This window comes from Phoenix dactylifera, chromosome 17 (genome assembly GCF_009389715.1).
Source record: "Phoenix dactylifera cultivar Barhee BC4 chromosome 17, palm_55x_up_171113_PBpolish2nd_filt_p, whole genome shotgun sequence".
Classification (NCBI taxonomy): Eukaryota; Viridiplantae; Streptophyta; class Magnoliopsida; order Arecales; family Arecaceae; genus Phoenix; species Phoenix dactylifera.
In genome coordinates this window covers 5,778,265-5,848,597 of record NC_052408.1, presented here as the reverse complement: position 1 = coordinate 5,848,597, position 70,333 = coordinate 5,778,265, and the positions used below count along the sequence as shown (strand labels likewise).

General features: G+C 42.8%; 8 protein-coding genes and 3 pseudogenes across 8 annotated transcripts; 3 read left to right on the top strand and 8 right to left on the bottom strand.

Annotated features, from left to right (window-relative positions):
• Window positions 1-1,081: 1,081 nt before the first annotated feature.
• On the bottom strand, window positions 1,082-2,829 carry LOC120104180 (annotated as a pseudogene).
• A 1,690-nt stretch (window positions 2,830-4,519) lies between these two features.
• Window positions 4,520-6,301, bottom strand: LOC120104179 (cytochrome P450 89A2-like). The gene has a single exon (XM_039114806.1). The coding sequence runs from the start codon at window positions 6,182-6,184 to the stop codon at window positions 4,646-4,648; it is 1,539 nt and encodes a 512-aa protein (XP_038970734.1). The 5' UTR covers window positions 6,185-6,301; the 3' UTR covers window positions 4,520-4,645.
• Window positions 6,302-10,532: 4,231 nt separating this feature from the next.
• LOC120104342 lies at window positions 10,533-11,383 on the top strand (annotated as a pseudogene).
• Window positions 11,384-13,061: 1,678 nt separating this feature from the next.
• Window positions 13,062-15,982, top strand: LOC120104341. The gene is made up of 2 exons (XM_039115266.1): window positions 13,062-13,440; window positions 15,957-15,982. Exons 1-2 carry the CDS (start codon window positions 13,062-13,064, stop codon window positions 15,980-15,982), a joined length of 405 nt encoding a protein of 134 aa, XP_038971194.1.
• A 7,128-nt stretch (window positions 15,983-23,110) lies between these two features.
• Window positions 23,111-24,900, bottom strand: LOC120104178 (cytochrome P450 89A2-like). The gene has a single exon (XM_039114805.1). It carries the CDS (start codon window positions 24,773-24,775, stop codon window positions 23,246-23,248), a length of 1,530 nt encoding a protein of 509 aa, XP_038970733.1. The 5' UTR covers window positions 24,776-24,900; the 3' UTR covers window positions 23,111-23,245.
• Window positions 24,901-29,085: 4,185 nt separating this feature from the next.
• LOC103712439 (cytochrome P450 89A2-like) lies at window positions 29,086-30,864 on the bottom strand. Its single transcript, XM_008798959.4, has one exon. The coding sequence runs from the start codon at window positions 30,748-30,750 to the stop codon at window positions 29,212-29,214; it is 1,539 nt and encodes a 512-aa protein (XP_008797181.2). The 5' UTR covers window positions 30,751-30,864; the 3' UTR covers window positions 29,086-29,211.
• Window positions 30,865-38,660: 7,796 nt separating this feature from the next.
• LOC103712479 (cytochrome P450 89A2-like) lies at window positions 38,661-40,712 on the bottom strand. Its single transcript, XM_017844119.3, has one exon. It carries the CDS (start codon window positions 40,390-40,392, stop codon window positions 38,851-38,853), a length of 1,542 nt encoding a protein of 513 aa, XP_017699608.2. The 5' UTR covers window positions 40,393-40,712; the 3' UTR covers window positions 38,661-38,850.
• Window positions 40,713-42,170: 1,458 nt separating this feature from the next.
• On the bottom strand, window positions 42,171-44,197 carry LOC120104177 (cytochrome P450 89A2-like). Its single transcript, XM_039114804.1, has one exon. The coding sequence runs from the start codon at window positions 43,986-43,988 to the stop codon at window positions 42,396-42,398; it is 1,593 nt and encodes a 530-aa protein (XP_038970732.1). The 5' UTR covers window positions 43,989-44,197; the 3' UTR covers window positions 42,171-42,395.
• Window positions 44,198-44,416: 219 nt separating this feature from the next.
• LOC103712478 (xyloglucan-specific galacturonosyltransferase 1-like) lies at window positions 44,417-46,201 on the bottom strand. Its single transcript, XM_008799008.3, is given in 2 exon segments — window positions 44,417-45,027; window positions 45,029-46,201. Coding segments are annotated over 2 exon segments (1,584 nt in total). The 3' UTR covers window positions 44,417-44,616.
• Window positions 46,202-47,163: 962 nt separating this feature from the next.
• LOC103712436 (E3 ubiquitin-protein ligase trul-1-like) lies at window positions 47,164-56,166 on the bottom strand. The gene is given in 13 exon segments (XM_008798958.3): window positions 47,164-47,570; window positions 47,723-47,913; window positions 48,772-49,545; window positions 49,548-49,566; window positions 49,654-49,756; window positions 55,006-55,055; window positions 55,057-55,123; window positions 55,223-55,254; window positions 55,256-55,306; window positions 55,402-55,503; window positions 55,577-55,766; window positions 55,768-55,842; window positions 55,931-56,166. Coding segments are annotated over 13 exon segments (1,863 nt in total). The 5' UTR covers window positions 56,041-56,166; the 3' UTR covers window positions 47,164-47,471.
• A 7,487-nt stretch (window positions 56,167-63,653) lies between these two features.
• LOC103712435 lies at window positions 63,654-66,830 on the top strand (annotated as a pseudogene).
• Window positions 66,831-70,333: the final 3,503 nt, after the last annotated feature.

Sequence of the window (70,333 nt, the reverse complement as noted above, 5' to 3'; positions counted from 1 at the left end):
GACTCAGCTTCCCTAATAGTACGCCTCAGGGAGCTGGGGCGGAAGGAGGTGGAGCATCTGCTTCTGAGTGATATTCACTGGATATTACAGGAGTGTCGGGTTCTTCAGGTTGGGCATGTCTTTCGGAAGGCGAATCAGGCGGCTGACTGGGTTGCCTCCTTCGCTGCACACTACTTCAGAGAGTTTCTCTGGACTCAGCAGTCTTCTGTTTCATTTGCTTTACATTGTTTGCTTGATGCTGATGTAGCTAGTAGTGCTCATGCTAGGATAGTGTGAGCTGCCGATTTACCAAAAAAAAAAATGTTCCAAAAAGAAATCATTAGTTTGTTTGATTATATCACTAAATTGTAGAATTGATCAGTCAAGTCTTCTACGTATACTTTAGCTGCAATCAGCCTCTTCAATGACCGAGGAATTGCAACTTTATTTCCTTCAACTACAGCTTCTGTTCAATCTCTGCTTAATATCATTTGCCTGCTTATTGTCATTTGCCAAGTCTCGAGCTTCAGCCATTAACAAGATGGTGGTTCAACTGAAGTACTTTTATCTAAGTTTGCTAAATTTTCAATGGCACAGTATGCTGCCTCTGAAGGACTGTTCTTGTTTCTTCATTTAGTGGAGCCTCACAACAAAGAAAGAAAGCATTCTGATAGGAAGATAAATTGAATCAAAGACTATTATGATAGAAAGCTGAACTTAATTTCTAACCATTAGCCGGGTGCGAACTTCTCCTCATCATATTACTAACTGTTTCATCTACTTTTTCTCACTAGTTATTACTTATTTCCCTTTTGCCTTCGCATTGTACATTCCATTCCTATCTTCTTTGACTCCCATGTAGATACTTCTCTCACATATTCAATAAATTGGGTCGCTCAACCTCCCCTTCCCTCAAAAAAAGAAAAAAAAAAAGTATGTTTGCTTATCAGAAAAACTAAATTAAAAAAAAGAAAAAAAATCTAGTCAAATTTAAAACATCTATTTTTGGAACTTATGCAGCTAGCAAATTTGATTTTTCTAAATTCTTTAGTTTTTCAGCTTCTTTTTTAAGAAACCAAAAATAGTTCCATGCGCGGTCATTGGTGCTAAATATGTTGATGTACGTATAACATGATCAAACTTTATTCAGTACAAAGTTATGGAATTTAAGAAAATAGATACAAAGCACTAGCTTCACAATATTTACTACTTCCTCGTACAGATCCGAGCACGGAGAGGATTCTCCATGGCCACAGTGAACTCCAGCTTCTCGGACAAGTCCCCCTCCTCTCCCTCCAAAGCCTTCCACTCAAACTTCCACACCAAATTAGCCACAAAATACTCGAGATGGAGCATAGCCAGCCCGAAACCCGGGCACATCCTTCTCCCCACCCCAAATGGCATCATCTTGATCTCCCTGCTCCCCGTTATATCCACCCCTTCCCACGCCCCCCCAGCCAAGAACCTCTCCGGTTTGAACTCCATTGGCTTCTCCCACACCTTCTCATCCCACCCCATCTCTGCCACCATAAAATTCACCTCCGCTCCCCTCGGTATCAAATACCCATTCAATGTCGCGTCCTCTGTCACCGTGTGCGGCAGTAGAAAGTGCGCCGGCGGGTGGCGCCGCAGCCCTTCCATGACCACTGCCTTTAAATACGGCAACCTCTGCAAATCCTCCTCCTTAACCTCCTCCCCATCACTCCCCACCACCCCCTCGATCTCTTCCAATAGCTTTCTTTGCATGTCCTCGTGCTTCACAAGGTTGGCCATGATCCATTGTAACGCAGTCGCCGTCGTGTCAGTGCCTCCACTCAAGAGCTCAAAGCAGAGGCTTACCATCTCACTCTCGGTGAGTTTCCGCCCTCCCTCTTCCTCCGGAAGAGAAAGATCAAGAAGAGAATCGACGTAAGAGTAAATAAATCTGTCTTCGTCTGACTGCTGCTTTGGATTCCTCCGAGCTCTTATTAGTGGGACGAAGATCTCCTCCTGCTTTCGCCGGCCTTCTACTATATATTTTGTTCCACCTTCTCCGAAAGAGGAGCTTGGTGATCCGGGGAAAGAGCGCAAATATTGGGAACTCGGTGAACGCTAAAAGCAGAACCGTCTGCACGGTCTCGATCTCTCTGATCGCCTTCTCGTCCAATTTCTGGCCAAAGCAGATGAGTACCAGCAAGCAGAACATGGCGTACTGGAAGCTCTCCATGGCCACCACAACCCCGCCGCGAGTCTCAGCCTCGGCTTTGAGCTTGTTGATGAGTATTTCGAGGACCCACCGGCGAGCTGGGGCGAAGAGCTTGACACGGGATTGGTGGAGGATCTCGGTGTTGAGGTTGCGGCGGAGGAGGCGCCAGAGGGGGCCATGGGTGGCAGAGCTGATGTTATGCTGCCCGCTAGAGAGGAAGTGGTTGGGCTCCACGGCCGGAGGGCGGTCGGCGAAGGTGGCGCTGCTGTGGACGAGGGCTTGGTGGGCGAGGTGGCGGTCGGAGATGAAGATGGCTGGGCGAGAGGTGATGCGAAGCATTACGACAGGGCCATGCTGCGCATGGAGATCTCGGAGGATGTCTTCGATGTCGAAGATGGATTTCCTCAGCCATAGGAACCTGGCAAGGAAGGGAATGGCGGATGGACCTGGCGGAAGCCTTCTGTTCTTGTGGGTGTTGAAGAAGAGAAATTTTAGAGCTAAGCAAAGAATTGTGGATAGGAGAATGAAAGAAGAGGCATCCATTGCTAATGGCTTCTTCTACTGGATTGGTTGTGGTGATGGATGGGGATTAATAGGAGATGGATGCCGTCGTGCTTCTCTCACTTCTTTATCCATTTTGGAAGTGAAGGATTAAAGAAGTTGTGTCGGCGTTTGTTTTTTTTTTTAAAGTAAAAAAAAAAGGAGGCAGACTACCAACGGAGCGTTTGGATAGTCAAGATCAAAAAAGATGGTGTCGATGACCTAGTCAAATAATGATCAAGGAAGAAATTTTTTTAGTTCTTGTTGCTATATATATCCTATGTTGAAATAAAATTTTTTATTTCCAACACGGCATAGCCTTTGTCATAGACTCATGGTTCCCTTATATCCCAGAGAATGCAGGTCGTGCTCAATCCATTCACCAACCGCACTCAATTTGCATTCTTGTGTGTTCCTGTGGTGATGGTGATGTATGATGGCTACATTGAGACCAATGCTTTAACAAGATAAAACCTCATCATCATATTTCATGTTTCTATAAATAATAATAATAATAATAAATCATAAGATATATTTTTTATTTTTTCTTAAAAATAGTTTTAATAATAATATCAAATATCATTTAAAAATATTTTTTTGCTTTAACATAGTAATTTCTTATAGCAATACTAAGTACTCCCTTGATTATGATTTGTGCTTGCTAGTTGGTTATATCAAAAGAATATATTTTTCTATTTGGTGATGAAGTCTTCGTTTTGTGGACATTGAAAATGACATCTGTTTACATTACTTTCTGAGGCTAGACTAAGCAAGTTCAAGTTCAAGTTCATTCACTATATTGAATTCCCAGCAAAGAATTTCAACATTTTTAAGGCATCAGGCAACATCAAAAGTCATCCTTGGGATAAGAAAGCATGATATTATAATTTACGTCTCTTTCACCCCACATTAATTTAAATCAAACTTCAACCACATACTTGTCTTTGGCCCGGAGATGAAGGTATATATGGGTGACTATGATGAACTTGATAGAAGACTAGGAGATGTCACTAGGTGACTTCGATATCTTCAGTGACCTTCACGTTTATTTACTAATTGAAGCATACGAGGAGCAGCAAGCGGAATATGGTATGTTAAAAGCTCTCCCTGAAATATTAGATCCACCTAAAAGTGTAGAGGTAATTTACTAAGTTGTTAGCTTTTTTTTTTTGTCTTTTTCAGATAGTGAGAAGTAGCACAAATTGGGTTATAGGATATGTATCGAAGGATTAAGAATTAGTTTGGTTTCTATGTCTGATCAATTATATGTTTGGAAAAGCTATGGTGTAGGAACTTTAGAATATTTCAACAGCAGTACCTTAGTTTCTTTAAATTAATATTACAAAATTTAATACAAGAATTCTTTTATTAAAAGTATCTATGCTCCAAATGGCACCGTTGCCTGTCAGTTATTGCACGATGGATCTGTTCTTGAACTTTAAAATTCTCAGACAGACCTTGCGTACTTTTCTTTTCACACACTTGCTGCAGCATAAACATGAGTTCTCTTCAAACAGGATTTCTTAAAATCCAGAAAACTTGAATTGCCAAACTCATAGCTAAGGTATCTAACAAGAATCGGATTTGTATTGTGCAACGTTTGCCATTAAAGATGTCATTACGAATGAATGTTACTGGAATCTAATTCTCCGATCTTCTTCTGAACTCACTTTCCTGCAGAATGGTGTTGTATGTGCGAGGAGCAAGGAATATCGTTATCCGCTGCATATAATTTGTAGGTCTTAGAGTTGAGAGACGGAGAGGCGGCCTCCCTCCTCACTCTAATCATTTATCTATTAAAAATGTACTCTGCTATTTGTTCAAGTCCCTGCATATAATTTTATTCAAGACAAAAGAGCCCTGCATATAATATTACAGAGTAGCTTGCAACACTTCGTCTCTATCTCACCTTGTTAACATGAACGAAAGGCAAGATTGATTTCACTCATTTCTTCTCGGAAGGATTCGAGCTCGAAGAGGATTCTTCATGACAACAGTGAGATCGAGCTTCTCAGAAAGGTCCACTTCTCCTTCCACAGCCTTCCATTCGAAATCTCTGACCAAATTGGCCACGAAGTATTCAAGATGTAGCATCGCCAGCCCGAGCCCCGGGCATATCCTCCTCCCCACCCCAAAAGGCATCATCTTGATCTCCTTGCTCCCGGTTATATCCACCCCCTCCCCTGAACCCCCGGCCAAGAATCTCTCCGGCTTGAACTCCATCGGCTCCTCCCACACCTTCCCATCCCACCCCATCTCCGCGGTTGTAACATTAATCGCCGCCCCCTTCGGTATCAAATACCCGTTCAAGGTCACGTCTTCCGTGACCGCGTGAGGCACCACGAAGTGGGCCGGTGGGTGCCGCCTCAGCCCTTCCAAGATCACTGCCTTAAGATACGGCATCCTCTGCAAGTCCTCTTCCACAATCTCCTCTGCGTCGCTCCCCACCGTCGCTTCAATCTCTTCCAATAACTTTCTTTGTACGTCTGGGTGCTTCACGAGGTTCGCCATGATCCACTGCAAGGCTGTGGTGGTGGTGTCTGTGCCTCCTGCCAAGAACTCCGAGCAGAGGCTCACTTGCTCACACTCACTGAGCTGCCGCCCTCCCTCCTCGGGGAGTCGTAGATCAAGAAGGGAATCAACGTATGCGTAAGCAAAGCTGCCTTCCCCGTGCTGCTGCTGCTGCTGCTTCCGCTCTCTGCGTGCTCTTATCAGAGGGACGAACTGTTCCTCTCGCCTCTTGTGCAGCACTAGCAGCAAATTCCATCTTTCTCGGAAAACAATCTTGGTGACTTTGGGAAGGAAGGCAAAGACGTTGAACTTCGCCAGGGACGAGAGTAAATGTCTCATGGTGGCTTGGATGTCATCGGTGGCCTTCTCGTCCAATTTCTCGCCAAAGCACATGAGGAACAGCAGGCGGAATATGGCGTACCGGAAGCTCTCCATGACCACCACCACTCCACCGCCGGCCTCGGCCTCGGTTTTGAGCTTGCTGACGAGTATTCGGAGGACCCAGCGACGGACGGGGGTGAAGAGCTTGAGGCGGGAGGGGTGGATGATCTCGGCGTTGAGGTTGCGTCGGAGGAGGCGCCAAAGGGGCCCGTAGGGGGCGGAGCTGATGTTGTGGCGGTTGCTGCTGAGGAGGCGGCCGGACTCGGTGGCGGGGGGGCGGTCGGCGAAGGCGGCGCCGGCCTGGACGAGGGCCTGGTGGGCGACTTTGCGGTCCGCGATGAAGATGGTCGGGCTGGAGGTGATGTGGAGGGTGAAAATGGGGCCGTACTTGGTGCGGAGGGATCGGAGGACAGGCTCGATGTCGAAGAGATTCAGCCGGAACCATTGGAGAGGACTGAGGATTGGTATAAATCTTGGGCCTGGGGGAAGGTTTGGCTTCTTGTGGGTAGTATTTGCTAGTTTGGAGAGAAGGATTTTGAGAGCTATGCAGAGGGTGATACTGAGGAGAAAGAACACCCAATCTTCCATTGTTAACGCTACCTTGGCGTAGGCTCTGGCAGCGGCGGTCTGTGGGAAGGAAGGGAACCTCCGGCTGCAGCCACCATTACTTATTGACAGGCTGATATCCCATCCTTGCCTTGTCTTGGCGTTGGCTTGCGTGGTTTGTAATTCAGAAGACGTGGCATGTTTTTTTTTAACCATAAAAATGCTGCCCCGGATGAGACCTAGTCCAGCCGAGTCCAATAGCCGGGGACTCATGTCCAATTTAATTCAAAATACCTAAATTTAAAACTTAACTCAAAATCAATTAAGCTTTAATATCCAACTTCGGTTCCACCTAGTAAAAATATATATTTAAAATTGATTCGACTCGAATATTAATCGAGCCATATTGGTGCTTGAGTTCAAGCTCAAATTCAATCCTTTATCATAATTTAAAAATCTTAATATAATTTTCTTAGGCACTCTATGCCTATTGGTTTCTTAAAAAAATATCTTCTAGATGACTTCTTGCCTTCTATTCTTGTTGGGGACGGCAAAATCACCTCTTTGATCAGCCATGAGAACGACCTTGTCTTGTAGCTATGGCTTTTGACTCCATCGATTTTGGGTTAGCGGCCGGCTAGTGATATTGACTTATTTGCATGTTATGAAGGAAAGAACATATGCTCGGTCAGAAATCTCAAATAGCTTGCATTAAAAAAGAAAATGTGAGGCTGATCCGCTGATGTGCGTAAACAACTAAAAATTGTTTGTACCAAAAAAAAAGAGCCTATTTCAGAAATACGAAACTAAACTAGAACTAATTTATAAAAAACACCCCAAATGAACTTGAAATGCTCAAGCAAGGGCCCGAGCTTCCTGTAAAAACCCAAAAAAAAAAAGAAAAAAAAGAGGAAAGGGCGGACGGGCCGGCCCGAAAAGACCGGGCCCATCCCCCTTATTACGATCGTGCCCTAGGCACGATCGTGGAAGAAGAAGGGTGAAGGGGGGGGGGGCGCTAAGGTTGATCGCCGGAGGGGACACCGGAGAGGGGATCCGGCCGGCCGCGCTTCGGTGAAGACTCCTCACAATCGAGTGAAGAGCTCTTGGATCCTCGGGTTTCAACTGAGTTGCTCACGGATTCTTCCATCCATCTCTCGCCGGAAAGATCGCCGGAGCACGCCGACAGACCGAGGTAAGTGGGGTTCCCTTCCTTATGTTTCATTTCCAGGACTTAAGGCGGTGATGGTGGGGATTTGGCCGGTGAGATCGTCGGAGGAGGATCCGATACAGGGCTACCCTGTTTCGGCTTTTCTTTTCGGATCTTGCCGCCGGCCGCCGGCCGCCGGGATTGGCCGAGGTCCATGGCGGTGGGGTGGTCGGGATATGGGATGTCGGAGAGGGATTTTCTAGGGTTATTGGAGCAAGAGAGTGATGGATTCGAGATCTTCTTCCCCGTGACTCCATCTCCTCCCTTCTCCCCTTTCCCTCTCGTCGGCGGTGAAGATGGCAACTGGCCACCGGCGGCGACGGTAGCGGCAGTCGTGGGCTGCTTGGGTTGCCGTCGGGTGGGACGGGGACCGAGCCATTCTTATGAGGGCTTTCGGTGGAAGAAGAAGAAGAAGAAAAGGAAAAAGGAGAAGAAAAAGAAGAAGAAGAGGAGGAGACCTCTTCTTCTCTCTTTCTCTTGGCTAGCCACCATCGCCGGCGACTGCAGCAGGGGCGGCCGGCGATGGTTCAGCCAATGGTGACCGAGGGTGGGGAAGGTGAGGGCACAGCCACCCTGGCTGATGTCCTTGGACCAAAAAGGTGGAGGAAAAACCCTTCTCTCTCATCCACCCCTTCTTTTGGTCTCTTCACCGGGACCGATTATCGTCGCGGCGTGGCTGCGGCTATGGCTGGCGACGACGTAGGCTGGTGGTACAAGGTGGGAGTCGGGCTATCCCGACTGCCCTAGATCTGGAAGGATTGAGATATTTGGGGACCTGATGATGGACCCCATAACAGATGAAAATTATGGTTTAGAATATTTTAATATTAAATAATTTAGTTTGTGATTTATAATTAATGCTGTAGGGGAAGAGTCAGTGGTGCCAGGAGATTTTGATCAGGGGACTCAGCACCCCAGTGCGTAGGTTGTGATCCGGATCCGTATTTGAGTCAGTCTACAAATTTCGGTAAGAATCCCTACAATTGAGCACTTTTATTTATGCATATATTGGATTTATCGTTGAATATATTTTTATAATTATGTTGTTATTTGTTTTATGAGCTGATATGACACATATGAGATGTGCATTTTGTTATGAAAATATTGAAATAATTAAATTGGGAAGAATTGACATATTTTTGAGAATTTAAGAAAATATGTGATGTGATTGGAATTTGATTAAACATGTAAAACTAGACATGTAGAATGGGTTGGACTAACCTTGTCATGAGATAGCCTCTACGAGCTTATACGTAGGATAGCTGTCACGAGCTAATGCGTGGGATAGCCTCCACGGGCTTACGCGTGGGATAGCCTCTACGAGCTTATGCGTAGGATAGCCTCCACGGGCTTATGCGTGGGATAGCTGCCACGAGCTTATGCGTGGAATTTGTGCAATCTTGGACTGGGACATGAACTTGGTTAGTCCAATGCCAGAAGTGAAAAACTTTGAAACTTGGGAATCAAAGTATTAAGTGAATGGATCACATAATATGAAAGAGGATTTATGTATATGTACTGATATATACGCTTGTTGTTTGCTAAGCTTTTTGAATGATGAAACAACATTTATTTGATGCTTGATTTATTTTATTAATATTTTGTGTGTGGCTGTTGGGATTCTTACTGGGCTGGAAAAGCTCATACTACTCTTACTTTCTTTTTCAGAGGCACTGGATTTGTAGAGTCCATCGGGTGGAACGAGAAATGAGATCAGCATGGAGTCTAACTGCTAGTTAGATAGAAATTAATTTATCTTCTGCTTATGGACATTTGAATTTATGTAATCATTCAGTACATTTTGGTTGGTTTGGTCTAATTACATTAATCTTTGATTTTGGCATTTATGGAATTATCGGAATTATTTGTTTATCTTAGGCCTTGCATGATCTTTAGGGCACTGCTCTAGGGCTCATGTGGCCGGTCGCGTGCCGGACCCGGGAGTTGGGTTCGGGGCGTGACACTTCCTATCTCTCTCTCTGTTGTATTTTTTTTCTTCTTTCTCTATTTTTTCCATCTCTTTTTATAGATGTATGTTTTTCCTACTCCAGCTCATTTCATTTTTAACGAAATGAGGCGGCATTTTCCACCATTTTGCTTGAAAAATCAGAAAATACACCCAAGACTTAGACAATTTTGTACTTAATCCTTTTATATCCATGTCACAACAAAATCGAAAAAGAAAACATAATAACCAAAATTGGCAATAAAGAAAAGAACTAATTGTTAGAGTAAGTGACCCGTGAGTTATTCTTATTCATCTCCAAAAATAGTTTGAGGGCTTCTTACTCTTTCTTGCTTAAATTGTTAAATACGCTTTTAAGAAGCTTTCTTTTTCTGTTTGTTTTAGACTACCTGTTCTTTACTTGATTCAATCAGGGGATTGAATCAAGGGTATATAGGTTTGTTGGTGAGCCTAGGTTGAAACCAACGTGTAAGGGTTCGATTGTGATCCCGGAAAAACAATCGGGTGATTCTAGTCGGTGAGCCTGGGAAAACCGACCGAGTTCGTTGTGACCTCGTAAAACAACAAGTTGGGTTGTGAGCTTGTAAAACAACCGGCTGTAATCCGAGGGGTTATAGTGAATTCCCAAGTGAGGCTTGGGGAGTGGACGTAGGAGCAAGGGATAGCTCCGAACCACTATAAAATCATTGTGTTTGTGATTGCTTGTGTCTCTCTCTTACTTTCATTTCATTCACAGCACATAGCATCTAATTAATCATCTTGCAAAGGTATTAATTAGTCATCCACAAACGTCTTAATTGCAAAATTATTTTAAAACCCAATTCACCCCCCCCTCTTGGGTTGTCTATCTGGGCAACAACAGGAAAATCTAGCATTAGAGGTAGTTGACACTACAGGAAAAGTCGGTTTTACCGACGCTTTTTTGCCGACGCTTTTTACAAGCGTCGGCAATTTTAAAAAGCGTCGGAAAAAAACGACGCTAATACGTGTTGGTGTAATCGCAGGCCTAAGACGACGCTAAAAAGCGTCGTCGGAAGCCAACGATCCAAAATTTATTGCGTGTCCAACGAGCCCCACCTCCCCCTTCGTCCTTTCCGTCTATAATATCTTCTCCGAGAAGCTATAGTCCACAGAGAGAAAGAGAGAGAGAGAGAGAATGGAGCTCCAAAACCTTCGCAATGGCGACCCTCCGAGCCCCGAGCTCGCAGAACCCAACCATGGCGAACACCACCTCGACCCTCCCCTCTCCCCCTGTGCTTCCCCTCGGACGATGTCGACAGCTCCTGCTCCACTCCCTATGTCAGCGCCCCCTCCAGCCCCGGCCGGCAGATGTGGCAGGAGCTGTGGGGCACCCAGGCGATGGCGTTGATGCTGGCCTGGTGGCCCTCTCCTTCGAGCACCCCTACCCCCCCACCAAGACCATGTTCGTCCCCGACCGCGACTGCCTCTGCCCCGATCTCCTCGCCACCTCTGCCGACTTCCTCCGCATCTGGCGCATATCGTCGAATGACGAAGGCGGCGGTGATGACAACAGCAAGAAGAACAACTCCTCCTCCAAGTCCTCCTCGTCGTCGCGCGTTGAGCTCCGATCCCTCCTCAACGGCAACCGGAACTTCGAGTTCTGCGATCCCCTGACCTCCTTCGACTGGAACGAGGCGGAGCCGCGCCGCGTGGGCACCTCGTCCATCGACACCACCTGCACCATCTGGGACATCGAGCGCGAGGCCGTCGACACCCAGCTCATCGCCCACGACAAGGAGGTCTACGACATCGCCTGGGGCGGCGTCGGCGTCTTCGCCTCCGTCTCCGCCGACGGCTCCATCCGCATCTTCGACCTTCGCGACAAGGAGCACTCCACCATCATCTACGAGTCGGCCGACCCCCCCAACACCCCCTCGTCCGCCTTGGCTGGAACAAGCAGGACCCCCGCTACATGGCCACCATCATCATGGACTCCGCCAAGGTCGTCGTCCTCGACATCCGCTTCCCCACCCTCCCCGTCGTCGAGCTCCACCGCCACCAGGCCAGCGTCACCTGCCGGAAATGGCCGCGAGGGGGCGGGATCTGAAGCTCCGGAGCCGATCGATTCGCCGGAGGGATCTGAGGGATGCGATGAAGGAGGCGGAGAGGAAATTGGGGAGGAATCGAGGCTCTGACGAAATAGAGCGAAGCTAAGCGACGGAATTTGTTTATCTTTGAGGCAATTATGTAGTATTTTATTCTACTAGGGATGCTGATAGGGGTTGGGACTCTGAGGCGAGAGTTTAACTATAAATATTTTGTAACCCTTGTTATTTTGAGAGATAGTAAAATTACAACCGTTTTGCTCCCGTGGACGTAGGCACATTGCCGAACCATGTAAAATCTCTGTGTTCAATTCTTCTTCTACTTTCTCTTTCAATTCTATGTATTGTTCTGTTCGCCATTTGAACCTTATGTTTTGCGCAACAACTGGTATCAGAACATTAGGAAATAAAAAAAAAATATTTCAGTTGCCGTGTTGTTTCTTTACGTGGGGAGATCAGAGGGGTTATAGTGTTTTCTCTTCCCAAAGTAATTCACGTGGTAGGGTGCTTCTCTCAAGCCGAGAACACAGAAGTATAGAGAACAAAAAAAAAAATCCTTCCCATTGGAGTTCTTTTCTTCCTCATGTGGGTGCTGATTTTCACGTGCATGTTGTTTTTTAATCAAAATATTTATAACAAAATATAGTAATTACATACTTTATTTCTTTATAAATCTAAAAATATACTAGAGCCCTAACAAAGAACCCTAATCATAGATCAGACTCCCTTCTGTACAAAAAAAAGATATTCTTATTTCCTATTATTGTATTAAACTACAGAAATGAAGAAAGAGATTCTTGATGAGGCCCATAACTCAGCTTATACAGTGCATCCAGGTGGTACTAAAATGTACCGAAACTTGAAGGAAAATTTTTGGTGGCGCGGCATGAAGCGAGATATAGCTCAGTATGTGGCTCAGTGCTTAGTGTGTCAGCAAGTGAAAGCTGAGCATCAGAGGCCTGCTGGACTATTACAGTCTCTTCTCATTTCTTAGTGGAAGTGGGAACATGTCACCATGGATTTTGTGACTGCTTTGCCTAAGACTCCTCGGGGTAATGATGCAGTGTGGGTGATTGTTGACCGACTGACCAAGTCAGCACATTTCTTGCCTTTTAGAGTTGGCTTTTCTTTGAAGAAATTGGCAAGTATGTACATAGAGCAAATTGTGAGGCTGTACGGGATTTCAGTTTCAATTGTATCTGACAGAGATACTAGATTTGTGTCACAATTTTGGAAGAGCCTTCATAAAGCTCTTGGTACAAGACTGGACTTCAGTACAGCTTTTCATCCACAAACTGATGGACAGTCAGAGCGCACTATTCAGATCTTGGAGGATATGTTAAGGGCTTGTGTCATGGATTTGGGCGGTGCATGGGATAGTCATTTGTCGCTGATTGAGTTTGCCTACAACAATAGTTATCAGGCCAGCATTCAGATGGCTCCTTTTGAGGCACTGTATGGCAGAAAATGTCGATCTCCAATTTGTTGGGATGATGTGGGAGAAAGAAAAGTATTGAGTCCAAAGATAGTACAGCAAACTGTGGATAAGATATAGGTGATCAGAGAACGGCTCCTTATAGCTCAGAGTAGACAAAAGAGTTATGCTGACAATAGGAGAAGAGAACTGGAGTTTCAGGTTGGTGATCATGTTTTTTTGAAAATATCTCCACTAAAGGTGTGATGAGGTTCGTGATTCGTGGCAAATTGAGCCCTAGGTATGTTGGTCCGTTCGAGATCTTGGACAGAGTTGGAGAAGTGGCATATCGTTTGGCTTTACCACCAGCTTTATCAAGTGTGCATAATGTATTTCATGTTTCAATGCGGAGGAAATATATTCCGGACCCGAACCATGTGGTAGATTTTGAGCCTATAAGTCTGCATGAGGATCTGACTTATGAAGAGTACCCGGTACGGATTGTGGATAGAAAGGATCAAGTATTGCGAAGTCGGACCATTCCTTATGTAAAGGTGCAATGGAGCAACCACTCCAAAAGAGAGGCCACTTGGGAGCTCGAAGAAGAAATAAAAGCCAAACACCCTCAGCTCTTTGGTATTCCAGGTACGTTAATTTCGCGGACGAAATTTTGTTTTAGGAGGGAAGAATGTAAAAACCCCAAAAAAAAAAAGGAAAGGGCGGACGGGCTGGCCCGAAAAGACCGGGCCCATCCCCCTTATTACGATCGTGCCCTAGGCACGAACGTGGAAGAAGAAGGTTGAAGAGGGGGGGGGGCGCTAAGGTTGATCACCGGAGGGGACACTGGAGAGGAGACGAGCGCCGGAGAGGGGATCCGGCCGGCCGCGCTTTGGTGAAGACTCCTCACAATCGAGTGAAGAGCTCTCGGATCCTCGGGTTTCAACCGAGTTGCTCACGGATTCTTCCATCCATCTCTCGCCGGAAAGATCGCCGGAGCACGCGGTCAGACCGAGGTAAGTGGGGTTCCCTTATGTTTCATTTCCTGGACTTAAGGCGGTGATGGTGGGGATTTGGCCAGTGAGATCGTCGGAGGAGGATCCGATACAGGGGTACCCTGTTTCGGCTTTTCTTTTTGGATCTTGCCGCCGGCCGCCGGCCGCCGGCCGCCGGGATTGGCCGAGGTCCATGGCGGTGGGGTGGTCGGGATATGGGATGTCGGAGAGGGATTTTCTAGGGTTATTGGAGCAAGAGAGTGATGGATTCGAGGTTTTTTTCCTCGTGACTCCATCTCCTCCCTTCTCCCCTTTCCCTCTCGTCGGCGGTGAAGATGGCGACTGGCCACCGGAGGCGACGGCAGCGGCAGTCGTGGGCTACTTGGGTTGCCGTCGGGTGGGAGGGGGACCGAGCCACTCTTATGAGGGCTTTCGGTGGAAGAAGAAGAAGAAGAAGAAAAAGAAGAAGGAGAAGAAAAGGAAGAAGAGGAGGAGGAGACCTCTTCTTCTCTCTTTCTCTTGGCTAGCCACCATCGCCGGCGACTGCAGCAGGGGCGGCCGGCGATGGTTCGGCCAATGGTGACCGAGGGTGGGGAAGGTGAGGGCACAGCTACCCTGGCTGATGTCCTTGGACCAAAGAGGTGGAGGAAGAACCCTTCTCTCTCATCCACCCCTTCTTTTGGTCTCTTCACCGGGATCGATTATCGTCGCGGCGTGGCTGCGGCTATGGCTGGCGACGACGTAGGCTGGTGGTACAAGGTAGGAGTCGGGCTATCCCGACTGCCCTAGATCTGGAAGGATTGAGATATTTGGGGACCTGATGATGCACCCCATAATAGATGAGAATTATGGTTCAGAATATTTTAATATTAAACAATTTAGTTTGTGATTTATAATTAATGCTGTAGGGGAAGAGTCAGCGGTGCCAGGAGATTTTGATCAGGGGACTCAGCACCCCAGCGCGTAGGTTGTGATCCGGATCCGTATTTGAGTCAGTCCACAAATTTCGGTAAGAATTCCTACAACTAAGCACTTTTATTTATGCATATATTGGATTTATCGTTGGATATATTTTTATAATTATGTTGTTATTTATTTTATGAGCTGATATGACACATATGAGATGTGCATTTTGTTATGAAAATATTGAAATAATTAAATTGGGAAGAATTGACATATTTTTGAGAATTTAAGAAAATATGTGATGTGATTGGAATTTGATTAAACATGTAAAACTAGACATGTAGAATGGGTTGGACTAACCTTGTCATGAGATAGCCTCTACGAGCTTATACGTAGGATAGCTGTCACGAGCTAATGCGTGGGATAGCCTCCACGGGCTTACGCGTGGGATAGCCTCTACGAGCTTATGCGTAGGATAGCCTCCACGGGCTTACGCGTGGGATAGCTGCCACGAGCTTATGCGTGGAATTTGTGCAATCTTGGACTGGGACATGAACTTGGTTAGTCCAATGCCAGAAGTGAAAAACTTTGAAACTTGGGAATCAAAGTATTAAGTGAATGGATCACATAATATGAAAGAGGATTTATGTATATGTACTGATATATACGCTTGTTGTTTGCTAAGCTTTTTGAATGATGAAACAACATTTATTTGATGCTTGATTTATTTTATTAATATTTTGTGTGTGGCTGTTGGGATTCTTACTGGGCTGGAAAAGCTCATACTACTCTTACTTTCTTTTTCAGAGGCACTGGATTTGTAGAGTCCATCGGGTGGAACGAGAAATGAGATCAGCATGGAGTCTAACTGCTAGTTAGATAGAAATTAATTTATCTTCTGCTTATGGACATTTGAATTTATGTAATCATTCAGTACATTTTGGTTGGTTTGGTCTAATTACATTAATCTTTGATTTTGGCATTTATGGAATTATCGGAATTATTTGTTTATCTTAGGCCTTGCATGATCTTTAGGGCACTGCTCTAGGGCTCATGCGGCCGGTCGCGTGCCGGACCCGGGAGTTGGGTTCGGGGCGTGACAGAGTGGTACCAGAGCTTAAGGTTTAGGAATCCTAGGGTTTGGGCTCGAGTAAGCCTGAGTGGGGAAAATCACTAAACACGTAAGATATTAAATGTGTGATTAGCATATGAAGGATGCAATTTTTTTTTCAATCTGATAATCTTGATGCTGGAAAAATGGTGTAGGTTCATATGGCACGAGGGCGTGGTAGGGGGCGTGCCAGGAGGCCGACCCAATTTGCGGATGGCTCCACGGCTTGGGCACCCTCTGGACAGCAGAAAGATACCTCATCCACGCCGACTCAGGGTGTGCCACAGCAGGAGCACACTATGGACCCTACTGGTAGTACTCCAGAGATGGGAGCTCCGGAGATTGGGACATTCGAAGGACCAAGTATTCAGCTTGAGGAGACGATAAGTGCTTCACAGTTGATGCAAATGATGGTGCAACAGCAAGCTGCTGCCAGGGAAGACATGATGAGGATGGTAGAAGTACATCAACAGTTCTTGCAGCAACAGTTTCAGCAGCAGCAAGCAATGTATCAACAACAGCAGCAGCAACAGCAGCAGTTTCAAGGCACTACAGCTCAGTTGGAGCACCGAGTCAGTCTGTTGGATTTTCAGAGATATGCACCCCCAGCATTTAAAGGTACGGCTGACCCGATGGAGGCTGAGAGCTGGCTGAAACAGATAGAGAAAGTCTTTCAAGCCTTGAGGTGCCCTGATGAGGAGAAAGTTCTTTTTGCCACCTTCATGTTACAGGGTGAGGCAGCTGATTGGTGGGAGATGGAGAAAGGGAAGCTTGGTCCGGATGATGCCCCCTTCATTTGGGAAGAATTTAAAAAGGTTTTTCATGAGAAGTATTTTCCCCAGGATATCCGATTCCAGAAATATAGGGAGTTTGACCGACTGGAGCAGGGTGATATGACAGTTGCCCAGTATGCAGCAAAGTTTGAAGAGATGTCCCGATATGCTCCGACCTTGATATCAGAGGATAGTAACCGAGCAAGAAAATTTGAAAATGGACTCAGGGGACGGATTTAACAACAAGTCACTGCTTTGAACTGTCTAGTTATAAAGATGTGGTTAACAAAGCCTTGGTGATAGAAAAAGGGCTTGACAATGCCCAGGCTGCCAGAGAAAAGAATATGAAGAAAAGGTTTCAATCTACTGATTCTCCGAGCCAAAATAGTAGACCCTTCAAGTCAAAGGATCAGAGACCGAATCAAGTTATCACCAGAGACAGAGGTCAAGCCCGAGGTGCCATTAGATGCTACAGATGTGGAGGACCTCATCTTAAGCGAGATTGCACTTGGATTGGAGGGACATGTTTTTCTTGTGGTCAAGAAGGGCATAAGGCTGTTGTATGTCCTAGTGGAAAAGAACCGCAGAGGCGACAAGCACCTCAGTCCTCTCAGAGAGCCCCTGCAAACCGAGCACCTCAGGAAGGACAGCAACAAGAGGGAGGGCAGCAGAGGCCTAGGACCCAGGAGCGGGTCTATGCACTCACAGAGCAGGATGCCAAGGCCTCTAATTTAGTGGTGACAGGTAATAAATCTATCCCTAATATTTTTTTTTTATTGGCATATCATAAATTTGGTTAGGTTATATATGTTGTGCATGTATGGATAAAGATTGTGATTAGATGACTTGTAACTATGTACAGGAATGATTAGGTTAATGTAATATGATGCAAATGTTTTATTTGACTCTGGTGCTACCCACTCATTCATATTGGCCAATTTTGTTAAAAAGAATACTGAAATATCACCGGTGCCATTAGAATTTGATCTATGTGTCTCAACGCCAAGTGGAGATGTTATATTAGTTAATTCAGTTTGCAAGAACTGTATTTTGGGCGTTGAGGACAGGGAAATGAATACAGACTTATTGGTCTTAGAGATGAATGACTTCGATTTGATTCTTGGAATGGACTGGTTGGCAGCATACCATGCTACTGTTGATTGTTTTGAGAAAACGATCAAGTTTCAGATCCCTGGTCAGCCAGTGTTTGGGTTGGTGGGTAGCAAGTCACCTCATCAAATGAAATTAATCTCAGCTCTACAGGCTAAGAAGCTTCTTGCAAAAGGTTGTGAAGGATTCTTAGCTGCTGTGTTAGATACCCAGAAAGAGAAGCCCAAGTTAGAGGATATCCCTGTGGTGGCAGAATTTCCAGATGTGTTTCCAGATGAATTGCCAGAATTACCCCCTGATAGGGAGATTGAATTCTCCATCGACTTGATTCCTGGCACTGGTCCAATTTCTAAGGCTCCATATCGAATGGCTCCAGATGAATTGAAAGAGCTGAAGGAACAACTACAGGAGTTACTGGATAAGGGTTTTATCAGGCCTAGTGTTTCTCCTTGGGGCGCTCCTGTATTATTTGTGAAAAAGAAAGACGGTAGCCTCCGACTCTGTGTAGACTATCGGGAACTAAACAGGGTGACAGTACGGAATAAATACCGACTACCAAGGATTGATGATTTGTTTGATCAGCTGCAAGGGGCTCAGATTTTCTCGAAAATTGATCTTCATTCTGGTTACTACCAATTGAAAATAAAGGCAGAGGATGTACCCAAGACAGCTTTCAGGACCAGATACGGGCATTATGAATTTTTGAATTTAGATAGAAATTAATTTATCTTCTGCTTATGGACATTTGAATTTATATAATCATTCAGTACATTTTGGTTGGTTTGGTCTAATTACATTAATCTTTGATTTTGGCATTTATGGAATTATCGGAATTATTTGTTTATCTTAGGCCTTGCATGATCTTTAGGGCACTGCTCTAGGGCTCATGCGGTCGGTCACGTGCCGGACCAAGGAATTGGGTTCGGGGCGTGACACTTCCTATCTCTCTCTCTGTTGTATTTTTTTCTTCTTTCTCTATTTTTTCCATCTCTTTTTATAGATGTATGTTTTTCCTACTCCAGCTCATTTCATTTTTAACGAAATGAGGCGGCATTTTCCACCATTTTGCTTGAAAAATCAGAAAATACACCCAAGACTTAGACAATTTTGTACTTAATCCTTTTATATCCATGTCACAACAAAATCGAAAAAGAAAACATAATAACCAAAATTGACAATAAAGAAAAGAACTAATTGTTAGAGTAAGTGACCCGTGAGTTATTCTTATTTGAGTAGTACACTAATATTCTAACGAAATAGAGCGAAGCTAAGCGACGGAATTTGTTTATCTTTGAGGCAATTATGTAGTATTTTATTCTACTAGGGATGCTGATAGGGGTTGGGACTCTGAGGCGAGAGTTTAACTATAAATATTTTGTAACCCTTGTTATTTTGAGAGATAGTGAAATTACAACCGTTTTGCTCCTGTGGACGTAGGCACATTGCCGAACCATGTAAAATCTCTGTGTTCAATTCTTCTTCTACTTTCTCTTTCAATTCTATGTATTGTTCTGTTCGCCATTTGAACCTTATGTTTTGCGCAACAACTGGTATCAGAACATTAGGAAATAAAAAAAAAAATATTTCAGTTGCCGTGTTGTTTCTTTACGTGGGGAGATCAGAGGGGTTATAGTGTTTTCTCTTCCCAAAGTAATTCACATGGTAGGGTGCTTCTCTCAAGCCGAGAACACAGAAGTATAGAGAACAAAAAAAAAATCCTTCCCATTGGAGTTCTTTTCTTCCTCATGTGGGTGCTGATTTTCACGTGCATGTTGTTTTTTAATCAAAATATTTATAACAAAATATAAAATTACATACTTTATTTCTTTATAAATCTAAAAATATGCTAGAGCCCTAACAAAGAACCCTAATCATAGATCAGACTCGCTTCTGTGCAAAAAAAAGATATTCTTATTTTCTATTATTGTATTAAACTATAAATATAATATTATATTACATTATATCATAATACATTAATATGCTATGTTAAATAATATTATATTATATTATATTATGAAAAATTAATATATGATAATAATTATAATATTTTGTACGTCTATTATTGCATTATACTATAAATATAATATTATATATATTATATTATATCAGAACACATTGATATATTATGCTAAATAATTTAATATTATATTAAATTATTATGCTATAGTATACAATGTTATATTACTATATTATAAAAATATTATATTACATTAGAATAATATTATACAATATCATATATTCATATATTAGTATATATTATATTTTATTATGCTCTATTATATAATACTATGCAATGTTCTTTATGCTAATTTTGTTATATAAAAGTAATTTTTCAGTTTGTTTACCAAAAGTATGTTAAAGTTTCACAATATTTTAGAAATATATTTACCAAACAGTAAACAACTTTTTATAAAAGCTCTACTTCAGAAAGCTCTACTTTCAATAGCTCTACTTTCAAAAACTCTACTGCCAATAGCTCCCTTAAGCCCTGTTTGGGGAGCTTTTAAAGGGCCAAAAAGCACTTTCTGACCCTCCAAAGATACTTTTCGATAAAAAAAGGATGTTTGGTAAAAATTTCGAAAAACTATTTTAGCTTTTTCAAATAGCCAAAAACAGCTTTTTGGGAGAAGCTCCATTTTGGAGTTTTCCAAAAAAGCACTTTTAGGCTTCGTCGGAAAGCTTTTTTTTATCAAAATATTCACAATTAAATATAACAATTACACAAATATCCCTTTATACTCCTAAAAAAATAATTTACAATAATAATTATAATATTTTATACCTTTATTATTATATCTTACTATAAATATAATATTATATTACATTATATCATAATACATTAATATGTTACGTTAAATAATTTAATATTATGTTATATTAAAGAAAATTAATTTATACTAATAATTATAATATTTTATATTTTTTATTATTATATTATATTATAAATATAATATTATATTTTATTATATCATAATACATTGATATGTTATGTTAAATAATTTAATATTATATTAAATTATTATGCTATAGTATATAATGTTCTAGTACTATATTATAATAATATTATATTACATATATTAATATTATATTATATCATATATTTATGCATTAATATATATTATATTTTATTATTTTCTGTTGTATAATACTTTGCAGTGTCCTTTATGCTCATTTTTTCATACTAAAAATATTTTCTCAGTTTGTTTACCAAACATATATTAAAGTGCCACAATACTTTAAAAATGTAGTTATTAAATAGCAAACAGCTTTTTATAAAACCTCTACTTCCAACAACTCCTCCAAACGGGGCTAAGCAAGTTCAAGTTTATTCACTATATCGAATTCCCAGCAAAGAATTTTTACATTTTTAAGGCATCGGGCATCATCAAAAGTCATCCTCGGGATAAGAAAGCATGATATTATAATTTATGTCTCTTTCACCTCTCATTAATTTAAATCAAACTTCAACCACATACTTTTCTTTGGCCCGGAGATGGAAGCAGGGGCGGCCCGATACATTTGGGGGCCTAAGGCGAATCCAATGAATGAGGCCTTTTTTTTAATAATAATTTTTTTTAATAAATATAAAATATTTAAAAAAATAATATGAAAATAGATAGCTATCAAGTACACTATTTCAACAAAGATACATGAATCTAACAAAAGTAGACAAAAAGTTTTTTCAGTTTAATATAATTTTTGAATGGAAACACAGAAATGTAATTGCCGGGCCATAAAACTGATTAAATAATTGAGATAATGCTGGGCAATACTATTTACCATGTCAAGCAAGAGCATGATAAGAAAAGGTCATCCCGTGGCACTTCATGGTCAAGGTAAAGAAAAGAATTTGTCCAGAAAGAAGCCTCTCTATAAGAGAAAGTAGGGGCATTATGGGAAATTCACTCCATCTAATTAATAAAAGTCCCGTCCCACCATCTCCCCTTCAAGTGAGTACCCAAGCAGCAACTGCAACATCACAGCACAGCAGCCATTCAACCCCCTCCCTCCTTTTCTCTCTCTACCACCCAAGAGGGGAGAAGAAACCCAGAGGAGAAAATTAAAAGAATCTCCACCCTCCAAGAACTCAAGAAGTCCATCTCCAATCCCTCTATCTTTCTTCCCGATGGCCCAGCTGGATCAGGAGTAATGTGAGGGAAGGAAAACCAAGACTAAAACCAAAAAAGAGAAGGGATGAAAGATAAGAGTGGCTTCAGGCGTGTATCAAGCCAACCAAATCCCTCCTCCTCCTCTCTCTCTCTCCACCCAAAACAAAACTACTGTCCCCAACTTCCCAAATTGCCTCTCTGCAGGCCAGGAAACTCTCCACCTCCCTTCCATCAAGGGGGAAGACTCGTAGCCTTCCATCAAGGGGGAAGCTCCTGTTCCTGTTTTCACATGGGGCCTTTGCTTCCTTTTGGTCACGCCTCCCGGAGGCCCTCCATTGGCCTGAGGCCTTAGGCGACCGCCTCGGTCGCCTAACGCTCGGGCCGGCACTGGATGGAAGGTATATGGGTGACTATGATGAACTTGATAGAAGGCTAGGAGATGTCACTAGGTGACTTCGATATATTCAATGACCTTCGCGTTTATTTTCTAATTGAAACATATGAGGGGCAGCAAGCGGAATATGGTATATTAAAAGCTCTCCATGAAATATTAGATCCAACTAAAAGTTTAGAGGTAATTTACTAAGTTGTTGGCTTTTTTTTTTTTTTTTGTCTTTTTCAGATAGTGAGAAGTAGCACAAATTGTGTTATAGGATATGTATCGAAGGATTAAGAATTACTTTGGTTTCTATGTCTGATCAATTATATGTTTTCGAAAAGCTATGGTGTAGGAACTTTAGAATATTTCAACAGCAGTACCTTTGTTTCTTTAAATTAATATTACAAAATTTAATACTAGAATTCTTTTATTAAAAGTATCAATTGCTCCAAATGGCACCGTTAAGTTGCCTGTTCGGTGATTGCACGATGGATCTGTTGTTGAACTTTAAAGTTCTCAGACAGACCTTGCCTACTTTTCTTTTTACAGACTTGCTGCAGCATAAACGTCAGTTCTCTTCAAACAGGATTTCTTAAGATCCAGAAAACTTGAATTGCCAAACTCACAGCTAAGGTATCTAACAAGAATCGGATTTGTATTGTGCAACGTTTGCCATTAAAGATGTCATTACGAATGGATGTTACTGGAATCTAATTCTCCGATCTTCTTCTGAACTCACTTTCCTGCAGAATGGTGTTGTATGTGCGAGGAGCAAGGAATATCGTTATCCGCTGCTTCCTTTTCTCAAACTTAATATTAAAAAAAATAATCTTTGAAAATTTGTAGAAAAAAAATGTAGGTCTTGGAGTTGAGACGCAGAGAGGTGGCCTTCCTCCTGATTACTCCAATCATCTATCTATTGAGAATGTACTCAGCTATTCGTTCAAGTCCCTGCATAAAATTTTATTCAAAACAAAAGAGCCCAGCATATGATATAACAGAAGAGCTTGCAACACTTCGTCTCTATCTCACCTTGTTAACATGAACGAAAGGCAAGATTGATTTCACTTATTTCATCTCGGAAGCATTCGAGCTCGAAGAGGATTCTTCATGACAACAGTGAGATCGAGCTTCTCAGAAAGGTCCACTTCTCCTTCCACAGCCTTCCATTCGAAATCTCTGACCAAATTGGCCACGAAGTATTCAAGATGTAGCATCGCCAGCCCGAGCCCCGGGCATATCCTCCTCCCCACCCCAAAAGGCATCATCTTGATCTCCTTGCTCCCGGTTATATCCACCCCCTCCCCTGAACCCCCGGCCAAGAATCTCTCCGGCTTGAACTCCATCGGCTCCTCCCACACCTTCCCATCCCACCCCATCTCCGCGGTTGTAACATTAATCGCCGCCCCCTTCGGTATCAAATACCCGTTCAGGGTCACGTCTTCCGTGACCGCGTGAGGCACCACGAAGTGGGCCGGTGGGTGCCGCCTCAGCCCTTCCAAGATCACTGCCTTAAGATACGGCATCCTCTGCAAGTCCTCTTCCACAATCTCCACTGCGTCGCTCCCCATCGTCGCTTCAATCTCTTCCAATAACTTTCTTTGTACGTCTGGGTGCTTCACGAGGTTCGCCATGATCCACTGCAAGGCTGTGGTGGTGGTGTCTGTGCCTGCTCCCAAGAACTCCGAGCAGAGGCTCACTAGCTCACACTCACTGAGCTGCCGCCCTCCCTCCTCGGGGAGTCGTAGATCAAGAAGGGAATCAACGTATGCGTAAGCAAAGCTGCCTTCCCCGTGCTGCTGCTGCTGCTTCCGCTCTCTGCGTGCTCTTATCAGAGGGACGAACTGTTCCTCTCGCCTCTTGTGCAGTACTAGCAGCAAATTCCATCTTTCTCGGAAAACAATCTTGGTGACTTTGGGAAGGAAGGCAAAGACGTTGAACTTGGCCAGGGACGAGAGCAAATGTCTCATGGTGGCTTGGATGTCATCGGTGGCCTTCTCGTCCAATTTCTCGCCAAAGCACATGAGGAACAGCAGGCGGAATATGGCGTACCGGAAGCTCTCCATGACCACCACCACTCCACCGCCGGCCTCGGCCTCGGCTTTGAGCTTGCTGACGAGTATTCGGAGGACCCAGCGACGGACGGGGGCGAAGAGCTTGAGGCGGGAGGGGTGGATGATCTCGGCGTTGAGGTTGCGTCGGAGGAGGCGCCAAAGGGAGCCGTAGGGGGCGGAGCTGATGTTGTGGCGGTTGCTGCTGAGGAGGCGGCCGGACTCGGTGGCGGGGGGGCGGTCGGCGAAGGCGGCGCCGGCCTGGACGAGGGCCTGGTGGGCGAGTTTGCGGTCCGCGATGAAGATGGTCGGGCTGGAGGTGAAGTGGAGGGTGAAAATGGGGCCGTACTTGGTGCGGAGGGATCGGAGGACAGGCTCGATGTCGAAGAGAGTCAGCCGGAACCATTGGAGAGGACTGATCAGGATTGGTATAAATCTTGGGCCTGGGGGAAGGTTTGGCTTCTTGTGGGTAGTATTTGCTAGTTTGGAGAGAAGGATTTTGAGAGCTATGCAGAGGGTGATACTGAGGAGAAAGAACACCCAATCTTCCATTGTTAACGCTACCTTGGCGTAGGCTCTGGCAGCGGCGGTCTGTGGGAAGGAAGGGAACCTCCGGCTGCAGCCACCATTACTTATTGACAGGCTGATATCCCATCCTTGCCTTGTCTTGGCGTTGGCTTGCGTGGTTTGTAATTCAGAAGACGTGGCATGTTTTTTTTTAACCATAAAAATGCTGCCCCGGATGAGACCTAGTCCAGCCGAGTCCAATAGCCGGGGACTCATGTCCAATTTAATTCAAAATACCTAAATTTAAAACTTAACTCAAAATCAATTAAGCTTTAATATCCAACTTCGGTTCCACCTAGTAAAAATATATATTTAAAATTGATTCGACTCGAATATTAATCGAGCCATATTGGTGCTTGAGTTCAAGCTCAAATTCAATTCTTTATCATAATTTAAAAATCTTAATATAATTTTCTTAGGCACTCTATGCCTATTGGTTTCTTAAAAAAATATCTTCTAGATGACTTCTTGCCTTCTATTCTTGTTGGGGACGGCAAAATCACCTCTTTGATCAGCCATGAGAACGACCTTGTCTTGTAGCTATGGCTTTTGACTCCATCGATTTTGGGTTAGCGGCCGGCTAGTGATATTGACTTATTTGCATGTTATGAAGGAAAGAACATATGCTCGGTCAGAAATCTCAAATAGCTTGCATTAAAAAAGAAAATGTGAGGCTGATCCGCTGATGTGCGTAAAGAACTAAAAATTGTTTGTACCCAAAAAAAAAAAAGCCTATTTCAGAAATACGAAACTAAACTATAACTAATTTATAAAAAACACCCCAAATGAACTTGAAATGCTCAAGCGAGGGGCCCGAGCTTCCTATCTCTCTCTCTGCTGTATTTTTTCTTCTTTCTCTATTTTTTCCATCTCTTTTCATAGATGTATGTTTTTCCTACTCCAGCTCATTTCATTTTTAACGAAATGAGGCGGCATTTTCCACCATTTTGCTTGAAAAATCAGAAAATACACCCAAGACTTAGACAATTTTGTACTTAATCCTTTTATATCCATGTCACAACAAAATCGAAAAAGAAAACATAATAACCAAAATTGACAATAAAAAAAAGAGCTAATTGTTAGAGTAAGTGACCCGTGAGTTATTCTTATTTGAGTAGTATACTAATATTCTAACGGAATAGAACGAAGCTAAGCGATGGAATTTGTTTATCTTTGAGGCAATTATGTAGTATTTTATTCTAGTAGGGATGCTGATAGGGGTTGGGACTCTGAGGCGAGAGTTTAACTATAAATATTTTGTAATCTTTGTTATTTTGAAAGATAGTGAAATTACAGCCATTTTGCTCCCGTGGACGTAGGCACATTGCCGAACCATGTAAAATCTCTGTGTTCAATTCTTCTTCTACTTTCTCTTTCAATTCTATGTATTGTTCTGTTCGCCATTTGAACCTTATGTTTTGCGCAACAACTGGTATCAGAACATCAGGAAATAAAAAAAAAAAATATTTCGGTTGCCGTGTTGTTTCTTTACGTGGGGAGATCAGAGGGGTTATAGTGTTTTCTCTTCCCAAAGTAATTCACGTGGTAGGGTGCCTCTCTCAAGCCGAGAACACAGAAGTATAGAGAACAAAAAAAAAATCCTTCCCATTGGGGTTCTTTTCTTCCTCATGTGGGTGCTGATTTTCACGTGCATGTTGTTTTTTAATCAAAATATTTATAACAAAATATAATAATTACATACTTTATTTCTTTATAAATCAAAAAATATGCTAGAGCCCTAACAAAGAACCCTAACCATAGATCAGACTCCCTTCTATACAAAAAAAGATATTCTTATTTCCTATTATTGTATTAAACTATAAATATAATATTATATTACATTATATCATAATACATTAATATGCTATGTTAAATAATATTATATTATATTATATTATGAAAAATTAATATATGATAATAATTATAATATTTTGTACGCTATTATTGTATTATACTATAAATATAATATTATATATATTATATTATATCAGAACACATTGATATATTATGTTAAATAATTTAATATTATATTAAATTATTATGCTATAGTATACAATGTTATATTACTATATTATAAAAATATTATATTACATTACAGTAATATTATACAAAATCATATATTCATATATTAATATATATAATATTTTATTATGCTCTATTATATAATACTATGCAATATTCTTTATGGTAATTTTGTCGTATAAAAGTAATTTCTCAGTTTGTTTACCAAAGGTATGTTAAAGTATCACAACACTTTAGAAATGTATTTACCAAACAGTAAACAACTTTTTATAAAAGCTCTACTTCAGAAAACTCTACTTTCAATAGCTCTACTTTCAAAAGCTCTACTGCCAATAGCTCCCTTAAGCCCTGTTTGGTGGAACTTTTAAAGGGCCAAAAAGCACTTTCTGACCATCCAAAGGTACTTTTCGATAAAAAAAAGGATGTTTGGTAAAAATTTCGAAAAACTGTTTTAGCTTTTTCAAAAAGCCAAAAATAGCTTTTTGGGAGAAGCTTCATTTTGGAGCTTTCCAAAAAAGCACTTTTAGGCCTCGTCAGAAAGCCTTTTTTTATCAAAACATTCGTAATTAAATATAACAATTACACAAATGTCCCTTTATAATCCTGAAAAAATAATTTACATTAATAATTATGATATTTTATACCTTTATTATTGTATCATACTATAAATATAATATTATATTACATTATATCATAATACATTAATATGTTACGTTAAATAATTTAATATTATGTTATATTAAAGAAAATTAATTTATACTAATAATTATAATATTTTATATTTTTATTATTATATTATATTATAAATATAATATTATATTATATTATATCATAATACATTGATATGTTATGTTAAATAATTTAATATTATATTAAATTATTATGCTATCGTATATAATGTTATAGTACTATATTATAATAATATTATATTACATATAGTAATATTATATTATATCGTATATTTATGTATTAATATATATTATATTTTATTATTTTCTGTTGTATAATACTTTGCAGTATCTTTTATGCTCATTTTATCATACCAAAAGTATTTTTTCAGTTTGTTTACCAAACACATATTAAAGTGCCACAATACTTTAAAAATGTAGTTATTAAATAGCAAATAATTTTTTATAAAACTTCTACTTCCAACAACTCCTGCAAACGGGGCCTAAGCAAGTTCAAGTTTATTCACTATATCGAATTCCCAGCAAAGAATTTTTACATTTTTAAGGCATCAGGCATCATCAAAAGTCATCCTCGGGATAAGAAAGCATGATATTATAATTTACGTCTCTTTCACCTCTCATTAGTTTAAATCAAACTTCAACCACATACTTTTCTTTGGCCCGGAGATGAAGGTATATGGGTGACTATGATGAACTTGATAGAAGGCAAGGAGATGTCACTAGGTGACTTCGATATCTTCAATGACCTTCGCGTTTATTTTCTAATTGAAGCATATGAGGAGCAGCAAGCGGAATATGGTATATTAAAAGCTCTCCATGAAATATTAGATCCAACTAAAAGTTTAGAGGTAATTTACTAAGTTGTTGGCTTTTTTTTTTTTTGTCTTTTTCAGATAGTGAGAAGTAGCACAAATTGTGTTATAGGATATGTATCGAAGGATTAAGAGTTAGTTTGGTTTCTATGTCTGATCAATTATAAGTTTTCGAAAAGCTATGGTGCAGGAACTTTAGAATATTTCAACAGCAGTACCTTTGTTTCTTTAAATTAATTTTACAAAATTTAATACTAGAATTCTTTTATTAAAAGTATCAATTGCTCCAAATGGCACCGTTGCCTGTTCGGTGATTGCACGATGGATCTGTTGTTGAACTTTAAAGTTCTCAGACAGACCTTGCCTACTTTTCTTTTTACAGACTTGCTGCAGCATAAACATGAGTTCTCTTCAAACAGGATTTCTTAAAATCCAGAAAACTTGAATTGCCAAACTCACAGCTAAGGTATCTAACAAGAATCGGATTTGTACTGTGCAACGTTTGCCATTAAAGATAGTCATTACGAATGGATGTTACTGGAATCTAATTCTCCGATCTTCTTCTGAACTCACTTTCCTGCAGAATGGTGTTGTATGTGCGAGGAGCAAGGAATATCGTTATCCGCTGCTTCCTTCTCTCAAACTTAATATTAAAAAAAATAATCTTTGGAAATTTGTAGAAAAAAAATGTAGGTCTTGGAGTTGAGACACAGAGAGGTGGCCTTGCTCCTGATTACTCCAATCATCTATCTATTAACAATGTACTCAGCTATTCGATCAAGTCCCTGCATATAATTTTATTCAAAACAAAAGAGCCCTGCATATAATATAACAGAATAGCTTGCAACACTTCGTCTCTATCTCACCTTGTTAACATGAACGAAAGGCAAGATTGATTTCACTCATTTCTTCTCGGAAGGATTCGAGCTCGAAGAGGATTCTTCATGACAACAGTGAGATCGAGCTTCTCAGAAAGGTCCACTTCTCCTTCCACAGCCTTCCATTCGAAATCTCTGACCAAATTGGCCACGAAGTATTCAAGATGTAGCATCGCCAGCCCGAGCCCCGGGCATATCCTCCTCCCCACCCCAAAAGGCATCATCTTGATCTCCTTGCTCCCGGTTATATCCACCCCCTCCCCTGAACCCCCGGCCAAGAATCTCTCCGGCTTGAACTCCATCGGCTCCTCCCACACCTTCCCATCCCAACCAATCTCCGCGGTTGTAACATTAATCGCCGCCCCCTTCGGTATCAAATACCCGTTCAAGGTCACGTCTTCCGTGACCGCGTGAGGCACCACGAAGTGGGCCGGTGGGTGCCGCCTCAGCCCTTCCAAGATCACTGCCTTAAGATACGGCATCCTCTGCAAGTCCTCTTCCACAATCTCCTCTGCGTCGCTCCCCACCGTCGCTTCAATCTCTTCCCATAACTTTTTTTGTGCGCCTGGGTGCTTCACGAGGTTCGCCATGATCCACTGCAAGGCTGTGGTGGTGGTGTCTGTGCCTCCTGCCAAGAACTCCGAGCAGAGGCTCACTAGCTCACACTCACTGAGCTGCCGCCCTCCCTCCTCGGGGAGTCGTAGATCAAGAAGGGAATCAACGTATGCGTAAGCAAAGCTGCCTTCCCCGTGCTGCTGCTGCTGCTGCTTCCGCTCTCTGCGTGCTCTTATCAGAGGGACGAACTGTTCCTCTCGCCTCTTGTGCAGCACTAGCAGCAAATTCCATCTTTCTCGGAAAACAATCTTGGTGACTTTGGGAAGGAAGGCAAAGACGTTGAACTTCGCCAGGGACGAGAGTAAATGTCTCATGGTGGCTTGGATGTCATCGGTGGCCTTCTCGTCCAATTTCTCGCCAAAGCACATGAGGAACAGCAGGCGGAATATGGCGTACCGGAAGCTCTCCATGACCGCCACCACTCCACCGCCGGCCTCGGCCTCGGCTTTGAGCTTGCTGACGAGTATTCGGAGGACCCAGCGACGGACGGGGGCAAAGAGCTTGAGGCGGGAGGGGTGGATGATCTCGGCGTTGAGGTTGCGTCGGAGGAGGCGCCAAAGGGGGCCGTAGGGGGCGGAGCTGATGTTGTGGCGGTTGCTGCTGAGGAGGCGGCCGGACTCGGTGGCGGGGGGGCGGTCGGCGAAGGCGGCGCCGGCCTGGACGAGGGCCTGGTGGGCGAGTTTGCGGTCCGCGATGAAGATGGTCGGGCTGGAGGTGAAGTGGAGGGTGAAAATGGGGCCGTACTTGGTGCGGAGGGATCGGAGGACAGGCTCGATGTCGAAGAGAGTCAGCCGGAACCATTGGAGAGGACTGAGGATTGGTATAAATCTTGGGCCTGGGGGAAGGTTTGGCTTCTTGTGGGTAGTATTTGCTAGTTTGGAGAGAAGGATTTTGAGAGCTATGCAGAGGGTGATACTGAGGAGAAAGAACACCCAATCTTCCATTGTTAACGCTACCTTGGCGTAGGCTCTGGCAGCGGCGGTCTGTGGGAAGGAAGTGAACCTCCGGCTGCAGCCACCATTACTTACTGACAGGCAGATATCCCATCCTTGCCTTGTCTTGGTGTTGGCTTGCGTGGTTTGTAATTCAGAAGACGTGGCATGTTTTTTTTTAACCATAAAAATGCTGCCCCGGATGAGACCTAGTCCAGTCCAGTCCAGTCCAGCCGAGTCCCATAGCCAGATACTCATGTCCAATTTAATTCAAAATACCTAAATTTAAAATTTAGCTTAGAATCAATTGAACTTTAATGTCACCTTGTTTCGATTTGGTAAAAAAAAAAAAAATCCAAAATCATTCCAACTCGGACATTAATCAAGCCATGCTCATGCTGGAGTTCATGCTCGAATTCAATCCTCAGCCATAATTTAAAAAATATAGTTAAAAATTACAAATTAGATCAAATTAAAAAATACAAATATTATGTTTAAAATATTAAATTAATAATATTTATATTATAAGTAAAATAAAATATTATTATTTATAATAATATTTGATTAGGCTAGTAATTTTGCAAGTCAAATATTTTGCTGTTTGAGATCGACCCAACCAAGCTTGATTCGAACTCGATAATAATAAAATTAGGTCAAGCTTATATCATAAGGATCTTAAGCTCTACCGGCCAAAAATTATATTAAAAATAACTTTATTTTATGTATTTGGATTCATTTGAGCTTCTAGATGGTTATTTTAATCTTAATAAAATTTTCGTAGGCACTCTGTGCCTATTGGTTTCTTAAAAAAAATATTTTTTAGATGACTTCTTGCCTTCTGTTCTTGCTCAGGACAGTGAAATCACCTCTTTGGTCGGCCATGAGAACGACCTTGCCTTGTAGCTTTGGCTCTTGACACCATCGATTTAGGGTTAGCGGCCCGGCCAGCGATACTGACTTATTTGTATGTTATGAAATAAAGAATATACAGTCGGTCAGAAATCTTAAATAGCTCACATTAAAATATATATATAAGACTGATCCGCTGATGTGCGCGAATAATTAAAAATAGCCTATTTCAGGAATATGAAACTAAAATAGAACTAAACTATAAGAATTAAAAATAGCCTATTTCAGAAATCTTACCACCATTTTGCTTGAAAAATCTGAAAGTACACCCAAGACCTAGACAACTTTGTACTTAATCCTTTTATATTCATGGTACAACAAAATCGAAAAAGAAAACATAATAACCAAAATTGACAATAAAGAAAAGAACTAATGAAAGTTTATTTTAAGTGGTGCAACATATTTGTAGTTGTGTTGCCGCTCATCAAAATAATCAAAATGATGCAATGATTACAAGTAGATTTAGTTAATTAAGTGCTAGTTAGATAATTATTGTAATTAAAATCTAATATATTAATTCAATAAATTATATATTAGAATTGATTTATTGCCTTATTAGAATAATTGATTACTAATTTTGTGCTAGCAAATCAATTATTTTAATTGAGATATAAAATATCAATTTTTGAATTATAAGATTTATTACCTTATTAGAATATTTGATTACTAATTCTATAATAGTAAATTAATTATTGTAATTGAGATCTAAAATGTCAATTCAATGAATTATAAGAATTATTACTTTATTAGAATAATTGATTACTAATTTTGTAGTAGCAAATCAATTATTGTAATCGGGATCTAAAATGTCAATTCAATAAATTATAAGATTTATTACCTTATTAGAATAATTGATTACTAAATTTGTGCCAGCAAATCAATTATTGTAATTTGATCTAAAATGTCAATTTAATGAATTATAAGATTTATTACCTTATTAGAATAATTGATTACTAATTTTATGGTAGTAAATCAATTATTGTAATTGAGATCTAAAATGTTAATTCAATGAATTATATGATTTATTATCTTATTAGAATAATTGATTGAGATCTAATAAGTCAATTCAATAAATGAATTATTATGTATTAACCAATTTTAAAATTTTTCTTTTGAATGAGATCTGAAAATTAACCCTTGAGGAGTCCAAATGGAGGTAAGATAAATCTCTTGGAGGTTAAACAAATTGTTACCTTTTTAAAATGATTTACTGAATTATACATTACTAATAAAAAAATAAATAAATACTTCTTTGGAATGTTAGCAATATATCACCTAACTAAGTGTCAAAGAAAAGCTTGTCAAAAATGCATACGTGCCTAAGAAAGGCTGGTACTTAAGTGAGCCTAGTACTCCATCACCGATCTGAAGATGATCTGGCTATTATTTTTTGGATATATCAACTAGACATTCAAAATTCAATACAAATTTTAGTGCAATCTTTTGACATAAATTTTTTGCTTTTATTCAATCCTTTCTCTATAATCTTGAAACTATGGCCTCTAACACTAGTGATCACTTTAGTACCAAATCAGAAAAATTTGATGACCATAACTTTAGAAGATGGCAGAACCAAATGCGGTTTGGGCTTACCACATTAGGGTTGGGGTTGATCTCAGCTATAAGTTAGAGCACTACTGAAGTTGATAACGGGTCCAACCCAACTACTTCACGACCTGCTACTTGCCAAAACTCAAACCCAAATCGGGATTTATCCTACCCCCAAACTGAATCTTCTGCCTCCACCAGCACACCCTCTAGGACACATAATGAGATAGACTATCATTGCATCCATAGAATCCTAGGTTCCATTTCTGGAAGGCTGTATGGCATTGATTACACAGCCAAGAGTGGCAAGAACTCTAGGATATCCTAGATAGCAAATATGGTCTCGATGATATTGGGGTAAAGAGGTTCAAGGCCTCTGTTGCCCAAGGTGACAACCTAAGAGGGGGGGTGAAATGGGTTTTTCTAAATTTTTGATGCTTTAAAAGTTTTCTTGTTAAGAGCTGTAGAAGCTTTCTTAAGTTACTTGAGGGAACTTACCCTAGAGCAAAAATCAAATATAAAGTAAGAATAAATACAAGAACAAGCACAACACAAACAAGACAATGTATAGTGGTTCGGTGCACTCCAAGCACCTACGTCCGCTCCCCAAGCCTCTCCTTGGGAATTCACTATAATCCCTCGGATTACAGTTGGATTGTTTTCCGGGCTCACAATCCAAAAACCTTTACACTTTGGTTTTCCGGGATCACCAAAAACCTATGTTGGTTTTACGGGCTCACCAACGAACCTTCACAATTGGTTTTACAGGTTCACCAACAACCTACGTTGGTTTTACGGGCTTACCAACAACCTACGTTGGTTTTACGGGCTTACCAACAACCCACGTTGGTTTTACGGGCTTACCAATAACCCACGTTGGTTTTACGGGCTTACCAACAACCTACAATGTTGATTTTACGTGCTTACCAACAAACCTTACAACAAGAGTAATAAGTAAAGAATGAAAGCTCCTAAAAGAGCTAATAAGGCAATTATAAACTACAAAGAAGAGTTTAGAGAATGTTTATCGCTTTGAAGTAGCTATTCTCTTCTTTATCAAGCTTGCTTCACTTCACAAGGATTGGCGGAGCTATCGATGACTCTTTGAAACTGCTCAACCACTTCCTTTTGGCTCTTAAGATGAAGCAATTGAATGAGGCTTATTTTTCTAGGATTTTCTCTTGAATGTTGGACAGGAATGCTAGCATATTTGAGGGCAGGTGGTCGCCTCCAAGGCTGGTGGTGGAGAGAGCTGTATTGCAGGCGAGGGAGGTCACCGCAACTACCACGTTGTTCTCTTCTGAGATGGCCAGAGACATCTGGGGCACTCTTTCCGCTGTTATAGCGCTCAGGTTCGCCCTTGTTTCTTGGGTGCCCCCACTCCTTGGTCATCTCAAAGTGAATTTCGATGGTGGTATGTCGGTGGATGGTGTATCTGGAGGTATCAGATTCGTGATCAGAGATTCTTTTGGCAGACTAGTAGCAGCTGGAGGCCGGCGCACTCCTGGGATTACTGTTGTAGGGGTAGAGCTTCGGGCTGCAAGGGAGGGGCTGACATATGCGAGGAGGACCCTTGGAGCCGAGAGGGTGTATCTCGAGGGGGACTCTTCTGTGGTGATTGACTGGATCCGAGGTGTGGATAGATATGGGGATGGCCATCCTCTTATCAGAGAGATCCGCAGGCTGGTTCAAGAGATGGGTGGGTTGCAGGCAGTACATGTGTTTCGGGAGGCGAACAGGGCAGCAGACTGTGTCGCCTCCTTCGTCGCTCGGCACTCCGGAGATTTCCTATGGACATCTATAGGAGATATACCCTCTTCTTTGTACTTTTTACTTTCTCGTGACTGGGCAGGATGTACTCAAGTTAGAGCTATATAAATGTCGCATTTACCAAAAAAAAAATATACCAGCGGTGCCTTCCCGTTTCAACAGTGAAGAATTCTCTCTCTATGCGGAGGTGAAGGAGAGTCCCATTTCTACAGTTTCGAGCTCCAGCCACCATAGCCCATTCTGATTCGAGAAGCTGTGGCTGTCATACCCCCAGTTTTGGGAAGTAGTTAGGGGGGCCTGGGGCATGCCAGTGCAGGGAGATGCCATGCAGAGGGTGTCACGCAGATTAGAGCTTACTAAACGTCGCCTTCGTAGATGGAACCGGGAGGTTGTGGGCAACATCTTCCGGAGATTAGAGGAGGTAGAGGGGTTGATTATGGATCTCCAGGGGTGGGAGGACCGAGACGGGGAGCTGGAGGAGGTCGAGATGGCAGACCTACGACGTCACTTGTCCTCTCATCACTCGCTACTGTATCAGCAGGAGATTTTTTGGAGACAGAAATCGAGAGCACAGTGGGTCAAGGAGGGAGATCGGAATACTAGCTTCTTTCATCGATCGACAATCATCAGGAGGCAAAGGAACATGATACGATCTCTGAGAGTTGGGGCGAGTCAGAGGGTGGAGGAGGACTCGACAGTGAGGCAAGTGATGTTCGACTTCTTCAGATCTAGATGGACGGAGGTGGGGGGGCCTCGTGTGCTTGGTCAGCTCCCTAGGCCTACAGTTAGGATTGAGGAGGTGGATAATGAAGCATTGATTCAGCCAGTGTCAGATAAAGAAGTGCAGGAGGTGGTATGGGCCTTAGCGGAGGATAAGGCTCCTGGACCGGATGGATTCCCGCCCCTCTTCTTCCGGAGATATTGGAGCATCATTCGGAGGTCAGTGGTGGAGGCAGTGCAGCTATATTTTAGTAGGGCGGTGATGGCAGACGGCTGGCAGGCTACTTATATCACTCTGATCCCAAAGCGTCAGGATGCGTCGGAGCCGGGCCACTACCGGCCTATTAGTTTGTGTACTACTTTGTACAAGATAGTGGCAAGTATTATGGCTGGGAGGATGAGGACTTTGATGCCTAGTATTATCAGCCAGGAGCAAGGTGCGTTTGTGGGAGGGAGGAGTATATCAGATAATATTTTGCTAGCTCAGGAGATGATGGGAGACTTACAGCGGGCCCCGAGGAGGCGATGTTTGATGGCAGTAAAGCTGGACATGGAGCGAGCTTATGACCGGATTCGATGGGACCTTTTTAGATGGGCATTAGAGAGCTTTGGCTTCCATCAGACTTGGATTGACTGGATTTCAGGCTGTGTGCAGGGGCCTAGGTTCTCCATCTTGGTCAATGGTACGCCTTCACCCTTCTTTCGGGCTACTTTAGGGCTTCGCCAAGGATGCCCGCTATCCCCCTTCCTGTTCATCATCTGTTCTGATGCACTATCCCGTGCTTTACATGTAGCAAGCGAGAACCGGGAGTTGGCTGCTTACAGCCCAGCCCCGGGTGCTCGTCCTATTTCTCACCTCCTTTTTGCAGATGACTGTCTGCTACTAGCCAGGGCGAGGGCGAGGGACGCGCGAGCCCTTATGAGGGTATTGATGGAGTATTGTGCGGCATCTGGACAGAGGATCAATTGCCAGAAGTCATTCATTCACTTCAATCCGAGCACGGAGCGGAGAGTCAGACGGGAGATTAGGGGGATATTGGAGATGCGGGAGCAGGAGGGGGCACTGGACTATCTGGGAGTTTCCATCATAGGGAGGAGGCTGTGGATAGCTGAGTGTTCCTCTTTGGTGCAGAGAGTGCGGAGCAGGCTCGAGGGTTGGAGAGCCTCATCACTCTCTATGATGGGCAGGTTGACGTTGGTCGGGTCTGTCCTCTGCTCTATGCATGTTTACATTATGGCCCATACTATTGTGCCGAAGACGGTGCTGGCGGGGATAGAGCGGAGTATGCATAGTTTCCTGTGGGGCTCCTCTGGAAGGGGTCACGGGGTACATTTGGTGGCCTGGGAGAGAGGTCGCCTTCCTCTGATTGAGGGTGGCTTGGGGGTGCAGTCTCTTTTGGTGAGGCGTGAGGCACTCTTGGCGCGACGAGCAGTGCAGTTTGTTTTGGAGCCACATGGATTCTGGAGTCAGGTCATGATAGCGAGATATGGGCGGGCGGGCTCAATATGCCAGGTGGTAGGCGGCCGAAGGGCGTCTTTCATGTAGCGGGAGGTTGGGAGGTATATGGCGCTGGCTTTGGCACATACTAGGTGGTTGATTGGCGATGGACGGAGCATTGATGTGATGGAGGACCCTTGGGTGGATGCACTTCCGCTGAGGCTGTGGCCGACGATGATCAGTGGTGAGGAGACTGCTGGACTCCGAGTGTACGACCTCTTCATGTCTGGGGAGGCAGAGTGGGATGATGACAGGCTGGATCAGTTATTTGAGGAGCACTTAGCAGAGCGGGTACGGGCTCTTCCCGTCCCGGGATCAGCAGGGCCAGATGTTAGGGTATGGAGCACCACTTGTTCGGCCAGCGTCAGGGTTGGTGATGTTTCTCGGGCTATTCAACAGGAGTCGGAGCTGGGTATGGACTGTGGCTGGGTATGGAGGGTTGGGTTACACCAGAGGGTTGCATTATTCCTCTGGAAGGTAGCCTGGGACCGGCTGCCGACGAGCTTGGCACTGAGCCAACGGGGAGTTAGCATTCCTCCTTTGTGCCAGTATTGTGAGGTTGATGAGTCGTTGGACCACGCTCTATTTCATTGTGTCTGGGCGAGGAGGGCTTGGAGATTGTCTGGGATTTCGGAGGTAGCGTGGAGCCGGAGGGATTATTTTCTGGAGGGGGTCCGGAGTTGGTCCGGCTCACACCAGATGCGTTCTGTGGCTATTAGGGCGTCCTGCATAGCTTACCAGGTATGGATGGCCAGGAACGCCCGAGTTTTTGGTGAGCCTAGCCTGTCCCCACATTTTGTGGTGGAGCGGGCGCGGGCACAGGCAGCAGAGATCCTTCATGCAGGTCCGGATCATAGACCTTTGACAGTTAGGGACACCTGGGGCCCCCATGCTGCTTCGGCAGCCCATCACACGGTGTTTTTCACCTAGGAGCCCCCACCCCCTAGCTTCCTCAAGGTCAATTTGATGGCTCGGTCCTGGACGGAGGCAGGAGGGGAGGAGCAGGGTTTGTTATCAGGGGTCCGAGCTCCAGCATGGTGGCGGCAGGGGGTTGTCAGATCTTTGACATCTCGGTCCCAGGGGCAGAGCTACGGGCGGCTTGGATGGGATTACGGTATGCACGACACGTACTTCAGGCGAGCTCCATCCTCCTGGAGGGTGACTCGGCCACGGTGATCAGCTGGGTTCGAAGGGGCTCTCTCAGAGATCGAGGGGTCCATCCTCTACTCTGTGATATATGGTTGATGCTGAGGGAGGGATTTCTTTTTCAGGCTATGCATACATATCGTGAGGCAAACGGGGCGGCTGACTGGATGGCGGCGTATGTTGCGAGCCACTTGGGAAGCACCCTATGGGTTGGTGGGGATGACTTGCCCGGTGCTTTCCGGGGCCTTTTGTTTGCAGATTCTGCTGGGTGTATTCGTACCCGTGTAGTATGAAATGCCCGTTTTAGCCAAAAAAAAAAAAAAAAATCTCCCAGAAAGTACAATGTTCATTATAGTATAAAAAGGGTACAATATTCATTAATAACGTGTGCCTCGTCCCATCAACCACAACACTAGATACATACGAACAAGGATCCCTTGGAGAACCATGCATCGTGACTAGGAACAGCCTTTCTAGAATTTATATCGAACAGTGAGATCCCAGACGCTCAGCATTCACCGTTACGTGTACCGTGACAAGATTCGAGCACGGAGAGGATTCTTCATTACAACCGTGAACTCGAGCTTCTCAGACAAATCAACCTCTTCTCCATCTACTGCCTTCCACTCGAATTCCCTCACCAAATTGGCCACAAAGTACTCGAGGTGAAGCATCGCCAGCCCGAGCCCCGGGCATATCCTTCTACCCACCCCAAAAGGCATCATCTTGATCTCCCTGCTTCCCGTTATGTCCACCCCCTCAGCCGACCCGCCGGCCAAGAACCTCTCCGGCTTAAATTCCATGGGCTCCTCCCACACCTTTCCATCCCAACCCATCTCCGCCACCGTAAAATTAACCGCCGCGCCTCTCGGTATCAAATGTCCATTCAAAGTCACGTCCTCCGTCACCGTGTGCGGCAGCACGAAGTGGCCCGGCGGGTGCCGCCGCAGCCCTTCCATGATCACTGCTTTCAAATACGGCATCTTCTGCAGGTCATCCTCCTTGATCTCCTCTCCGTCGCTCCCCACCACCCCCTCAATTTCTTCCAATAACTTCGCTTGTATCTCTTGGTGCTTCACAAGGTTCGCCATGATCCACTGCAACGCCGTCGCCGTCGTGTCGGTACCCGCGCTCAAGAACTCAGAGCAGAGGCTCACGATCTCACCCTCGCTTAGCCTCCTCCCTCCATCCTCAGGATGCTGCAGGCCAAGAAGAGAATCTACGTACGAGTAAACAAAGCTTCCGTCGCCGTCGCCGTCGCCGGGCTGCTGCTTCCGGCCCTTTCGTGCCCTTATCAAAGGGATGAAGATTTCTTCTTGTTTCTGGCGGATAGCTAAGAGTAAATTCCACCTCTCTCTGAACACGAGCTTCGTAATCGTGGGAAGAAAAGAGAAGACGTTGAATTTAATGAAGGACGAGAGCAGAAGCCTCTGGATGGCTTCGATGTCTCTGATGGCCTTCTCGTCCAATCTCTCGCCGAAGCACATGAACACCAGCAAGCAGAACATGGCGTACTGGAAGCACTCCATGACCACCACCACCCCGTCCCCTGTCTCGGCCTTGGCTTTGAGGTTGGTAACGAGTATGTCGAGGACCCAGCGGCGGGCGGGGGCGAAGAGCTTGACGCGGGAGGGATGGAGGATCTCGGCGGCGAGGTTGCGGCGGAGGAGGCGCCAGAGGGGGCCGTAGGGGGCGGAGCTGATGTTGTGGCGGTTGCTGTTGAGGAGGCGGCTGGCCTCGGTGGCGGCGAGGCGGTCGGCGAAAGCGGCGCCGGTCTGGATGAGGGCCTGGTGGGCGAGGTCGCGGTCGGCGACGAAGATGGCCGGGCGGGAGGTGATGCGGACGGTGAGGATGGGGCCGTACTTGGTGTGGAGGGAGCGGAGGATGGGCTCGAGGTCGAAGAGGGAACGACGGAGCCAGAGGATGGGGCTGAGGATGGGAATATATCTTGGGCCCGGGGGTAGGGTTTGCTTCTTTTTCGAAGTGTTCGATAGTTTGGAGAGGAGTAATCTAGAGGCTAAGCATAGAGAGATGGTGAGGAAGAGGAAGATCCAATCGAGCATGGTTTATGACTACGAAAATCTAATAATTTTTGGGAGAGTAAGATGGCGGTGGGGATGGAAGAAGATGGGAAGTGAAACAACGTTCTGTTGAAGAAGAGGAAAAGGATCAATTATTTGTGGGTTTCTTTGGGTCTTCTGGTGCGTGGGTTGGGATCGGCCAAATGGACCGTTTGAGAACTCTCATCTCCTTGCAGATGCATTTCGTGATCTGATGCATCGAGTTCTATCTCCTATTACTATCTTTTTCTTTTCTTTTTTGGTGATAAAGGATTTATTATACTATGAAGTGATAATGTATCCATAGAAATCAGAAAAAGATATGTAAAATATAATATATATATATATATATATATATATATATATATATATATATATATATATATTGGTACTTTGGGGGCTTGCACTAGTTTCGCAACAGATTTTTTTTTTTAAGAGATGAGCCCAACATATGAAATTTTTAATAACTGGGTTAAAGAGTGGGGAGAGAGGGTTCGAACTCAAAACCTCTGCTCTAATACCATGTTGGGATCACCACTTATTCTAAAAACTTAAATTGATAAAATAAGATAGATTTACTTATATATTTTATATTTTCTAACACAAGCAATTAAAAAGTCTGCAATTCAAGTTGGGTATCAACATAAAGAAGCTCCATTTTATTGGCATTTAATCTAATCCCAATTAATATGGGATGATGAGGTTACTGGATCCTTCAGGAGAAAGGATTGATCTCCTGTGAGATTGATTGAAACATCTACCTGTTTATTTTGGTCCACACGAAGAAAAGTCCTATAATTAGTTTGTGCTCTGTATCTCCCACTTTGTGCTCGTAAAATAATTGGACATCAAGTTTCTTGGTCGTTATGCATCTTTTCACCCAGACAAAATAATGGGTGGGTGACGCAAGTGCTTAGCTTCGCAGCCTGTGACCGTTTTTGGTGAAGGTCGACGTGGAGACAAGGCTAAGCGCAAGAAGAGGAAGAAATTAAATAAATGAATCTCTCTCCATCAAGGGATACAAAGAACTATCGTAGCAACCTATAACCTTATCTATAAAAACTAATCAAAAAATATTATTTAATTTTTTTTACTCTAAACTTTGGCATTTTCATTGTCCGCCCCAATAAGATTGTGCTATAGTGTTCGTTAGTCAATATAGGCAATTTAATTCAAAACCCCCAATGACATTGTGCTATAGGGTTCGTTAGTCGACATGGGCAATTTAACTCAAAATATTCAGATTTGAAATTTGACTTAAGATCAATTGAGTTTTAATATTTAAACTTGATCATGACTTAATTAAAAAAACATACTCAAGATTGATTCGACTCGCCTCAACTCGATTCAGATATTAACCGAACCATTTTATTCATGCTCGAGTTCAAGTTCGAATTCGATTATTGGTCATAATTTAAGAAAATTTATAGTTAAAAGTTAGAAATTGAATCAGGGTAAAAAATATCCAAATATTATATTAAATTATTAATTAATAATATTTATATTATAAATAAAATAAAAAATATTATTATAAATATTTATATTTAATTAAATTTTTAAATTTTACGAGCTAAGTATTTTGTTACTTGAGGTCGACCCTCAACTCAAACCTAATAGCCAAATCGGCTCAAGCTTGGATCATAAAGATCATATGGTGTACCAACCTTTCCTGTTTTATTGCATGCACTCGTGCTCGTGAGTCGCTGTATAAAAAAAAAAATACGCCAGCTTTTCCGTTTCAACCGAGAAGAATTCTCTCTCTATGCAGAGGAGAGGGAGGGTCCCATGAAGTACAATGTTTATTAAAATATAAAAAAGGTACAATGTTCATTAAAATATAAAGAGGGTACAATGTTCATTAAGAGCGCGTCTCGTCCCATCAAGCATAATACAATCTTCCAAGATTAGATACATACCATCAAGGATCCATGGAGACCCATGCAACATGGCTAGGCACAGGCTTTCTAGAATTTATTTGGAACTGTGAGATCTGAGACGCTCAGCATTCACCGTTTAAGTGTATCGTGAAAAGATTCGAGAGTCCTCCGGGACAAGATTCGAGCACGAAGAGGATTCTTCATTACAACCGTGAACTCGAAATTCTCAGACAAATCCACCGCTTCTCCATCTACTGCCTTCCACTCGAATTCCCTCACCAAATTGGCCACAAAGTACTCGAGGTGAAGCATCGCCAGCCCGAGCCCGGGGCACATCCTTCTCCCCACCCCAAACGGCATCATCTTGATCTCCCTGCTTCCCGTTATGTCCACCCCCTCACCCGACCCGCCGGCCAAGAACCTCTCCGGCTTAAATTCCATGGGCTCCTCCCACACCTTTCCATCCCAACCCATCTCCGCCACCGTAAAATTAACCGAAGCGCCTCTCGGTATCAAATATCCATTCAAAGTCAAGTCCTCCGTCACCGTGTGCGGCAGCACGAAGTGGGCCGGCGGGTGCCGCCGCAGCCCTTCCATGATCACTGCTTTCAAATACGGCATCTTCTGCAGGTCATCCTCCTTGATCTCCTCTACGTCGCTCCCCACCACCCCCTCAATTTCTTCCAATAACTTCGCCTGCATCTCCTGGTGCTTCACAAGGTTCGCCATGATCCACTGCAACGCCGTCGCCGTCGTGTCGGTACCCGCGTTCAAGAACTCAGAGCAGAGGCTCACGATCTCACCCTCGCTAAGCCTCCTCCCTCCATCCTCAGGATGCTGCAGACCAAGAAGAGAATCTACATACGAGTAGACAAAGCTTCCGTGGCCGTCGTCCTCGCCTTCGCCGTCGCCGTCGCCGGGCTGCTGCTTCCGGCCCTTTCGCGCCCTTATCAAAGGGATGAAGATTTCTTCTTGTTTCTGGCGGATAGCTAAGAGTAAATTCCACCTCTCTCTGAACACGAGCTTCGTAATCGTGGGAAGAAAAGAGAAGACGTTGAATTTAATGAAGGACGAGAGCAGAAGCCTCTGGATGGCTTCGATGTCTCTGATGGCCTTCTCGTCCAATCTCTCGCCGAAGCACATGAACACCAGCAAGCAGAACATGGCGTACTGGAAGCCCTCCATGACCACCACCACCCCGTCCCCTGTCTCGGCCTTGGCTTTGAGGTTGGTAACGAGTATGCTGAGGACCCAGCGGCGGGCGGGGGCGAAGAGCCTGACGCGGGAGGGGTGGAGGATCTCGGCGGCGAGGTTGCGGCGGAGGAGGCGCCAGAGGGGGCCGTAGGGGGCGGAGCTGATGTTGTGGCGGTTGCTGTTGAGGAGGCGGGTGGCCTCGGTGTCGTCCCGGCGGTCGGCAAAGGCGGCGCCGGCCTGGATGAGGGCCTGGTGGGTGAGGTCGCGGTCGGCGACGAAGATGGCCGGGCGGGAGATGATGCGGACGGTGAGGATGGGGCCGTACTTGGTGTGGAGGAAGCGGAGGATGGATTCGAGGCCGGAGAGGGAACGACGGAGCCAGAACATGGGGCTCAGGATGAGACTATATCTTGGGCCCGGGGGTAGGGGGGTTTGCCTCTTTTTCGAGGTGTTCCATTGTTTGGAGAGGAGTAATCTAGAGGCTAAGCATAGAGAGATGGTGAGGAAGAGGAAGATCCAATCGAGCATGGTTTATGACTACGAAAATCTAATAATTTTTGGGAGAGTAAGATGGCGGCGGGGATGGAAGAAGATGGGAAAGTGAAACAATGCTCGGTTGAGGAGGAGGAGCAGGAGCAATTATTTGTTGGTTTCCTTGACTCTCTCGCTGGTCGTTGCGGTGACGAGGAAATCTTCTGGTGCGTGAATGGGGATCGGCCAAACGAACGGTCTGAGAACTCTCATCTCCTCGTAGATGCGCAGCTTGAAATTGAAAATAAGAATAGGTGGGGATGGGAGTCGGTAAAGGACCTACTACGTATGAGCGACTATGAAAAGCCCTAGGATTATGAGAGTATATCTGATTTATTACATATAATATTTTGCCTCGGCCGACCTGCTTTTTCTGTTTCGAAAGAAATAGAGGTCCAACCACAATTTTATAATTTTTACATGAAATCCGCAAATTGCTTGCCGACTTCACTTTAAAGTCACAAAATTTTAGATAATTAAATAATATCCATATCTTCCTCAAAACCCAATTATATTCATATGACCAAAAGCTTGAACACATGGACAAGCTAAGCCCTCTTCTCCTTGTATGTAATTTCTTTGACCCAAAAAAGAAATAATAAAATTAAATGAAAAGCCAACTATACTATCGTGACCTCGTAGTAACCCTATCGACCAAGTTATCCAGGACAATGTCAAACGCATCACGGAACTTCTCAAAGTTCGCATTTGAGTCCCCATAAACCAAGCCCGGCATGAGCTCATACACTATAAACCTCCTCATCTCATGTCTCTCCTCCAAGGAGACCTCCTTCAACTTCTCTATCACGTCCACCTTCCCTTCTCTCACCTCCTCCTCATCAATGAACACCGAGTACTTCCGGTGGTTCTCCGGCAAGTGCCATGTGTACTGATAGTACGCCGTGTACCGGCTGAACAGAACCGGAATGCAACCAGACGCCAAGCTGTCAAACACCGACTTCCTCGTCGGGCTGTCCCCCGGCGGCTGCAGGCAGAATTCCGACTCCATGAACAGCGACACGACCGCTTCGATCCAGTCTCAAGCATGAACCAGTTGCGCAATCAAGAAACCTACAGTGGTCGCTTCTCGACACGCACTGTCCTATAAGCACCGACCTGATGCTCTCCGCGGCCTCCGGCCGTGCCGCCCCCGCAAAACTCACGAGGCTCCGCCGCCACGAGCTGATGATTCTCCTCTGCCATGCAGCAATGTCGGTGTCGTCGTGCGGGTGAAAGTACGTCGGGTGGGGGATGCCGATTTCATTCGGCTCCCATGGCTGGCGCTCGATCAAGAACTTGTATGGGGCTTGCATGGCGTCCAGCGACAAGAAGTTGCTCCCCCATGCGTTGTGCCCGTTACGCCGGAAGTCCCACGAGATCTTTCCAAGCACAAACATGTGGTCCTTGCCGGAGCTCCGGGTCCATGGTGGCTGGTCCTCGAGCCACTTGACGAGCTCGACGCCGAGCATGTCCTTGACGTCGCTCGACACGTTCTTGAAGTGCCACCTGAGGATGCTGAGGCCTCCATAGAAGGGAACGTAGAAGAGCTTGGCATTGTTGTAGTCATGAACCCTGCAAGGGTGGTTTAAGATCCTCGAATGGAAGATGGGCTCGAGAGAATACTGATGCGTTTGATACCAACCCTTGCCGAGCTGAGGCATCGGCTGCCCCATGGCGTCGTTGGCGAAGTACTCGCAGAGGTCGGTCCATGGGAGAAGATCTCGGCATTGTGCCATGAGATCTCTATTGAACTTTGAGGGGAGATCGTAGACGAAGATACCCCGATTATCGCATGATCTTTGGGTTTCGACATGCATGCCTTTCGATGCCCAGGAGCGCTGTTCTTGCACTTGTTCTTCAACCACCTTGACGGCATTGGCTATCTCGTCCTTCCGATTGCCACCGGCTTGGTTGTGGATAATGGTACGGTTTCGGTTGGTGGGGATGTTGAGGGAGTCCAGTACTTCAAGTAAATCGAAGCGGGGATTGGCGCCGCCAGAGATGCAGTAATGGTGGACTTTCCGGGAGGAGACACAGAGGTGGAAGGAGTTGGTCACTAGCAAGGAGTAGCACCAGAAGGAGAGGAGGATAAACAGAAAGAAGGTGGTGGGAATTTGAAGACACCCCCTTGGCTTTGTCGTTGAGAGAGTTTGCTTCTCCATGACCGGGCGGGATGCTTGTGTTCTTCTTCTCATCAGGGAGAGAGCCATGATAGGCAAGGGAAAGCAGGCCTTTGGTGGGGGAGAATGCCAAGTTTTTATACTGACCAAGTAATGTTCTTCACTATCTTCTCTCTTTCTTTTGTTTTTGTTTTCCTTCATTGCAAAGAAACAAACTTGCAGTCACGTTATGGTATAATTATGGGAGGATAAGATGATTCCATGATCTAAAATATTTGACTTGCAAGTAGTTTTTGGAAGTCTTAGGAATGTTGGCTTTGGACAGATTGGCTCCTTTAAAAAGTTGGCGTATCACATTAGGTGAGATTCGGAAGATAAACTTTAGTATTACTGATGGAGAATTGAGTCTAGTTTGTGGCTGGGTTCAATGTGTTTGAATGCGTCATTACTTGGCTACCTTTGAAGTCGGATCGAGCTGAAGGTAGACATGGTACCAACTTAACACAATCAAATCACGACGTGCACTCAATAACTTGGCCTGACTCTTCGAAAACCACAGTTCAGGTGATGATGGAAGATTTGGGTTTAATTCTCACCAGAAACTAGTCTACGTTGTAATTTGGAAGCTAATCCAGGCCACTGAATTCCCTCAACACCAGAAAGTTTGATCAGCCAAAATGACCAAGAGATTCGGTGCACCATTTGAACAAGGTTTTCGTGAATGGCTCATTTTCAACTGCTCAGCCATGCTCAAGTCTGAATCTTAAGTTCCAAATAATTTAAAATGATTGTTGAAGAGATAACTTGTTATACTCTATATATAATGGCAATGAGCTTGTGCTCAATTGAAAAGCCATTGGAGTGGATTGCCAACTAAACACAGGCGTCAGGTTGATCAGCCACGGTCATTTTCTGGGTGCAAAACAGGCTTAACCTGCATCCTACCCATTTTAGACAACTGGAGCTAAATATCAATCAGCAGATGGGCGAGCAGTCATTTACACACAGGCGGGTAACAGTGAAATGCTTGGAGAGGGGGATTTAGTGTGGACTTAGAAAAGAATGTCCATGGATTTATCTAACTTGTTCTCCAAAACAGAAAAAGTTTACTTTGGTTCAGCATTCCAGTTAGCCACTTAAGGTTGTGCAGAGTTCAAAAAACCAGAGTTTGATAAATAGAAACATTATGCAGTAAAATTATGACCTGTTTACTACTGCCTTCTGTGAGGACGGAGATTATCTGAGTAATAAATTTATCTCCATTTCGGTTGTCCTCCAATCAGTGTCTCTAAAACCTCGAATCTAAATCTCTTAACTCTTGAGGGTTTTGCTATGGCCACTTTCTCCTGTGAATGTACAATTAGCCTTCAGACTTCCCAAAGAAATGATCAATCTGAGATTGACCACTTTGTTTCGCTCCATGATAATTCTTTGACTGTGATGCTTGTGACTTATTGACCTGCATGAAGACCATGAAGAAATGTGAGGTACTCAGGTATAAGAATGGAATAAACCAAACAGAGGATTCTGTTGCTTGCTTACAAATGAATGCTCTACTTTTTCTCTAAAAAGTATAAAAGAAAAAAAACTTCAAAACAGTGGTTCTTATACCTGGTCATGAGCTCTCAGCACTTTGACCCTTCCACCTCTCCCATCAGCTCCAACTGCAATCAAATCCTCATTTCTCTTTGATGCTTGCATTCTAAGATACAAGGAAACGTTTGAAACCTGCTTGCACCACTTCCCCACACTTCTGTTGCCACCTTCAGGACCAAAGATTCCACCAGGAAACCATGCATCACCTATGAATTATAGTGCACGGGAAGGAGTAGAATTATTTACAACCAATGTAAATCAGTTCAAGTGAAATGCATAAACTTACAGGTGAAATGACCACTTTAAAGAACGAACCACATAGAAATTTTATTTCTAAAGGACCATGTACAGTTCCTGTAGTTTAATTTAAGCTCAAGTTAATCTGGTAGGGAGCCGCAAAGAAAACCAGTTCAAAATTTATTGGATTACTAGATGGGCAATGAGTTGTCAGGGGCATTGTTGCTCAATAAGCAGGGTTTTCTCAACAGGAATCAATTACTTGAATGCCAGCCTGCTAGTCAGGACTTGAATGGTTTTCTCAACAAGAATCAATTACTTGAATGCTTGAATGCCAGCCTGCTTGTTGGTTTTTGAATGGTTTTCTCAACAAGAATCAATTACTTGAATGCCAGCCTGCTAGTCAGGACTTGAATTGTTAAAGTTGGTCATAGCCCTGCTCTTTTCACTCTAATTGTGAATAGGCTAAAGCTTTGACAGCCTGAAAAAAAGCATAAAAAGTGTACACAATATATGGTCTGAAGAGTCCTTAAGGCATTTTAGCTTGACAGGTACTTTGGGATCTTTTTTAAAATAAATAGTATAACACCATCACATCACTTTTCTAAGCAAGTTGTAAGCACTAAATCTTAACTGACAAATTAAGAAAAAAAAAGGTAGATATATGGTTTCCTTACCTAAGTGGTGAATGTTCCATTTTGACATGTTTAAAAAGTTAGGGAAAGTAAACAACTTTCTGCTAACAAGGAACTTGATGATCATCTTGAAACCTTGTACTAATCAAGTCATTTTTACCACTCCCTGATTCTGAGAAAGTAAAGACTTACCAGGGGAAGCAACTGAATCATGAGCCTGAGTTTCCCTTTTGATTGCCATTGAAGGTGATTGCCTGGCAATATCATCAATAAGCAAAATTTCTTTAGTCCGAGACAAACTTTCTATCTGCGTCCCACTTCTATCTACAACTTTTTCTAGAGAACCCTTCTCGTCATTTTTCATATTAATGCCTGAGTTCCAGGATTCATGCCTAATGCGCTTGTAAGTGGAGGAAGCCTCTGTATTAGGTATCTGTGCTGCATTTCTCTCTACAACTCTTTCCAGAGAACCCTTCTCATCATTATTGATATTAATGCTTGAGGTCCAGGATTCATGCCTGATATGCTTGTAAGTAGAGGAAGCCTGTTTATTAGGATAAGCATCCCCCGACATAGATGACTTATGGAGATCTTCATTCTTGTCAGATTCAGCTTGATTTTTGCCAACAGAAATAGGAGTTGAATGCTTAAATAAGTTTGTAGATGGTTCAAGAGCAACCTCATCCATAAGGAAGCTAGAATCAGCATCTAGATCTATTACATAGTCGTTATCCTTGAAACTAGATGAAATCAAATTGTTTTGGAGTACAGGACCTTTGGCACTTCCTTTAAAATGATGGGGGTCATGCTCAGCAGGCTTCTCAGTTTGATCTTCCAATAAATGATTGTCAGTGCATGGATAACTTAGGTTCCCATTGACACAACTGAAATTTATCCCTTCAGTTTTAATTCTTTTTGAAGCCTTCAAATTCCTCAGGATTTCATTCTCTTTTTCTTCAAGAGCCCCTCCACCTCTTGCAATCGTAACTGAAATAGTTAATAAACAACAAGACTTTCCAGTTTAATTGTTTGAAAATACATATAAAAACAGCATGGGGATAGTAAGTAACTTACTCGAAGTTTTGTTATCTTTTCTTTAGCCTTACCAAGTTTCATCTGACTGCGAGTCTCTGCCCTTCCTAAGAGGTTGCATTGAGCCAACAGTTCCTTATAGCTCCTATAAAAGCCATGCAAGGTTTAATAAAATACAGTTAATTGATGCTCTTTTTTATCAGTCACAATTGCCTTAGTTAGAGTACCTGTTGCAAAACTGGAACACACAATAAATCCCATGGAAGACTAAGAAACTTACAAGCATGCAATAAGAAAATAATTGACATTCTCCCAACATCACTGTCCAATACTTCATCGTAATCAGAATTTCAAATGACCGATGGTGGCATTTTTAGAGTATTATAAAAGACCAAATCATGCACACTGGATTTTTGAAGAGACTAGCTGTTACATGCTCAACACCCATAGTGGTCTCATTTTCCCTTAGAGTATGTTGAGATTGTACAAGTGCTTCTCAGAATCTGAGTTTTGGGATAAATGCAATGGAAATACCTGGCTATACATGGATGTATCTCGATCCGTTATGCATAGCATGAAGAAAACAGGCACTAGTAGGCTAAAGGGAAATTTGCCTCAAAATACAGCTCCACCTCCCAAGATATGGATATACTTTGAAATCATTCGAGAATAACAATGGCATTATTTAAAATATAAGATAAAATCAAAACCCTATCATATTACAATTTTTTAACAATAGAATCATGTACTATTATGGCCATTACAGGCATTATAATGGAAAACATCAGGTGATCTTTACACTAAAAAGAGCACCGAAAGCCACATGCAGCAAAGATCCAAAAGGAAAAAAAAAACAGAAAAGGTTCTCACGGAACACAACCCAAAGTCCCAGACAAAAAAGAAAGAGAGATGAAGAGGACAAGAAAAAGTAAAACAAGAAGGGTGGAGAAGCTTGTTAAGGTCAAGTTTTGGTGAAGATCATCAAAGGTCTATCGATATTAATTTCACAAAAATCGAGCAACAAAAACCATCACCTAGTTAAGTTCCTCTTATTTGAGAGTGTTCAAAGCAAACTAGCTGAAGTTTTTCTTAAATATAAAACCAAATTGCTTTCCAAGATCCAAAAGTTCAGCAGGTCAAGTTTCTTTACAGCCAATAAGTCTTGGAGTCCGAGGGAGTTAAGAGTGGTGAAGACATGAGGCAGCCTACCTTAAATGCAGAAGATTTGGTAACAGAGTTCTTGTTAAGTCAAGCACTTTTTAAGCACTTGCAGCTAATGGAATAAAGAAAATAAGACAAGATCTAAGAAATAAAGTGTCAATCAAGATGTTCTTGAAATGAAAAGCCTTGAAAGGAGAGAGAATCACTATAAATAAAGCCTTTCTAGTGGAACTAAAAAGCCCAAGAAGAAACTCTATAAAACAAGGTGAATGGTTAGTAGGAAAGGGGTGGGAATCCTCTCATTCACTTCCTCTCAAAGCCCCCAATTAACTCTGTTACAATAGCCAACATACCACTTCTCTCTCTTTTTCCACAAGCTTTTTTCTTATTCATTTAATGTATTTGGTTTCTTAAATTTCATCTTAAATTTTGGCATAAGAGTAATCATGAAACTTTTTTCTTTACCAAGATCGTGCTTGTAAGAGAGAAGCCAAAAGAGCCATATTGCAAAGGCCCCCGCATGAGAAGACAGCAACAACTCGCGTTGTCCAAGTCTAGGTCACCTATTACTTTGTTATTTCTCTCATTATATTTTAATGATTGCATGCTTATATTGTCAAAAGTTCTTTTCACAAAGGTTCTTTATTTAATTTAGTTTCCTTTCACAAGGTTTCTAAGTAATAATCAAGAAATATAACTCGCAAAAACGAGAGGGAGAGAGGGGTGTGGAAATAGAGGTAGGGCAAGGCAGGGGCTTCCTGACCTCAAAGGGTTGAGGAGCCCAAAGAAGGCCAACGGCAAGGGTTTGGGTTAGAGTTTGTTCAAATTTCTCGTAAGGAAGACAGTTAAGATTAGAGTTAGTTTTATTTTTTATTCTTTTCGTTTATTTGTTCCTTTTCTCTATTCTATCTCTTGGATTGATAGGAATTTTGGTTGGTGGATTTGGTTTTCTTTCTATTTTTTTAGTTTGGAACTCTAGAAGAAGTGAAGAGAGATGGCAAATACATGATAGAGAAGCATGAATGATTATCCTAGTGACATGCAAAAAAATTATTATCTCAATTGGAGAGTTAATGAGAGAATCAGGATAAGGATCACTCTAGTTCAAAAAAAAAGACAAGTAGGGGTGGCAAGGTTGAAGAGGGCAACACCAAAGCCGAAGGGACAAAAGGGAGAGTGGGATAGGTGGGAAGGGATTGAGAGAATTGAACTTAACAAAGGTGAGGAGAGAATAAAAGTGAAAGGAAGCAGAATGGTACATAGAGAATGAATTAGATAAGATCCAAGGTGATGCACTTATCAAACACAACTATACAGAGTGAAGTCCTTACAATATGGAGGATCGCCTAAGTCAGCAAAATTGAACACTTAAGCAACAAAGCTACTACAGAAAGCTAATATTGCTATTGTTGGAACCATCACAAAGAAAATTTATTATCTAATTGAAGAGTTAATGAGAGAATTAGGATAAGGATCAGCCTAGTTCAAAAAAGAGACAAGTCGGGTGGCAAGGTTGAAGAGGGCGACACCACAACCGAAGGGACAAAAGGGAGAATAGGTACGTGGGGAGGGATTGAGAAAATTGAATTTAACAAAGGTAAGCGAGAGAATAAAAGTGAAAAAAAACATAATGGTAAGTAGGGAATGAATTAGATAGGATCCAAAGTGATACACTTATCAAACACAACCATACAAAAGTGAAGTCCTTACGGCATGGAGGATCACCCAAGTCAGCAAAAATTGAACACTTAACAACAATGCTATTACAGAAGCTGATATTACTATTATTAGAACCATCACCACCTTCACCAAAAAAAATTAAACTAGTCGAAGCAAACTTCTCCGAACCGATATTGGATGGTGTATGAACCGGCGACTAGTTCAACATAGAACAGATCCATACCATGCCATAATGGGGCATACCAATATAGGGAAAGTTAGACGGAGAGGGAGAATGGGAGAAAAGGAATGAGGCAGGGAGGGGAAGGGAGAGAGCTGAGGGAACCCTAACTCTAACCCTAGTGATGAGAGCGAGCAAGAAAAAAGGAAGGATAGGCAAGGGTCGGAACACCCTAACCCTAAGCTAAGCAAGCGTGCAGGATAGAAAGAAAGAGGGAGAGGGTGAGAAGCTTACCACTCTCAGACTATCGCAAGCAACAGCAATGAAGGGGGCGCTAGGCAGTGTTCACAAGTGAACGAGGGAGGGGCGAGGAGGGCGTTTAATTGAGTTAGGGAGGGTTCAGCCTCTATACCTAATATAGAGAACCTTTCCAGTTCCATATTAGTTCAGCTTCGTACATCCGAAGTCATGTGGTTTGAAACGGTACAACGAACCATGAGTCAAAATCTTCCTAAGGCCACTTTAATGGATCCAAAGGGATCAAAGGGAAACAGAAGTAATGTCAAGAATATCAACTCTAACTTAAAATTTGACATCTCCAATAATTTAACATCCATGATTTGAGAAATGTAGTTAGTCAATTCTATGAAATGAATTAAAAAAGGCATGAAAAATCCACTAGCCCTAAAATATATAGTTCGCTAACTTGGTGAAGAATCCTAAAACTACTAGAAATCTTGGTAACAAACCTGTGATTGACAAAAAGGAGATTGGAGAAGCTATAGGCGACTCTTGAATACACCAATGTTGATAGGAGAGAGTGAATTGGCCATATTAAGAATCTCATAATAAAAGAGCCTAATAATCTCCCAGCCTCAAAGGCAAGGAGATGAAGAACTTCTGGTCGTTGATTCATCAAACCATTATAGCATAAAATGTGGCAATTTATTTCATGAGAAAAAAATACTTGAGTCATTCACTACAAGCACCATTCTACCAAGTCAACATCTTCCACATAAATGGTATGCACATTGTTGAAATAGGAGAGGCACCCCAAACCATTTCCATAGGTCAGCAAGAGGAAAGTCAATGTCTGCCATTGGTACAGAAAGAGAGGGGGGAGGGCATGTGGTGGAGTAGATGGACAAGGTGAAGCAAAAGGCAAGCAAAAGAGGGAATTAGTGGATCAAAAGTGGGGCGGTGAAAATGATCATGATCAAAGCTACCACAAGAGAAGAAGGTTAGAGCATTTCTACATTTGCAGTTGAAATGCCTTGCTTCTCCACACCAAAAAGCAAACCCCAAATTTAAGAAGGAGAAAAAGATGGTTTAAACTTATCAAAAAGAATGGTTGGTTGCAACCTTAATAGGAAGCAAAAACCACCATCATTAGGCCTCAAGACCTGGACAGCCCAAAAGGCTGCAAAGGGTCTTCTTCAATGGTAGTTTACAATGCTAAGGGGACATGGCAGGCAAAGGTCAAGATGAAATATTAAGCAAATTAAGAATTTTATATGAAAGTCATTCAATTATCTTCAAGATATAGTAAATTTCCTATGTATGTAGCTTTTTCTAGATCTCCTTCTAAAAAAAATCTATATAACTCATCTCATATATTTTGATAAATACAAACCATTTTCTTATGCATATTTAATAATCCAAAATAAAATTTGCTATTAGAATATATGAAACTTAATAAAAATGAATTTTTTTCATCCTACTTTAATTGAATCCAATTGAAGAGAATTGCGGCTTGGGTGCCACAAGTACAAAACACAAAACACTCTCTGTGTACATCGGGTAAAGCTGCATAAATTTGACACTCCTCAATGCCGCCAATGGCAGGAGCCTGGTGCATTAAGGTGCCCTTTTTAAGAGCAAATTGCAAATTACAAATTCAAACTTGAACCAAACAAACCAGGTAACCATGGAGTGAATCAACCATAGTACATCTCTACTATTATAAGGAGATGTAATCCACCTTCCAAGTTTAAATCAACCTCTTACGCCTCTTCTGTTTGGTCTCTCCTTTCACTGCAACATCGATGTTTTCTGTTGTAAGAGTACCATCCATGGGACAATGCAAACCCTCAAGGCATGGATCACACCTATTTATCCAATCATTGCAACCTCTTAATCAAGTTGCATGCAGTGCATGTGTGAATGCCACTTTGTAAAAAGCAAATCATGGATCTGTCTTTTGTGCCCTCTAAACAATATTTCCAAACAAAATAAAAGATGGCAAAAAACATGTTCTCATTTGCTATCATAGTTGATTCAAATTGATATAACTAAGCTCTACTTCTCACAATTAGCCACTAAAAAAATCATGAACAAGATAAATTTCTTAGAGCATTAAAAACTTAAATTTTTTAAAGCATTAAAAAACTTACTTATTGCGAAGGGCAAGGGACCTCTTCAGAACCTGTACTGCATTCTCATGGGTTGCCACCATGACCAAGCGATGCAAGTTTCACCATCTCTTCCTCCTCCAAGTTCAGATCTGTTGCCCTGAACCATTAGGAAGTAGGAAGCTAATAAGAATGAGAAAATGATGACCATTGCAAGCCAAATATACGAGTCTTTTTTTTTTGGAGCAATAACTCATACAGTTTAAGGGCAGCAAGCTCCTTGGCCAAAACCCAAACTCCTCTCATATAGCTTCGTGCACTCCAACGATTTCCTAGACAGTTCCTGGCCCAAGCAGCCTCTTGTCAACATAGAACATTACAATAAAGACCGATAACTCCGAATCAGCATCAAAAAAAAAAAAACAATAAAATACCAACCTCTATTTTCATATGTAGAAACTGCTGGACGCACTCTTTCTCTTTCATGATCTCTTCTCTTCTTGCCTCCTCCCTTTTCGCCAACTCTTTCCATGCAGTCACCTGAAGCAATATTATATTAAACAAACTTGCATTAAAGAGGAGAAGAAAAAAAAAAAGAAATTCGGATTCATACCTCATCATTCAGTTTGCTGAGATGCGTCTGCTGGTTCTCGAAATTGGAGGTGAGGGCCGAAAGCTTCAACTCCAGTCTCCTTACCTCCTCAGTCCAATGCCTCGGCATCAGCCTCGGAAGAAAGCTTCTGGGAGGAGGGAAATTGTGGGGGTCGCCGGTGGACTGGAAGTAGAGGCGGATGGGGGAGTGATGGGGCGCAGAACTGCTTGCAGACGGGACAGGTGGGCTTCTTCCCTTCCGGGCAGTATTCCAGCCATTGTTGGATGCTTTGTTTATTGAAACAGATGAGAGATATTAGAAGAAATCTACGGAGAGAAGAAGAGGGAGGGGAAGAGATAAGAGAGAGGTGGGTACCAGAGCTCGTGGAAGACGTGGCCGCAGATGGGGATGGCTTGGACTTCTTCGACGATGAGGTTGAGGTCTTCATAGCAGATGGTGCAGATGGGCTTAGAGGCGGCGTTCATGCCTGGCCGCGGCGCTTCCACCTTCCCTGCCTTCGAGCCAAAGGAATTTGTTTCCGCTTTTATTTTTCGATTCAAGAAGCCTGGGAAGCGGCGCGGAGTTTCGAAAGACGAGGAAAATGTGGCGGGAAAGGAAAATGGGTGGGCGGTGCGAGTGCGGAGGCGAAAACGGTCGACTCGGGTCTCCGCATCATAATGCTACCGAGCCCAATTATTCTGTGCCAGGATTGAGCCCGGTGTAAAACATGGTTCACATGGAGCCCGTGGAAAGGCTTGGCCAAAGTATCTTTGATTCCCATAAGAAACATGGGAAAATTACTTTCCCATGAAGTGGGAATCACTCCGTTTTTATTTTTTCCAAAAAGATCCTTCAGCATTAAAGAAGCATTAAAGAGGCATTAAAGACCTAATTTTTATTAAGGGCATAATAGGAATTATACATAACTTTCCTAGGAAAGTGGATAGTCAACCAAACATAAGCACTTTGGAAATTTGTCACTTTCCCATGGTTAACCAAACATGCCAAAAGTACTTTCCTAGGTATTCCTAGGAGGAAAAATACTTCCCGCGAACCAAACGAGCCCTGAAGAAAATTATTCATAAGCCCTAATCTGGGAGCCCGTTTGGTTCACGAAAAGAAAAAAAAAAAGTGTGGTCAACGAAAAAGTAAAAAAATGCCTCTTATTTGATTAGAGTTTTCAAAGAATAGAGACGAAAAAGTTGTATTTCCGTAGAAATATGATTTCCACGTTTCATGGAAAAGTTACTTTTCCGTAAGCCAAAATCGAAATATTTTATTTTTTTTCAAAAAGGCCCTTCAGCTATTCTTATTTGATCCAAAGCATTAAGATCTAATTTTTATTAAGGGTATAATAGGAATTACACATAACTTTTTTAGAAAAGTAGATGGTCAACCAAACATAAGCACTCTGTAAATCTTTCACTTTTCTATGGTTAACAAAACATGCGAAAAGTACTTTTTCAGATATTCTTTTCTCAAGAATCTATTTTTCAGAAATCATATCCCTACGAGGAAAAATATTTTTCGTGAACCAAATGAGCCCTACATGATATTTGACATGCCTCTGGTCCTTTCTTACTATTATCTGGGCTGATTGATAGTAGCTCGCCACATGTCCTCATTTAAGGTGTCATAAAGTTTTTTAAATTTTCTCCAACGGACAACAATACAGCTTAGCCCACAATGCAAAACGTGTAGCAAGTTTGCGTTTACCAGGCAATTAAGACGCATGTTCGTCTCATTAGGAACGGATGCCAACCCTCATCCTATATAAAGTATCTAAAGGACTTTCAAATGGCTCTCTCACTGTCGCTCCTATTTTGAAATCTCTGTTGTTTTTGCAAAATTTCTGTCTGAATTAGACATCTAAGACCCTTCCTCCGAACAAACTCCGACAATACTTCACTATGGACTTTCTTTCTTATTTCCAAGTCAACAATTAGCGTCAACTTCTTCTTCCGAGCACAATCACCGTTGACCACTCTCATCAGCTTATCTTTTCAACCTGAAGCTCTTCCGACCACTTCTCTCCTATCTCCTGTATCTCTTAATCGGTAGCAAGGCTAGTTGATATAGAGACAAGATGGTAAAGGAGCTGATAGGGGGCCAAATGGAACGTCTTGCTCAGGGTAAGGAATCGTCCCATCCCGGCCGAGCAGACCACAACATTGACCAGGTAGGACCACGGTCCTGTTTAGAACCAGCCCGATCTCAGACTCCGCCAAAGGCTCAGTTAATCTTGGCTGGATCTCTCCGCTGCTACGACATGCAGCAACATCTTCTGAAGAGCCTTCTTCGCTGCTTCACTATATCAGTTTCTCAACATCAGAGGGATTAGATGCAGCTTTGCTTCTACTATATAGAATCTGAAGGCGCCTTTAAAGTTTAAATGTTTCATGTGGCTCTGTAGAAGAAATTAAGTACTAAGGATATCCTTGGAAGGGAGACTGGGAAAGAATCTAAGGGGCTGTGAGTTGTGCCACCAAGCACCTGAAATGGTTGATCATATGTTCTCTACTTTTTCTTTTTCTTTTTCTTTTTGTTTGGAAGAGGAGAAGGTAAAGCACTTCCACCTTGCCTTATCAAATCAGAAGAAGATATTTGCAGAAAATTATGAACAAAGGAAGTGAAAGGAGGACCAAAGATGCTAGTTTGCTTCACAGAAGCTGATGCCAATGCTCACCCTTCTTTGAAGATGAGACTCCCCAACCGTGGAGGCCACCCTCTCCAATTCAATTGAGTTTTGAAAGTTCTCCAAATGCTCTTGGTGAAAGGACATCTTGTGAGCAAGTGAGACACTGTTTCCGATCTAGCTCCACAAAGGATGCACCCCGACCTCATATGCCACCCTTTCTTTGCTAAAACTATCCAACTTGCTCCTCGTAAGAAGTAAGAAACTTCATTTTTTGAGCACCAGAAATAAATAGGTGTGAATTGAAAAGTCTGTGTAGGATAGTTTTCATGGAAGAGGAGATGCAATTTTCAACATTGCTTATCCCATACATTTGGTCATTGAGGTAAGTGCCAGCAAAATGGTGGAAATAACATTTAAGGGCAACCAAATTCACAGCGTGAATTTCTTCGATACTATTGGAGTATTCATACTTAGTCACTTGTAGTCACAAGTTTGGTGTTTAGAAATAATTCGGCAAGGTTATTATTTTCCAAGTTTGAAAAAAATAAAAAATATTTTCTATAAAATATATTTTTATATAAAAAATAATATATGTAAAAGTAAATCTAACTATATGTATATATAGTTTCATGTTATATCATCTCCAAGATTGTAAAAGAAAAAAAAAATATTATGGTTCGTGCAACCAAAGAGAAAAATAGACTGAAAAATAGGCAAGAATTTAGGATATTTCAAAATTCAAGAAAATACAGAAATTTTGTCTATTAAAAGAGGAGTTAAAATAAAAGCTAATAGAAAAAGCGGAAAAATGAGAAGCTCCTTGAAACTACGCTAAGAGAGACAGTGACAAATTGTTGGTTTATTAGTTCTCCCACGTCGTGCAGGGCGTGGACTGTGGATAGGGCTGTCAAACGGGCCGAGCTGCTCGGCTCGGCTCGGGCCCGGCTCGGTAAAAGCCCGGCTCGAGCTCGGCTCGTTAGTCAAACGAGCCCGAGCCCGAGCCCAAAATGAGGCCCGTTTAAATCTGAGCCGAGCCCGAGCTCGAGCCCGAGCAGCTCGCGAGCCCAAACGAGCCCAAAAGAGAGCTCCAAAATCGAATTGGATTGGTTTGGGTTGGGACTTAGCCCGTTAATCCAAAACCCAATCCGTTAATCCTTCCCTCCCACCTGACTGGCTGACCACCTCCTCTTTTTTTTTCTTTTTTCTTCTCCTTTCTTCTGGGTTTCTCCAGAAGCTTCCGGTGCCCTCCCCTCCCCTCTTCCGGGTATCCCTCCCCTCCTCCCCTCCGGGTGTCCCTCCCCTCCCCTCTCACCTTTCTCCTCCGCCGCCGATGACTCGCTGCCTCCCTCCGCCGCCGATGCCGAGCCTCGGTTTTCGTTTCTCCCCTCTCTCTTTTCCCCTCTTTGCCGACTCCTCCACCGGCGATCGTCGCTTTCGCGAGCTCTCCCAGATCCGAGCTCCCTCCGCCGCCCTTCGTTGTCTCAGAAGAAGAAGGCACGGTCGTTAGGGCTGTTAACGACCGCGAGCTCTCCAGATCCGAGCTCCCTCCGCCGCCCTTCGTTCGTCTCAGAAGAAGGCACCGGCCGACGAGGTGCGTCTTCTCTTTTTTATTTCTTTCTTCTGAGTCGCCTTCGTTCGTCTCTCCCTCTCCCTCTCTCCAGATCCGAGCTCCCTCCGCCGCCCTTCGTTCGTCTCAGAAGAAGGCACCGGTCGTTAGGGCTGTTAACGACCGCGAGCTCTCCAGATCCGAGCTCCCTCCGCCGCCCTTCGTTCGTCTCAGAAGAAGAAGGTGAGTCATTCTTCTCCTTTTTTTTAATTTCTTTCTATCCTTCTTCTCTTCTTCTTCTCTTTCCCTTCCTTCATTCATCTCCGACGAACCGCCGGAACTGAGGCTCGGCTGGCGGCTGCTCGTTCTTCTCTCCGACGGTCGACGGAGACAGGGACGGGATGGCCGATGGGGCTGGGGATGGGGCGGGCTCGGGCTCGGGCTCGGGCTCGGGCAAACGAGCTTCACGAGCCCGAGCCCGAGCTATGCCGCCCGAGCCCGAGCCCGAGCCCGAGCCCAATCCTGGGCTCGGTACCGAGCCCGAGCCGGAAAGTTGGTGAAACGAGCCGAGCCGAGCCTGCGGAGGCTCGGGCTCGGCTCGGCTCGTTAACAGCCCTAACTGTGGAGGGATTCAAATATGTCTCTCCTGCCCATCTAGATTAGAGCCTAAGCTCCTAAACAGGCGAAGCCGCTAGCCTGCTATTGTCACGCCCCAAACTTATTATCAAGTTGGCCACATGATATAATCGCACATTTTCTAAAAAAAAACTCTAGAGAATATGCTAAGCCTAAAGTGAACAATATCCACATAATGCCCGCAAATATAATTAAATCAATCCAATAAAACCACTAACATTAAATATTCAGCTAGTTCAATTAGTAAGTTTCAGATGTGCATTGATATCAGCAAAATAAAAAAAAGATAGCTAGCTAACTAAATACTAGCTACACAAATTTCACTTCCCTCTTATTTGAATTTACGCCTCTTGCAACTCTAAAAAAAAAAAATCTATAGAAGAATATAAGCTTTTCCAACCCAATAAGAATATGAAACTGCTATATTATAAGTAATAAGGAAATAATTAATAAATAATACTAGATAAAATAATACCATATCAATATTTAAAAAGCTCGTACAAATAACATGTACATAAGCTCTTATTATCATCTTATCCAAAAAGCATATATATAATAATTAAACCAATTATTCAATAATAGTTTTTTATATCATGTCATCTGTTTCTCGTTAACTTAATTTTTAGATTTTATTAAAATATTTTTCCAGCTTTGGACTAACTAAAATCATGACCTGGTTAAAGATTATTAAACAAAATCGTACACTTAAGCCCATGGAGGCTATCCTACGCATAGCTTGTGGAGGCTATTTCACGCATAAGTCCGTAAAGGCTATCCCGCGTATAAGCTCGTGGAGGCTATCCTATGACGAGGTTGGTCCAAATCATATCTTATTCGTTTGATTTACATGTTACTCTTGTTAAATCAATTTTTACTTATAAAGGATATTTCTCTCAAATTCAAGATATTATTATTCACATAATTATATTTTCAATATCTAATACATATAATAACCATACAAGTATATTTGTATTGAAAATCATATAAAACATACCATTATATGAAAAACTAATCTATTGATGTAAATCTCACGATACAATTCTTACGATGCAAATCTCATGATGCAAATCTAATGGTGTGTATATATATATATATATTGGTGATCAAGTATATGGATTCTTTCTAACAACTCGCACAAGCCATACCTCATTTAGAAACCAGTGTCAAGAACCTGTCCAATCGTTTCCCTATCTTGCAAATCGTTTCCCAACTGTGCCAAATAAATTATTAAAATAAAAATCATAAACTAAAAGTCCACTACCTAGAACCCTCTACTAGGGTTCATCGGGGTCTACCATCGCGTCCCTGCATTCTTCATCCACATCTTTTGCCCAGCTAAAGAGAGAAGAGAGAGAAAGGATTGAAAGAGGAGGGGAAAAGAGAGAGGAAAGAGAAGAGAGAGAAAGCCTTCTTCTCTTCTCAAAATTGGGGAGATATCTTTCTCCTTCTCCTTCTCAACCCAAGCCATGGAGGAGGCCAATGGATGACGGCCAACATTAGCCCCGACAGCAGCGACGGCAACAACCCCAAGCAACGAGCCGCGACCTGCGGCTGTCGACAACCAAGAAAAAGAGAAGGAAATAGGGACATCCTTGTTTCATTCTTTTTCGGCTGCTTTTGACCCAAAACAAGCAGTGACCTTGGCCATCAAGCCAAGAACCAAGGGGAAGAAGTCTGACCCCTTACCTTAGTCCGACATAGTTCTGGCGGCCCTTTTCCAACAGAGATCAAAGAGAAATTCGGCAAAAAGGCTAAGAAAATGGGAGGAATGGTTCTCCGAACAGGATACCCGAACTAGAGAGAGAATGGAGGAATTTGGACGGTGGTGCTTGGTCGAGGTGGCATGTCGGTCGCCAGAGAGGAAAGAAGGAAGGAGGTGAAGAGGTGAGTGGTGAGGATATCACACAAAAGAGTTATTTACAGAGAAGGAAAGGTTTTTGTAATCTTTCCATGATGAAGGGTATATCACACAAAGAAGAACATGGGGATTCAAAAAATAGTAGGAGAACCAGCTCAGAATCTCCATCGCTGCAGAATTTATTTAACAAGGCTGAACTCAAATAGACAATAGCATGAGAATTCTGGTGTTTCTTGAGAAGGAACATGAGAATAATTGGGTTGATATGTTATTGAGAAGTGGTTCAATCTCCAGTCAAGACAAAAGTAATTGAAGCTATGCCGAGGATGAGAGTACTCCAAGAGAAATTACAAGTGGTATAAGGTGATCCACAGACTCTTTTGCATGTTGGCTTGGCACACAAAATACTTCCCAGTTTTTTTCCAAGAATTTATTTAGTATTATTTTCCCTTTTCCAACATAACCACAAGACGTATTTATGTTAAGAGGTTGAGAGAGCTTCCAAAGTGATTTTGCAAAGTAAATTTGATACTCTAGTATCAAAAGAAAGTGATAGAGGGAAGTTGTGGAGAAATAAGAATTACATAAGAACTCGGGAGAAGAACTGGGACCATCTAACAACTAATGAAGTTACGGTTACCATCCCTAACTTCTAAACAAGAATCAAACAAATTGATGTGAGATGTTTGATTACCAAGAGTTTCCCTTATCATCGTAACTTTCACATCATCAAAACTAGGGAATTAGTGAGCAAAAGCCATTCAGAATTTCCACTATATTTACAATGCAGACCCTGACTTTAAACTGCAATAAAGTAATATAAATCAAAACTACTCTAATGTCACAATTGAGGATCTCACTCCAAAAACAGGTATTCGGAGGATGTTATTTGAATTTCTTGGTGCCACACAAGTATTCAAGATTTACCTAGTGCATAGCTAATGTGAGACTAAATACATATTTGTATGGATCCTCGCACTCTCTTCGGTTAAACTTTAACAGCCTTGCTAGGCTAAGAATTTAAATCCATTCAAATCTAATCACAAGTATCACCATCGATCCGTGATCAATTTTTACGAACTCATACTGCATTGTTTTCTAGTCTGCCATTAAGTAGGGCCCGCCTTAATACTATTTATTACTGTCTAAAATTTTACTCTAAAAAATTAATTAAAATATATTATTTAATTTTTTTGACGTCATATAAGTATTTATGCGGTTCTTTCGCCATTGAGTCGGTACAAGCGGTCCGAACCTTCTCGAGGGCCCGAGAAAGAAGCGCGCCGCACCTGGGCTCTGCGAGAAGGCTCTGGAATCGCGAGGACACTCGTCTCGACCCCACGTCTTCCCGATTCTCTCGCTCCCAACGGAAGCCCCTGGAACGGCTCCCTCGTCGCTATATAAACGAAATCTCCCCTCCTTTAGCTCCCAGTAGTTTCCCGAAATCAGGTTTTCGAATACTTGAGCGTGAGAAGAAAGCGAACCAACCGCCCTGCCTCGTTCTCCCTTCATTCCTGTGTCTTTGATCTCAAAGCTCCACTGGTCTATAGCCATGGCGGACGTCCACATGGGAGAAAGCGAAACCTTCGCCTTCCAGGCTGAGATCAACCAGCTTCTCAGCCTCATCATCAACACTTTCTACTCCAACAAGGAGATCTTCCTCCGTGAGCTCATCAGCAACTCCTCTGATGTATGCTTTCATCACCTGATTCTGTTCTATTTCTGCTGTTGGTTTCTTATTGATCGATGATTCTGATGGATTTACGTTGTCGTTGATCGATTGATTTTGTAGGCGTTGGACAAGATTCGATATGAGAGCTTGACGGACAAGAGCAAATTGGATGCGCAGCCGGAGCTGTTCATCCGGATAGTGCCGGACAAGGTGAACAAGACGCTCTCCATCATCGATAGCGGGGTTGGGCATGACCAAAGCTGGTGAGTTTTATTATCGATTTTTATCGATTTCTATATCATCTTGTCTTTCTTTTTCCGATTTCTTTAGATATTCTGATGTATCATTTGATCATAAGCTCTGTGCACTTGCTGGTTTGGTTTGTTCCCAAATTTATCTTTTAAATTAGGATTTAAAATATTTTCGGTAGAATCGACTTGGTAACACTTTTGGGGTTGATTTGCGCGGCTCCGATGGTTATTCTAAACGTTTTGTGACAAATAGTGTTGTGGCTCTCTTTTTATTGTCTTTTCTCATTTAAGGTGTTCAAATTGACTGCAAAGAACAATATTGCTGTCCTTGGATTTGTGAAGACCGATAACTGTTGTGATGTCGGTTCTTGTTTTATGATTTTTGAGTCTTGGGACTCCAAAAATTCATACGATCTAAAGTGGTTTTTTGTGTCTAACTGGTTTCTTGGCATGGGATATTTTTTGTTTTCGTAAATAACCGTCTTAGCTAACTTGTCTTATTCCTGGCAAAATTGGATCTCTCATTTCTCTGGTGTTAGATTTGGTGAACAATCTGGGAACCATTGCAAGGTCGGGCACCAAGGAGTTCATGGAGGCATTGCAAGCTGGAGCTGACGTTAGCATGATCGGTCAGTTCGGTGTCGGATTCTACTCATCCTACCTGGTTGCTGAGAAGGTCGTTGTTACTACGAAGCACAATGATGATGAAGCAGTACGTTTGGGAGTCTCAGGCTGGCGGTTCCTTCACCGTCACCAGGGATGTGAACGGCGAGCCACTTGGCAGGGGAACCAAATCACACTTTACCTTAAGGAAGATCAGGTACTATAATTGCTTGATGGTTGTTTATTTGTTATTTTTGTTTAATTCTGTGTTTTATTTACAAATGCTGACAAATGATATGCCAGCTTGAGTACTTGGAGGAGAGGAGGTTGAAGGATTTGGTAAAGAAGCACTCGGAGTTCATCAGCTATCCAATCTACCTTTGGACCGAGAAGACTACTGAGAAGGAGGTTAGTGATGATGAGGATGAGGACACCAAGAAGGAAGAAGAAGGTGATGTTGAAGATGTCGACGAGGATAAGGAGAAGAAATCTAAGAAGAAGAAGGTGAAGGAGGTATCGCATGAGTGGACCCTCATCAACAAGCAGAAGCCTCTCTGGCTTCGGAAGCCTGAGGAGATCACCAAGGAGGAATATGCCTCCTTCTACAAGAGCCTGACCAATGATTGGGAGGACCCCCTTGCTGTCAAGCACTTCTCTGTCGAGGGGCAGCTTGAATTCAAGGCAATCCTATTCGTTCCAAAGAGGGCACCTTTCGACCTGTTTGACACCAGGAAGAAGATGAACAACATCAAGCTGTATGTCCGGAGGGTGTTCATCATGGACAACTGCGAGGAACTCATCCCGGAGTATCTTGGATTTGTCAAGGGTGTTGTGGATTCGGATGACCTTCCTCTCAACATCTCTCGTGAGATGCTTCAGCAGAACAAGATTCTGAAGGTTATCAGGAAGAACCTGGTGAAGAAGTGCATTGAGCTGTTCCAAGAGATTGCTGAGAACAAGGAAGACTACAACAAGTTCTATGAGGCTTTCTCCAAGAATATTAAATTGGGCATCCATGAAGACAGCCAGAACAGGGCAAAGCTGGCTGAGCTCCTCCGTTACTACTCAACTAAGAGCGGTGACGAAATGACCAGCTTGAAAGACTATGTTACGAGGATGAAGGAGGGCCAGAAGGAGATCTATTACATCACTGGAGAAAGCAAGAAGGCTGTCGAGAACTCTCCGTTCCTGGAGAAGCTGAAGAGGAAGGGCTATGAAGTCCTTTTCATGGTGGATGCAATTGATGAGTATGCTGTTACTCAGTTGAAGGAGTACGATGGCAAGAAGCTTGTATCAGCCACCAAGGAAGGTCTCAAGCTTGAAGATAGCGAGGAAGAGAAGAAGAAAAAAGAGGAGAAGAAGGCTGCCTTCGAACCTCTCTGCAAGGTCATGAAAGATATACTGGGTGACAGGGTCGAGAAAGTGGTGGTGTCGGATAGGATTGTTGATTCTCCTTGCTGTCTGGTGACCGGCGAATACGGATGGACGGCGAACATGGAGAGAATTATGAAGGCCCAGGCACTGAGGGACAGTACCATGAGTGCATACATGTCGAGCAAGAAGACAATGGAGATAAATCCAGACAATGGCATCATGGAGGAGCTGAGGAAGAGAGCAGAGGCTGATAAGAACGACAAATCTGTGAAAGACCTTGTTTTGTTGCTGTTTGAGACTGCATTGCTGACTTCAGGGTTCAGTCTGGACGACCCCAACACCTTCGCTGGGAGGATCCACAGGATGCTGAAGCTTGGTTTGAACATTGATGAGGATGAGACCGGCGAGGATGCCGAAATGCCGACCCTTGAAGAGGATGGCAATGAGGAGAGCAAGATGGAGGAAGTGGATTGAGTTACATCGTACAGCAGGGAATGAAATCGAATATAGCTGGTTGAGGAATTTGGCTGAGAAGATGTACATGTTTGGGTTGTGACCAAAAAAAAAAAAAAAAAAGTTAGTGACTCCCCTTTCGTCTTTGTTCCCCTAGTATGAGATGGTCTATATTGTGAAGGGTTTCTAGCTGTACGTGTTATTCGTGTCATCTAATGTACACTCCCTTTTCTCTTCACTTCAACCTCTGTGAGTGTGTTTGCTTTGACATGTCCGGTTATTCTGTGTTTCGACTTGCATTTAACCTCGTTCCTACTTGGTTAGTTGGGTAAAACAGCTCGGGGCAGATGATTTTTTAACAAAATGATGGCCTGTAAAGCTTGCAGAGGTCCCAATAGCATAGGTATCACATAGAAGCATTAATTGAACCCAATACTCCACCTTGGCTAAGCATGCCTATGTAGGGCTCGTTTGGTTCGCGGGAAGCATTTTCCTTCCTAGAAATATGATTCCTGGGAAACAAATTCCTAGAAAGAGGATGCCTAGGAAAGTACTTTTGGCATGTTTGGTTGATCATGGGAAAGTGACAAATTTCCAAGGTGCTTATGTTTGGTTGGCCATCTACTTTCCTAGGAAAGTTATATATAATTCCTATTATGCCCTTAATAAAAATTAAGTTTTTAATGCCTCTTTAATGCTTCTTTAATGCTGAAGGGACTTTTTGGGAAAAAGTAAAAATGGAGTGATTCCCGCCTCATGGGAAGTTACTTTCCCATGTTTCTCATGGGAAAGACTTTCCCATGAAATGTGGGAATCACATTCCCATGGGAATACTACTTTCCCTTCTCTCTCCTTTGAAAACTCCAACCAAACAAGAGGCATCTCATTACTTTCCCGTTGACCACACTTTTCCCCCTTCTTTTCCCGCGAACCAAACGAGCCCGTAGAGATAAACTAGTTCAATGAAAACTAAGGCCGTTTGTCGATATATGCGAGATTGAATTTTGATGAATTAAAGTAATTTTTATTTTTTGTGGAATCAAAATAAGTATAGAACTTTTGCTAATCAAATGGTGGAAATAAAAATATTTATTTTTATTCTTGTTTTAGAGCCTATCTCTTCCAACCAAACATACTTTCAGTGGTATTTTCATCTGTATAAAAATTAGGGAAGCTAGTTCTGGAAGCCAAATTACATAGTTTGTCTGTTCCATAGTTATTATAGTTTTATGTTTGTATTTGTCTCTCAAAATTATTCAGCTAATTGTTATTCGCTTAAATAGTCCAAAAGGGCTTCCTTACGGATTGAGATTCAATGTGGATAAATGAGGTGCCGACAATAACCTTTCTCGTTTCGTGCCGAGTTTGAGATGACATTTATTAGGAGGTTATTCAAAAGCTAAAAAAGTTCTAGTAGTGATATTATTGGTGCATGCCTAGTTATTTGCTATGAAGAATATCTCTCTCTCTCAATGGAGTAGAGCTCCACAAACTTCATTGAGAATATGAAGAAAGGAGCATCCTAATTGAGGCAATCAAAACCAGATAAAATATGATAATGTATTATTAACCAATCCTTAGATTGAAATGGTGAATCACTTTGCATGGTACTGCCATTGAAACAGCTTCTCTGATTAGAAATACTTTGTTAATCCACAAACTCCATGTCGGAGTTGAGAGTAGGGGGTTCTTATATCTGTCATATGACATGGGTGGATGACATTGGTACAATGGATCAATAGGATTGTTGTCACTCCTAATTGGGAAAATATACCCTATGCTGCAAGCACTATGTTTGCCAAATATCAAGTCGATCATCTTATCTTTTTTTTTATAAATTCTATTTATCATACGCTCACCTTGATGATTAGCGCAAAAAAAAAAAAAAGAGCCGATTGGGTGTAACTTAGTGCATGAGATTTAAAGTATAATTTGCTCTCATGGTGGGGTTGTGGTGTAGAAGGCACCAATGCTCTCTCATTCCACATGCCATTCCGGAAATGGGACAAGGGTTTTGGTATAAGAAGAGGATATTTATTTTTTTTAAAAAAATTCTAATATAAGTTGCTCTGTTACTCTATCTTGTTTCTAAATATTAAGAGCCTTATATCTATCATTTATATTTTTTGGTTAAATCTCAACTACCTATACGTGACAAAAATTGCATAAACACAGAGCGAGCTTAGATGGAGATATTTTAGAATATCTCGGATACAAACTAAGGCGGATGGTTGATCACTGAAGCATTATATCAACTTTGCTTCGGAACCTATGATTCTTCTGTTTTTTTTAGAAAAAAATATTATAAATATTAACTAGAGTACCACATTTGTCCAAGTAGTGTAGAATATTGGGTGTTTACTGTTGCTGGAATTTGAACCCGGGGGCGACCATTGGGCCAGGAAGGGGGAGCTCCGGGGGGATTGGCGGTGATCGGCGGTGGTCCGTCGGTGCGGGGCGTCCTCCGGGAGACCTGCAAGAAGCCGGTGGCCGGGGTTTCCGGCGCCGGCCCTCCGATGCTTAAGTCAGAGGGGGCAAGTGTAAGAATGGAGACAGTAGTAGTAGTGAGTTCAAAGTTTTTTCCTCCCCCCCTTAAAATGGAGGGGTCCCCTTTTTATAGGGGACGCTGGGTTACATGTGGTGTGACGGGGCGGGTGGCCCGTCGTACAATCTGGCATGGAGTGGAAATTAATGCCCGATCGTGTGAGTCAACACCGTTATTGTCGGAGATTAGGCCGGAGCTCTCTAAGTCATCGTTAAATCACGCCATCATCAGTAGCCAAGTAGGTTTGCCGTGAGAGGGCCGACGTCCGTAGGCGACAGAGGCCATACGCTTTGATGGTTGAGTGAACCGGAGATCATCACGAACCATGCTCATTTAATGGTCGAGTGAGCCGGAGGCCATCATGAACCATGCACATTTAATGGTTGAGTGCGCCGGAGGCCTGCGGAGGCCATGCGCATTAATGGTTTGATGACAGTAGCAGAGTACAGTGGAGTTGGATATCTAGGGTCAGGTTCCCTCAAGGAATCAGGCCGGGGTCGAATATTTGGACAAGGCATTTCGGAGCTCGGCACCTGGCCGGGTGCCGAGCCGAGCCAGTTGCCCAGTTGGGCGCCTTCAGCTCGAGCGTCGCGAGGTCGGCGCATTCTGGTCGGCGCTTCCTGGTCGGGCGCCTTCTGGTCGGCGCTCCCTGGTCGGGCGCCTTCGTTCCGGGACGACTTGGGTTTTCCCCCAACATTTACTAATTCTACCAGTTCAGAAATTTGGAGAGGTGAGGAGGAGCAAAGTGGGACACCATGGTATAGCAGGTCATTCAGAGCAATTACAACATATTTTGAGCCAATTAGAGATAAAGGTCAATACAATGCAGTGACATAGCAACTTGCCAAGTTCAAGCTTCCGAGGGTCCTTGGCATTTGGGAAGAGTTCGATTTTCACCGCCATGACAAAACCACCATCTAAAACTGTTGATGGCCCTTGGCATTTGTGATGTTGCTACTCGGAATCGTAGAGGTGCATGGTACTTTGAGAGAGACTCGGGAAGACATGTTTCCAGGAAAGTCTCCAAGTAGGGGTGGGTGACTAAAATAACAGTTTTAGGAAGACCGCCGGTGATTAAAAATAATAATTTTTGGCACTTTATGTAATTCATGCCATTAGGTTACGTGGCTATAACCTAATTTTGACATCTAATTTTTTATTTTCGATATCTAGTCTCTAATATTTTTTGTGAAAACTATAGA

Bases quoted from the DNA above. Each gene is read 5' to 3' on its own strand.
- LOC103712479 (XM_017844119.3), bottom strand. From the start codon at position 40,392: ATGCTCGATTGGATCTTCCTCTTCCTCACCATCTCTCTATGCTTAGCC.
- LOC120104179 (XM_039114806.1), bottom strand. From the start codon at position 6,184: ATGGAAGATTGGGTGTTCTTTCTCCTCAGTATCACCCTCTGCATAGCT.
- LOC120104178 (XM_039114805.1), bottom strand. From the start codon at position 24,775: ATGGAAGATTGGGTGTTCTTTCTCCTCAGTATCACCCTCTGCATAGCT.
- LOC120104177 (XM_039114804.1), bottom strand. From the start codon at position 43,988: ATGCTCGATTGGATCTTCCTCTTCCTCACCATCTCTCTATGCTTAGCC.
- LOC103712439 (XM_008798959.4), bottom strand. From the start codon at position 30,750: ATGGAAGATTGGGTGTTCTTTCTCCTCAGTATCACCCTCTGCATAGCT.
- LOC120104341 (XM_039115266.1), top strand. From the start codon at position 13,062: ATGAGGTTCGTGATTCGTGGCAAATTGAGCCCTAGGTATGTTGGTCCG. The intron at 13,441-15,956 runs GTACGTTAATTT...AAAATGGTGTAG, and splicing joins TCAGCTCTTTGGTATTCCAG to GTTCATATGGCACGAGGGCG.